The 72,089-nt window shown below is 33.5% G+C and overlaps 2 protein-coding genes across 15 annotated transcripts; one reads left to right on the top strand and one right to left on the bottom strand.

The window, feature by feature from the left end:
- Nucleotides 1-29,515: 29,515 nt before the first annotated feature.
- Nucleotides 29,516-42,776, top strand: LOC138339021 (exocyst complex component SEC3A-like). Of its 14 annotated transcripts, none has more exons than XR_011211997.1 (5): nucleotides 29,534-29,861; nucleotides 31,478-31,816; nucleotides 31,941-32,009; nucleotides 34,425-34,577; nucleotides 35,244-42,776. XR_011211997.1 is itself a non-coding variant. In XM_069290302.1 (5 exons), exons 3-5 carry the CDS (start codon nucleotides 31,727-31,729, stop codon nucleotides 35,370-35,372), a joined length of 288 nt encoding a protein of 95 aa, XP_069146403.1. In that variant the 5' UTR covers nucleotides 29,534-29,861; nucleotides 31,478-31,620; nucleotides 31,708-31,726; the 3' UTR covers nucleotides 35,373-42,776. The 14 variants fall into 14 exon arrangements, 3 of the variants coding, with proteins under 3 accessions (XP_069146402.1, XP_069146403.1, XP_069146401.1); XR_011211999.1 differs by having other exon boundaries at nucleotides 31,962-32,009; XM_069290302.1 differs by lacking the exon at nucleotides 34,425-34,577 and having other exon boundaries at nucleotides 31,478-31,620; nucleotides 31,708-31,816.
- Nucleotides 42,777-63,959: 21,183 nt separating this feature from the next.
- Nucleotides 63,960-65,006, bottom strand: LOC101258911 (endochitinase A-like). The gene is made up of 3 exons (XM_069290041.1): nucleotides 64,981-65,006; nucleotides 64,487-64,562; nucleotides 63,960-64,367 (listed from the first exon to the last, which is right to left on the bottom strand). The coding sequence occupies exons 1-3, from the start codon at nucleotides 65,004-65,006 to the stop codon at nucleotides 63,960-63,962; spliced, it is 510 nt and encodes a 169-aa protein (XP_069146142.1).
- Nucleotides 65,007-72,089: the final 7,083 nt, after the last annotated feature.

Consider the following 72,089-nt stretch of genomic DNA (forward strand, 5'->3'; position numbering starts at 1 on the left):
GATATGGTGATTCTTTGAGAAAATGTTGGAACTCATAAACAAAGAAAGCAAATATAAAAATTTTTTTGGAGCTGATAAAGAATAAAAGTAATTATAGTATCAAATTAAAAATAAAAAAAATCACATTTGGAATCACCCCATGATCGAAGAAGTAGTGATAGATCGACTTCAAGATAGTTACATCCTGATGATAATCATAATTATCTTGTTTTTTCAACTTAATTTCAATCATTATTCCCAGTATAAGATTGGAAAATTTACGATTATTCATGGACTTGAATTCATAATATTCAGGCATGGGAGACTTTATTTTTTCTTCAATTTTTGGACATACACACTTCATTTCATACAGGTCAATTTTTTGGGATTTTTTTTTGTCAACTTTAACTTTTGCAAATTCAGAGATGACTGATTCTACATTTTGTAGATCGTTGTTGAAGTGATCATGTGGAGGAGAGAAAATAGGTGATCAAACTTCAGATTATTGATTTTGGTATGAAGGTATCATTTTTAACATGCTATTATTTATGAAAATGTTACTAAGAATGAAGAGATGGTTTTTTCTCTCTTGCTATATTTATACTGCATACACTTGACAAAAATCACTAAATATTAATTATATTAAATCTCACTTTAAATTTTCATGCAATAAAAGTCATATTTCTTTCCATAGCTTGATTTGTTAGACAATAAATGACCTTTTCAAGTAAAATATTTACTAATCTGTCATGATTTATGGCTAGTCAAAATTTGACTTATATGATATATTACTAACGCATAATGTCCTCAAGCATAGCCATATGTCCTTATCGTGATATCATCATGATATCACATATTATATATACTACATGGTCTTAGCTATCAAAGTTGAATTACAGATTTAATACTGCACTGAATTAAAAATTAATTAAATGGTCATGTTTTATTTACTTAAAGGTAGAACTAGAAGCCCAATATTTGCATTTAATTCGTTAGTTATGACATTATAAATTTTCGTAGTTATATCTAATAATGTAAACTTACTTGAAAAAAAACTTTTCTTTTTCATTCCATAACTATGATGAGTATAGATTATAGGCCGAAATCGTTTGCATATTAAAATATTATATGGTATCTCTTCATTTCTATTTAGCGATGCATGAAAAGTTAGATAATTAAAGAAGTTACCATTAGTCTTTCCCAGTTCATTTAAAGTGCAAATATTGGTATGATTCTTAGTTAATTCGTCTCAGAAGACAATATATATATATATATATATATATATATATATACACACACACATATATATATTAAAACTGGTCATTTTGGTTGTGGTGATCAACTAGCTCCAAAGATAAGGTCTTAATGGACGTCCGTGTAAAGTTTTGGCAAAAATAATCTCATAATTTCGAATCACAAAAAAAAGATGAGGACTATAGCACACGAAAATCAGTAAAATGGGAGGTTTACATGGTCTGGACTCGTTTGACATTGAAAATGGATCGTTTTGGCTTTGGTGACCAACTGGCTCCATAGATAAGTCCTTAACGATGTCCGTATAAATTTTTGGCAAAAATGATATTGGAATTCTGGATCACCTTTAAAGATGGTGGACTATAGCACACGAAAATTGGTAAAATATTGTATTTACCTGCTCTTGGGCTCGTTTGACCTTGAAAACGAGACATTTTGACTGTAGGACCAACCGACTCCATTGATAAGGTTTTAACGGATGTCCGTGTATGTTTTTGACAGAAATGATCTCAAAAGTTTTGATCATAAAAAATAATGGTGGATTATAGCACATGAAAATTGACAAAATTGGGGGTTTACCTGCTCTAGGGCTCGTTAGACCTTGAAAATGGGTCTTTTGGCCGTGGTGAAAGGTCGACTCAATAAATTAGGTATTAACTAACATCTGTGTAAATTTTTGGCAAAAATAATTTCGGAATTCGGATCACTAACAAAAGATAGTTGACCATAGCATACGAAAATCGACAAAATGAGGGGTTTACTTGCTTTGGGCTCGTTTGACCTTGAAAATGGATTGTTATGGCAGAGGTGATCAACCAGATCTATAGATAAGGTCTTAACAAACATATGTGTAAATTTTTGGCAAAAATGATCTCGGAATTTTGGTTCACCAAAAAAATGGTGGAATAATAGCACACGAAAATCGGAAAAAATAGAGGATTTACCTATTCTAGGGCTCGTTTGACCTTTTTGATAATGAGTCATTTTGGTCATGGTGACCAATCGACTCATAAATAAGGTATTAATGTACGTCCATACAAATTTTTAGCAAAAATGATCTTGGAATTTCAGATCACCAAAAATGATGGTGGACTAAAGCACACGAAAATCAATAAAATATGTAGTTTACCTACTCTAGGCTCGTTTCACCTTAAAAATGGGCCGTTTCGGCTATGGTTACCAACCAGCTCAATAGGTAACGCCTTAACAGACGTTCGTGTAAATTTTGGCAAAAACAATCACAAAATTTCGGATCACCAAAAAAATAGTGGACTACAGCACACGAAAATTTACAAAATAGGGGTTTTACCTACTAATTTGGGGCTCGTTTAACCTTTAAAATGGGCAGTTTGAGCCGTGATAACCAACCAGATCTATAGATAAGGTCTTAGCTAATGTGTATGCAAGTTTTTGGAAAAAGTGAACTTGGAATTTCGAATTACCAAAAAAGATGGTGGACTATAGCATATAAAATCGGTAAAATGGGGGGGGGGTTTACCTTCTTTGGGCTAGTTTGACCTTTAAAATTGATCGTTTTGGCTGTGGTGACCAAACAGATCCATATATAAGGTATTAATGGACATCTGTGTAAATTTTTGGCAAAAATCATTTTGAAAATCCGGTATACGAAAATCAACTAAATAGGTGGTTTACCTGCTTATGGGCTTGTTTTACCTAAAAATGGGATATTTTGGCCGTGGTGACGAACTGATTTCATAGATAAGGTCTTACTGGACGTCCATGCGAATTTTTGGCAAATATGATCTCGAAATTTCGGATAACCAAAAAAGATGGTGGACTATAGCCCACAAAAATCAGCAAATAGGAGGTTTATCTACTCTAGGCTCGTTTGACCTTGAAAATGGGACCTTTTGACCGTGGTGACCGACCGTTTCTATAGATAAGGTCTAACAGACGTCCATGAAATATTTTGACAAAAATGATGTCGAAATTTTGGATCACCAAAACAAATGGTAGACTATGACACACGAAAATCGACAAAATAGGGCGGTTACCTACTCTAGGGCTCATTTGACCTTGATAATATGTCATTTTGACCGTGATGAAAAACCAGATCCATAAATAACATATTAACGGATGTCCATGCAGGTTTTTGGTAAAAATGATCTTGGAATTTTGGATCACCAAAAAAGATGGTAGACTTATAGCACACGAAAATCGACTATGTATGGGGTTTAGTAGCTTTAGGGCTCGTTTGACCTTGAAAATTGATCGTTTTGGCCGTGGTGACCAACTCACTCCATAAATAAGGTCTTCACGAACATCCATTCAATTTTTGGCAAAACTGATCTCAAAATTATGGATCAACGAAAAATATGGTGGACTATATCACAAGAAAATCGATAAAATAGGGGTCTACTTTCTCTGGGCTCGTTTGACCTTGAAAATAGATTGTTTTGGTCGTGGTGACCAATCGACTTCATTGTTAAGGCCTTAACAGATGTACGTATAAATTTTTGGCAAAAATGATCTCAGAGTTTTGGATCACTAAAAAAATGGTGAAAATCTGGAAAATTATGGATTTACCTGCTCTTAGGCTCGTTTGACCTTGAAAATAAGTTGTTTTGGCTGTGATGACCAACCGACTCAATAGATGAGGTCTTAACGGACGTCCCTGCAAGTTTTTGGCAAAAATAATTTTGAAATTTCAGATCACCAAAAAATGGTAGACTATAGCACACGAAAATCGATTAAATTTAGGGTTTGCCTGCTTTGGGGCTCGTTTGACCTTGAAAATGGGTTGTTTTGACTGTGTTGACTAACCAATTGCATAGATAAGGTTTTAACGGACGCCCGTGTAATTTTTTGGCAAAAATTATCTCAAAATTCCAGATCACCAAAATCCCTTGAACGATAGCACACGAAAATTGACTAAATTGGGGGTTTACCTGCTATGTACTCATTTGACCTTGACAATAAGACGTGTTGACAGTGGTGACCAACCAGTTCTATAGATAAGGTCTTAATGGACGTCTCTGTTAATTTTTAGCAAAAATGATCTCGAAATTCTGGATCAATATTATACTATAGCACACGAAAACTGACAAAATGGGGTGCTTACTTGATTTAGGCTCGTTTGACCTTGAAAATGGGCTGTTTTAGTCATGGTGTCCAACCCAGTTCGGATTGCACGCTGCAACTCGCCTACATAAATCCGGATTATCGCTAGTAATCGCCGGTAAGCTATACAGCGGTGAATTCGTTCCCAAATATTATGGGCTATAGCACACGAAAATCGGCAAAATATGGGGTTTACCTGCCCTGAAGCTTATTTTACCTTGAAAATAAGGTGTCAACGGACATCCGTATAAGTTTGCCAAAAAATATCTCATAATTCTGGATCACAAAAAAAGACGGTAGACTTTAGCAAACGAAAATGGGAAAAACAAGGTATTTACCTGCTATAAGGTTCGTTTGACCTTGAAAATGAAAAGTTTAGGCCATGGGGATCAGCCGACTCCACAGATAAGGTCTTAATGGATGTTTATGTAAGTGTTTGGCAAAAATTATCTCGTAATTCTGGATCACCAAAAAAGATGGTGAACTATGGGACACGAAATCGGCAAAATAGGTTGTTTACCTGCTCTAGGATTCGTTTGACTCTTAAAATGGGTTGTTTTAGCCGTGGTGACCAACAAATTCTATATATAAGGTCTTAGCGAATGCTTATGAAATTTTTTGGCTGAAATAATCTCAAAATTATGCATCACAAGAAAAGATGGTGGATTATATCAAATGAAAATTGGCAAAATGGGGTCTACTTGCTCTAGAACTCATTTGACCTTTAAATAGGCCGGTTAGGCCGTGATGACCAATCGAAGCCATAGATAAGGCCTTAATGTACGTCTGTATAAATTTTTGATAAAAATGAATTCGAAAATCCAGATCATAAAAAAAGATGGTAGACTATAGCACACGAAAATCGGCAATATTTGGGGTTTACCTGCTCTGGACTCGTTTGACCTTGAAAATCAATCGTTTTGACTGTCATGACCCACCGACTGTATAGATAAGGTCTTAATGGATGTCCATGCATGTTTTTGGCGAAAATGATCCTACAATTTCGGATCATCAAAAATAATGGTGGACTATAGCAAACGAAAATCGACCAAAATAGGAGGTTTACCTTCTCTAGGCTTGTTTAACCTTGAAATTGGGCCATTTCTCTGTGGTGAACAACCAGCTTCATAGATAAGGTCATAATGGACGTCCATGCAAACTTTTGGCAAAAAAGATGTAAGAATTTTTTATCACTAAAAAAGATAGTGGAATATAACACATGAAAATCAACAAAATAGGGGTTTATCTTTTATGGGGCTTGTTTGACCTTGAAAATAGAACGTTTTAGCCATGGTGACCAACCGTCTCTATAGATAAGGTCTTAATGTACATCCATGTAAGTTTTCGATAAAACTAATCTTAGAATTCTATATCACCAAAAAAGATTGTGGACTCTATATAGCACACGAAAATTGAAAAAATATGGGTTTACCTACTCTGGGCTCGTTTGACCTTAAAAATTGATCGTTTTTACCATGGTTACCAACAAATTCCATAGATGAGGTCTTAACGACCCTTTGTATAAATTTTTCGCAAAAATTATTTTGGAATTCTGGATCAACAAAAATACCATGGACTATAGCATACAAAAGTCGGCATAATAGGGGGCTTACATACTCTTGGCTCGTTTGACCTTGAAATTGGACCATTTTGATCGTTGTGACCAACCGACTCAATAGGTAAGGTTTTAACGGACGTCCGCATAAATTTTTGGCAAAAATGATCTCATAATTTCAGATCACCAAAAAAGATGTGGACTATATAAGACACGAAAAATTGGCAAAATGGGGGGTTTACCTTCTCTAGGCTTGTTTGACCTTGAAAATGGATCGTTTTGGCCATGATGACAACTGCCTACATAGATAAGGTATTAACGAATGTTCGTGTAATTTTTTGCAGAAATAATCTTGTAATTTCGGATCACCAAAAATCTCATGGACTATAGCACACAAAAAATTGACAAAAAATGGGATTTACCTTTTTGGGCTCCTTTTACCTTAAAAATAGGCCGTTTTGGGCGTGGTGACCAACCGAATTCATAGATAAGGTCTTAATGGATATCTATATAAATTTTTGACAAAAATGATATCAAAAAATTTCGATAATCAAAAAAAGATGGTGGACTATATATCACACGAAAATTGATAAAATAAGGGGTTTACCTTCTATTGGGCTCGGTTGACCTTGGAAATGGGCCGTTTTGGTCATGGTGATCAACCTCATTAGATAAGTTATTAATGAACGTCTATGTAAAATTTTGCCAAAAAGGATCTTGAAACTCTAGATCACCAAATAATATGGTGGACTATATAGCACAAAAAATGGCAAAATGGGGGTTTACCTGCTCTAGGCTCGTTTGACCTTGTAAATGAGTCATTTTAGCCGTGCTGACAAAATGACACCATAGATAATGTCTTAAGGGACGCCTGTGTAAATTTTTGGTAAAAGTTATCTGGGAATATGAGATCACTAAAAAAGATGGTAGACTACACAAATTGGACAAAATGGAGGGTTTTGCGTGTTTTGGGCTCGTTTTACCTTGAAAATGAGCCGTTTTGATTGTGGTGACCAATGACTCCATTGATAAGATCTTAATGGGAGTCTGTGTAATTTTTCTGCAAAAATTATATCGGGATTTTAGATAATATAAAAAGATGGTAGATTGTGGCATACGAAAATTGGTAAATTGGGGGGTTTACATGCTTTGGGGCTCATTTGTCCTTGAAATTGGACTATTTTGACCGTGATGATCAACCGACTCCATAAATAAGGTCTTAACTGACGTCCATACCATTTTTGCTAAAAATGATTTTGGAATTCCAAATCACAAACAAATCTCATGATTATAGAACACGAATTTCACCAAAATATGTGTTTACCTGCTCTTGGGCTCGTTTGATCTTTAAAATGGGTCATCTTGGCCATGGTGACCAACCGAATTCATAGATAAGGTTTTAACAGACATCCGTGTATTTCAAGTTGTGTATTTTAATGCATGTGTATTATTATGCATGTTATTTTTAATGCACCAAATCAAATAATTAATTAGAAATAATCAAAGCAAATGTAACAATCCATATTTTATTTTGCATATTGTGAAGTGGTTGTGTATTTGGATTAAAGGAGAGCTTTTTAATTAATGACTTATATGACTCTTTTTTAATGAAAATGTATGTTTCATCTTGAAAATGTGTCCGCTTTCTCCGTAGGATAAACTAGATACATTGCCAATGTTTTAACGAATTTTCAGGGAAAGTTTTGGTTGTTTTCCTTCGAGAATTTCGGATCACAAAAGTTCCATGGATTATAACACATGAAAGTTGGAAAAATCTGTGTTTACCTGTTTTGGGGCTCGTTTAAACTTGAAAATCTGCTTTTTTCCCTATAGGATGAATTGGATACATTGCCAACATCTTAATGGACGTCAATTAATTTTTTTTCCATTTCATTTCGGGAATTTCGAATCACAAAAATTCCATGGACTATAGTACATGAAAATTGTTAAGATATGCATCCACCTGCATTAGGCTCGTTTGAACTTGAAAATGCACTCGTTTTTCCCGCGAGACAAACTATATACATTGTCAACGTCTTCACAAACATCTATGAAAAACTTCAGCCATTTCGTTTCAAGAATTCTAAATCACAAAAATTCCATGGACTATAGCACACAAAAATCAGAAAAATATGTGTTTACCTGCTTTGAGACTCGTTTGAACATGAAAATTCTTTCGTTTTTCTCACGGGACGAACTGGATATATTGCCAAAGTATTAACGGATGTTCTCTAAAAATTTTGACCATTTTGTTTTTGGAATTGTGAATCACAAAAATTTCATTGACTATATCACACGAAATTGGAATGATCTATGTTTATCTACTTTGGGGCTCATTTGAACTCTAAAATTCACTTGTTTAGGAGCTTGTTTGAACTTGAAAAATGAGTCTGTTTTCCCCGTACAACGAACTGGATACATTGACAATATCTTAACAGGCGTCTACGAAAAATTTTGGCCATTTTATTTCACGAATTTCGGACCATAAAAATTCTATTGACTATAACACATGAAAATTTGAAAAAATTGCGTTTACCTGCGTTGGAGCTTATTTGAACTTGAAAATCTGCCCATTTTTTGCTCGGGATATACCAGATACATTTCCAACGTCTTAAGGGATGTCCCCAAAAATATTTGGTCATTTATTTTGAGAATTCTGGATCATGAAATTTTAATGCACTATCATACACGAAAATCTGTAAAATCTGTATTTACTTGCTTTGGGCTCATTTGGACTTGAAAATGCGTCCGTTTTTTCCGTAGGACAACTTGATTCATTGTCAATGTCTTAATAACGTCCACAAAAATTTTGATTATTTTGTTTGGGGAATTCTGGTTACAAAAATTCATGGACTATAGCACACAAAAATTGGAAAAATTTGCATTTTTTACCTGCTTTGTGGCTCATTTTAACTTGAAAATGTGCCCGTTTTCCCGTGAGAAAAACATAATACATTTCCAACGTCTTAACCGACATTCACAAAAAAATTCATCCATTTTGTTGAAAATTCAAGATCACAAAAATTCCATGGACTATAATAACACACAAAAATTGGTCAAATATGTGTTTTCCCGCTCTTGGCTCATTTGACATTTAAAATGAGTCATTTGGGCCGTGGTGACCAACTTTCTCCATAGATAAGGTCTTAATAGACGTCCATGTAAATTTTCAGCAAAAATGACATTGAATTTCAGATCGCAAAAAAATCCATGGACTATAACACAAACACACAAAAATTAACAAAATGAGATTTACATGCTCTCGGGTCGTTTGACCTTGAAAATGTGTCGTTTTCGCCGTGGTGACCACCTATATCCATTAGGTCTTAACGGCTGTCCAATTATTTTTTGGCAAAAATGACACCGGAATTCTGGATCACCAAAAATCTCATTGACTATAGCGCATATGTTAATTAACAAAATGTGGGGTTTACCTGCAAAGGGGCTCGTTTTTCCTTTAAAATGAGCCATTTTTATCGTGGTGACGAACCAACTCCATAGTAAGGTCTTAATGGACGTTCATGCAAGTTTTGAAAAAAATGATCTGGGAATACCGAATCACCAAAAAAGATGGTGGACTATAGAACACGAAAATAAACAAAATGGGGGAACAAAGTGTCGCTTCGGGAAACATGGGTATTGAAAATCTTAAAAACCCGTAGGTTCCCAAATTTAAAGCAATTCCTACCAAGATGACAGATCCTGCCGCAGGTTTACTTGCTTTAGGGCTCATTTGACCTTGGAAAATGTCTTTTTGGCCGTGGTGACCAATTGAATCCACAAATAAGGTCTTAACGGACATCCATGTAAATTTTTGGCAAAACTAACGTCAGAATTTTGGATCACCAAAAGTCTCATGGACTATAACACAAGAAAATTGATAAAATGAGGGGTTTACCTACTTTTAGACTCGTTTAACCTTTAAAATGAGCTATTTTGGCCATTGTGATCAACTTACTTAATATATAAGGTCTTAACGGACATCTATTTACAATTTGGTAAAAGTGATCTTCGAATTCTGGATTACCAAAAAAAGATGGTAGACTATAGCAATGGAAAATTGGCAAAATGGGGGTTTACTTGCTTTGGGACTCGTTTGACCTTGAAAATGAGTTGTTTTGGCAGTGGTGACCAACCGAATCTATAGATAAGATCTTAAAAACTTCCATGCAAATTTTTTGGCAAATATGATCTTGGAAATCTGGATCACCAAAAAAGATTGTCGACTATAACACATGAAAATTTACAAAATAGGGGGTTTACATGTTTTAGGGCTCGTTTGACCTTGAAAATGGAGCGTTTTGACCATGGTGACCAACCGACTCCATAGATAAGGTCTTGACAGACGTCCATGTAAATTTTCATCAAAAAAGATGTTGGGATTTTGGATCAGTAAAAATCTCATGGACTTATCGCACACGAAAATAAACAAAATAGGGGATTTAAATGATATGGGGTTCATTTGACCTTTAAAATAGACTGTGTTAGGTGTGGAGACCAACCAGGTCCATAGATAATGTCTTGAAGAAATCCATGTAAATTTTTGACAAAAATAATCTCAAAATTTTGGATCACTAAAAAAGATAGTGGACTATAGTGCATAAAAATCGATAAAATGAGGTTCTTACTTGCTTTAGGGTCATTTGAGATTGAAAATGGCCCATTTTAGCCGTGGTGTCCAATCTACTCTATTGATAAGGTCTTAACAAACGTCCATGCAATTTTTTGGCAAAAGTGATCTCTAAATTCCTGATCATCAAAAATGATATGGGCTATAGCACATGAAAATCATCAAATTAGGGGTTTTACCTGCTCTAGGGATCGTTTGACCTTGAAAATGATCCCTTTTTGGCCGTGGTGACCATCTGGATCTATAGATAAGGTCTTAACGGACATTCCTGTAAATTTTTGGCAAAAAATTCCGGATAACAAAAAATCCTATGGACTATAGCACACGAAAATCGACATAATGGGAGGGTTTACCTGCTCTGGGCTCGTTTGACCTTGAAAATGAGTCATTTTTGTGGTGACCAACCAGCTCCATAGATAAGGTTTTAATTGACGTTCAAGTAAATATTTGGGAAAAATGATCTTGGAATTCAAGATCACCAAAAAAAATGGTGGACTATAGCACACGAAAATCGTCAAAATGGGGTGGGGGTGGGGGTGGGTGGGTTTACTTGCTCTGGGGCTTGTTTGACCTTGAAAATGACCCGTTTTGTCTGTAGTGATGACCAATCGTCTCCATAGATTAGGGCTTAATGAACGTCCATGGTAATTTTTGGCAAAAATGATCTCAAAATTCCGAATCACCAAAAAAGATGACGGACATAGCACACAAAAATTGAATATATATATATATATATATATATATATATATATATATATATATATATATATATATATATATATATATATATATATATATATTAATCACTTCTATATAGAAGCTAGCTTTGTTACTGGTAAACTAGCTGGCATTAGAGAGGAACCTTCTTGGAGGCTAAGGTTTATATAATCTTTTGTGTTATGATATAGCACTGATTTGGTTCTTGAAGTTGTACAAGTGGTTACCAAATGAATTATAACTACGTGCACATTGATTTGGTTTTTGAAGTTGGAACTTAATGCTTGTGGACTTTATTAAGATATACGTATCTTATGATAAAAATCTTTATTATTTATTGAACACGACTATATATATAGCCATGGTACTAATCAAACTACAATCATATTATTATAACTTCATTTTATCGTTGATCTTCGCATTGTGCGAGAATACAACAAAACATATAATGAAGTTATTACATAAAATTAGCTGCCAAAAGACCTTTAGTTGCTGCAATCAAGATTGTCACCAGTACTAACTCCAAGAATTCCGCAATACCTCCTGTAAAACCCAATTCGATTTTGTACCCTGTTGTCATTACCACAACCACATTCTATGCCACCATTGATGATGTTTGTGTTGACACAAAATCAAGGAAGACGATTGGGTGACCGGTCACCGGCAGATGGGTTCCATCTTCCAATGATGACATCGTGGCAAGAATGCTTTGGTGATTGAGGGGTCATCCAAAACCAGATAGCTGTCTTGAATGAGATGACTGAGTCTGTGGCTACTAAATCAGGATTGTTTAAAAGGTCCACTCCGATGGCTCTTCCACATGGCCCATAAATGTAGTTGTTGTTTTGAAATGTCAAAATACACGTAATTAGACACTACAAGTTCATCAAATTTTACCATATATAGGACAAATAGATTTATGTAGCTTACTGTGAAATTTGGATTGGGCCTCGTCCGAAATATTTCCTTCTAGGTGCACAAGGCCATTGACCACTTGGTATGCCTTTTCAGCTGTGATTACAGGGACATATGGTACCACGTTTTCCGTAATGTCTACATTGATGGCTCCACGAAACCACAAGGAAGTGGTCAACGATGATATGATTTGCAAAAATTTACTTGAATTTCATTTTTGCAAAATAGAAGGATTGAGAATAATCTCAATTAAATTTTACTTAGCATTATTTTTGCACATAATGTAAAAATATTATACGAATGCTGTACACACAATTCTAATAATTTATTTATTTCAATGACACGTTAGGCCCGTGCAATGCACGGGCATCATCCTTCTAGTATTAGTATAAACAAGAGTTTTGTATTGTGTTATTGGTACACCCTTTTTCCATCTTCCTCTAATATTTTGTAGATAATTTGGTTTGATAAAATTTTTTGGATCTCAACAAGTCAACACATGGATTCATACTTAAAAGTAAGTTATTTATTTTCTTGGTGTTTTGAAGTTATTTACACTTTGTTTGGATCATTGTTACCCATTGTTTCATAATCTATTGTATTATATTGTACTGTATTGTATGGTAGACACACAATGTTTGGCTAGACTGTATTATTTGTTGTTGTTTAATAACATTTTAATTGTTTGGTTTGATCGTATCGTATTGTATTGTAATTTATAAATTTACTAAAATATCCTAATTATTCTATTGTATGAGGTTTGACTAGATTCAAATAATTAACATAAAGGGTAAAATAGTATTTTGAAATATTATGTAAATATATAATTGAAAAAAGAAATTAAGTAACAATAGGAACACACCAAATTGGTTGTTCCATAAATTATGGGTTTTCATTGTTACGTAACTAGAGGTGTGCAAAAATCGAACCGACCAATAAATTAAACCGATAAAATGTTATTGGGTTATTGTTATTGGTTATTGAGTTTTTAATGGGTTTAGAAAAAATAATTACTGGGTTATTGGGTCGGTTTCGGTTTTTCCTATTGGGTTATTGGGTAAACCGATAACCCAATAAGACGATAGTTATTTACTACTTTACCCTTCCTCAATATCATATATACATAATTTAATAAATAAATAGATTGAATATTAGCTTTTCAGGCTATGTGACTTTGACTAGGAAATTGGTGAGAACTTTGTTGATTATGTGGTGGATCAAGCAACTCTTCAAGATTGTCTCATTGAAATATTTTATTTTAGTTTTAATTTTAGTTCGTATTGTAGGAGAGAGTTTATGCAAGTTTGTGAATGTTAGTAATTTGATCAACATTCAAAGTTTTCTATTATGTTTTGGCGGTAAGTTGGTAACATGTAATTATAACATACGTACTATTATATATTATTTGATAGACATTTTTTTATTGGGTTAACCGTAACCGAACAGATAACATCAAAAACTGATAAACTGATAAAAAATTTCTTATTGGTTTGTTATTGGGTTAGCATATTTTAAAACCGAAAATCGATAAACCGAACTTATTATATGTAAAACTAAACCGAACCGACCGATGCACATCCCTATATGTAACAACGAAATTTAACAATACAATATAATACATTTTAAGTAACAATCGAAATAAACATTGTAGGTATAGTAACAATACAATACAATACAATGGATAACAATGATCCAAACATAGTGTTAGTTTTATTTCTCTCATGTTTCTTAATGTTAATCCTTTGGTTTTCCTAACTTTGTTTCATATGCTTAGATGAATTTTTTTGGACCCGTCTCAAGTTAAGCAAAACACAAAGTCATGAATTTTTATTTTATAAACATTCATTAAAAATTCTTTTTTTTGCCTTCTAAATTAATTATTTTTGGGATAATGCCCAAGCACCCCCTCAACCTATGCCCGAAATCTCAGAGACACACTTATACTATACTAAGGTCCTATTACCCCCCTGAGCTTATTTTATTAATAATTTTTTACCCCCTTTTTGGCCTACGTGGCACTATCTTGTGGGCCCAACGATGGTTGACTTTTTTTTCAAACTAGTGCCATGTAGGCTAAAAAGGGGTGAAAAATTACTTATTAAATAAGTTCAGGGGGGTAATAAGACCTTAGTATAGTATGAGTGTGTCTCTGGGATTTCGGGCATAGGTTGAGCGGGTACTTGTGCATTTTCCCATTATTTTTACATACATACTAGTTTAAAAATAAAAATGACGCCTTAAGCTTTTTCCTCAATATGTAACTATAGTGGATTTCCCTTAGTAAGACCTTTGAGAAACACTTATGAGAAATGCTGAGAAATAATGAAATTTTGAAGATTTGTTTTAAATTACTCAAACCACATCAACCCATTTTCTTCTTTCATTAGAGAAAATTGTTCCTGTCTTAAAAGACTATTTTGCGCCAAAAGTTTAATTACAAGGATCATAAGTTTAATGTAGAGTGTTAAATCTTTCTATTTCGACTCTTTCTATGACACTAATCCCCCCCACCCCCACCCCCAATTAAAATTATTTCAAAATTTTTCTCTCCTTTAACCCTAATATGAGTTTCACTATTCTTCTTCTTTGCTTGTTAGGTCATATTTTTTTTTTGATAATGTGTTTTTTTCTGCTTTGATATAATATTTATTTCCAGTTTGATTCAATCATTCATAATGCCTTGTCGTGTTAGTGTTAATAATCATGTAATGTTTATGATTGATAATCAGTTGTGCCGGTAGAAACAAGTTTCTCAAAGAAGTTACGGAGGAAGAAACTTCATCACATGATTGATAATATATCTCTCTCGGTATGTTAGAGCATAGGAGATGATATTAGCAATAATTTTCCTAACAACTCTCGTCCATCCATCCGTCAAAACAATGGAAACAATGTTAAATGACATTATGTCTTGATTAATCATAAGTTTAATATTTCCAAAATTTAATCAATTTATTCAAGATGTGAATGGTTTTCATAGAGTGGACGTATTATAAATGAAGCTAAATTTCCCTATATTTTGGAATATGAACATATCAAGAAATGAAAATAAGTTAGAGAGACTCTCAAGATTTTTGGTGATGAATATACTAAGCTTTTGTGAGAAAAGAAAGAAAGAAAAACAAGGTAGACACATCAAAATAGAGGTTGCAATGATTTTGAGAAAAGAAGGAAACTAGTTAAATTCTCAGTGGTCCTTTGTCCATGTACCTTGAGTTGAAATTGGTGATCAATTTTGGTTCAAGGTAGAACTTGCTATGGTCGGACTACATCACAAAAATTTTAGGGGAATTGAATATGCGCATATTCATAGAAAAGATGTTTCAACTTAAATTGTTGATTTTGGTGTATACGAGAATAAGACTATATCTTCTCAAAAGTTCATTTATGAAGATAAAGGAGTGAATTCTAGAGTATCTGTTAATGTGAGAGTCGTAATCAGAAGCTTAAAAGGGATACTCTTTCCTTGATGAACTCAATGGATTTGGGATATTTAGTAATTGTCATTTCTGGCCGTCAAAGAATTAATGGTGAAAAGACCGATTAGATTTACTTTGGGTTGGACGTTGTAACTAAGTGTTGGCGACAAAGAGGTCTAATTGTAAAATATATTTTCATGTTCGAACATTAGAGGTATCTTGGCCAACCATAACTAACTCAGTTATTCAATGTCAATCATATTTGTGAAAATGATTTCAAGGCACCAAAATCTACTATGCACACAAAGTTTGTTATGGAGTATGATTCTCGAAAAGGGAAGGAAAATATATCAATCCTCTCTATCGATACAATGGATGATGGAGACCCCCCCCCCCCCACCTTTCACATACATTACTAACATGAAGTATCCTGATTTGTACTATATCATTAGGCCTCAAGGTTATTGTTGCACAAGAATATGCTCGAATATTGAACAATGCTCTTGTGCTTCTAAGAACGGAGGCGAGTTTCCATTCAACCCAAGAAGCTTTATTTTTAAAGCAAAATTTTGTGTTCACGAGTATGGTCCATATTAAAAATGTCCTCCATCTTTCAAAAATAGGGTTAGCCAACATGGTCTTATGTACCACTTCGAGGTTTTCAAAACCAAATAGAAAGGATGGGGTTATAGGTCATCATATTATATTGCACCAAGAAGTTTTATTCGTGCATATATCAGAGAATTTCTTGATCATAAAGAAGCCAAAATTAGATTTGATTATGACAAGTACTTCTTCGATGTTGGCAACTATAGAGAATGTATCCGCAAAGGAAGGTTGTAAGTAGTAAAGTTGACTCAAATTCTTTTAAAAAGGAGGATGGAGGTGGATTTACTATTGATGCGGCAATATATGGGATGTTGGTAGATTTATCAATCATAATTGCTCACCAAACCATTGTTCTCAAAACTTCATGTATGACCATGGTGATAAAAGAGTATATCACATAATGTTTTTCGCTTCCAAAAGTATTTATACATTAGAGAATCTTACTTATCACTACAACCACAAGATTGTACGAGTTCATGGTACAAATGACAATTTGATGAGAGAGAACGGTGGTACATATCTCATAAGTGCAGTGGGAGAATGTAGTAAATTATTACTTGATGTATTATACATAGAAATTTACTACATTCTACCACTGCACTAATGAGAGACACATCTACCCTTCTCTCTCTTCAAATTTCTGTTTGTATCATGAACACGGACAATTCAGATGTAATAATAAGTAAGCTCTTCTAATGGATAAATATTTTGGAACCAAAAAAAAATTATAGGAGGTAATCTTTTGTTTCCATGGTCATACATGCCATTTTGAGCACAAAGGATTGTAGATAATGAGATGATACCTCCCTGTGTTGTCCAAGTTCCTATTGTTGGCCTAAAGGAAGAGAATTAGGAGGTTCCCCATTAAAACTGAATATAATGGACTTATCAGATTTGAAAAACTCAAGTTGCAAATTCACGGATTGTCCAAATTTTGTTTGTTTTCACAATCAGGTCATTCAAATATACTTAGGCTTAATCGCTAACTAGGTCCAGTTTTACTTCATTTGGTACACCTCCCCATTTTCACCAATAATATGCTCAGTTATCGTGATATTCTCTACTTCTTTCCCTTCTGTCTATTTATCACCTTCTGATGCACACAACTCTAAGAGCTATGGCCACAGAGAGACCAAAATAAATTTTTCTTTTTTGAAAAATAAATAGAGTATTTTGGCAATTGAGATTGTCCTCACAATCAATATCCAAATTTAAAGGGCAAAATTTGTTAATCTATGTTGAACAGAGACGGATGAGACAATGTATAAGTTATTACTACAAGTGTTTTACTTGAATGGGACAATCTCTTGCTTATTAAGTGTCACGATCTGAAAGCATCCCTTAAAGTTGGGAGGAACCCTCGTTTTGTGTCTGGGCGTACTTGACCTTTTGGGGTCTTGTAAAGACCTTCAACTAGCATTCATTACATATGACATGAAAAGTAGTGCGGAGTAAAAACTTATAAATTAATAAAAAGTAAATCTTTCATAAATACTTAACAAATCTTATCGTGACAAGCCAAACTAAAGACACGACATATAATATCTTAGGGACACGACCCTTTACATTGAAATCAAATACATATTAAGTCTTAATAATAAAGCTAGAAAACAATAGACTATGTCCTCGGACATATGAGGACTTACCAATTCTTGAGAGAGTGAATTTCCCAAGCTTCGCCTTCGAATCTTCCAAAAAGTCTTCAACCTATACTTATAAGGTATAGAAAAGTGTGGGGTTAGTACAAATAATGTACTTAGTATGACATATGCAAAAACATGCGAAAAGGGACATTTTAGTAAAATAACTTTTCGTGCAATTTAAGTAAAATATTCAAGAATATAGAAGCAAAACATCATAAGAACCATCACTTAACACCTAGATAAGAGATTCCATAATTTAAAACCAAAAGGGACCATTTACACTAACTTTCAAAACTTTACAGTAAACTCCAACCCATATTACAGTGAACAAATTTGAACTTTAACAATGAATCATTTAAGGCACTCACAATGAATTATCCTATCCTAAATGAGTGAACTTCCATGACCAAGCGAAAGAGAAAGTGAACTCATTTTCCGTAAGAGTTTCCTTACCTAGGTATTATCCTAAGACAAACTAAGGTAAGACATGAAGGAAGTATGCATATGCCTCCTTCAATACACACCAAAGCAACCGTCAAGACTACTCCTTTCGGCTTACTCAATTCGGGAGAAACAAGCCCCTCAATCAATAGCAAGACATTAAAAGACACCCAACAAACCACAAAAGTCTTCCCTTTCGAAATGACTACTTAGTGCAATGAGTAGATAGCATCCCATACCACCACCTACCCTAAGTAGTACATTCTTTTAGAAGGTTTGACACCAAGTCTTCCCTTTCTGAAGGTCCTACCTAGTGCAATGAGTAGATAGCGTCCCATACCACAACCTACCCTAAGTAATACGTTCTTTCAGAAGACTTAGTTCAATCAATTCTTTTGTGGAGGGTTAGCTTAACCGACATTGACCATGATAGTTAGGCATGGAATCCCGACATTAACCCCTATCGGACACTTGCGTAGAGTAAGGTCATTCTTTTTAGCTTTTACATGGATTTTCCAATGGCTACACCTATGCGCGCGCATACTTAAGGGATAAGGAGATTTCTACTAAGTAATCATTCGCTACTCACGAGGAGTACTCATCTCAAGAGGTACATTGGAATAAAACATCTCAACTCACCAAGTGATTATGTAATCACCCCTTATTCATATCCTCTCGTTGCTAGACATAACCCCCACAGATTCTAAACACTTTAAACTATACGTTAAGGATTGCTAGTGAACACCACATCTCAACTCACAAAGGGCAGTCATCCTCTGACCTATCTTTGAAAGCTCTTAGGATGTAACGAGGTTGCTACTAAATACTTCGTCTCAACTCACGAAGAGTGTCCACCTCAAAACTCCTCTATTTGCTAAATTTAACTTCATACATTCATTTAAATGTTTGTGAGTACTTGTGAGCACATCTTGCATATAAATATCATTCCATTAACATTAGCTTCTATACATGCTTTAGTCCTACATTCATCAATTTACACACTTTACATGCTTCACAAGTCATATACTTTACCTAGGCATAATCTAAACCAAACATGTGATTCAACTTCACAAAACACAAGACAAGACTTATCTTCAATGTCAATTCATTTCATATACGAGGCCTTCAAAGCCATACTCACAAAACATAGTAAGTAATATCAATTTCATTAAATAAACACCGCCACCAAGAATGTGGACTATACCAATCAAGAGCAATTTACAATAAGAACTATGCAATATGAAAAATTCATCATTTAACAAAGCCATTATCAATTATAATCAATTTCTCAATATTTCATCATAATAAGTCCCTTAGGGCAGTAGCTAAACCAATATGGAAACATAAGAAAACCAAAGTTCATACCTTACCCAAACATGCTCATTTAACCCATTTCTTAAGCTAAAAGTTTGAAATATGCATATACATGAGTTCTTAAGTTTGTAACATTAAAATAATCAATTCTTTGGAAATGGCTCCTTGAATGGAAGACGGTTCAAGGATTGATACCATACCTCAAAGAGAAGGAAACCCACTAATTTTGGTAAAGATACACGTCCAAACCATCCCTCCTTGCCTTCCTTGAGTCTTAGCTTCAATGGTGACTTTGGGAGAGTTTTCTTTAGAGAGAGAGAGTTCGAGTATTTGAAGTGAGGGGTCTTGTCTAGGTCTAGGGTTTAAAACAAACTTAATATAACTTAAAAACACTAAAAGTATTGACCTAGGGTTATAAAAGACTTGGGGTGAATTTACATAAAACACCCCAAGTTGGCAGCAACTTTTCACAGCTTTTCGAAGTGGCCAATCGACGACCCAAGCTACTGGGTGTCGATGATTCGACGGCCTGTGCTGCTGGGCATCTATGGCACGAGGCTGGTTCAAGGGAGGTCTGGACCTTTCACCAAGTATGAACAACGGTCCCAGTCGACGGGGCGTCGATGGGCCCACGCTCAGTAGACTGCTCCGTCTTTTGGGCAGTGTTCTTGGTAGTCTTGTCCGATTCTTGGGCCCTTCATCTAGGGCCCCTTGCGGGTCCTAGGTGGGCGCGTGACCGGATGTTAACCCCCTTAACTAAGTCGTTTAGGTATTAGTAACCCCTCACATACATATATTTAGTAATACTTGTACAATACAGAAGCATGTCTCTTTGTATCGAACCAAACCACGGAATAACACTCCACCAAAGCTTACATACATATATTTAGTAATACTTGTACAACATGAAAAACACAAGGGGCATTATAAAAAAAATATAGCAACTTCATCGAAGCTCACATACGTATATTTAGTAATACTTGTACAATAAAGGGGCATGTCTCTTTGTATCGAAGATATTTGCATAATAACAAGGGTGAACGAGTAGATCCCTTTTTTAAAATAATAAGGGTAAAGGATATTAAAATAACAAGGTTGAAGGAGCAGACAGAGTGCTAGTTTTAATTTAGTTCCTTTCTCGCATACATCTATCACTGCTTCATCAATTGATTTTTCAGCCAGCATTAGCTTCTCCAAGCTAGTGCTATTTCATTAGTGACAATAGTGATTTTTTGTCACAACACAAACATTTTCTTCAATATGATGCAAAATGGTGAAATGTTCCTTCTATTTACAAAATAATAAAAAATGTTGTTTGAAAAATACATGATACATTTTATACATATATCATATCAACGGAATGTTCCACTAGTTATAGCAAATAGGTGAAGTAGAGATGCCATGATATTTCACTAACATAGCAAATCTAAGAAATATAAAATGTATAGTGATCGATCAGTCAAACTGGACTCTATAAAGTGGTGAATTCATCTATGAAATGGCCATTCATCATTGACCTATATTACATTCAAATTGCTCAATCCATACTAATATTATATCATGCTATTTTGCATTCACATTACTTTCAAATGAATATGAAACACATTCTTTAGGATTTGTGAGACTGTGAAGTTTGCTTTGAATACTTCTAAAATCCTCGGTGTTACTTGCAGGCACAATACAAAACATCTAAAATCCTCAATGTTAGCCCCGAGGATCATTCAATACTCCCTCCTCTTTATATGAAGTCGTGGTTGTTTGAGTTTACTTGAAGGGAGGTTAGTGTTTGCTGCATTGGTTCTTTTTTCTCTCCCTCCTAAGGATTTGAGGTGATTTATTTATCTCCATAAATTTTTGTTTACTCCACTAATTTGTTCTTTTCTTAATCAATGCTTTTTCCTTCTTTATATTTTTATAAGATATTTTTTATAAATTTAAGCATAGCTATTTTTATCAGGATTTCTCCACCTCCCTTTTGTTTTAAATTAGGTGATTGCCTTATGTTTTACTGAGTTTATTAAAAAATTTCTCTTTTGTAAATAGACTTCATTTCTTATCACATTTGAAAAGTATTCATTTCTCTTTTATATATATATATATATTCTTGTTTGAAAACTTATGCATAATTTTAAAAGAAAATTATACTATTAGGTCGGATAAATGACAACTACAAATTAATCACCGTGAATAAAAATAAAAAATAAAAAAAACTACTGATTTAAAATTTAAAATTCTTATATTATAGTAGTGTATATAAGTTAGATATTTAAAGTATAATTCCTAAGAGTCCAAATTATGCAGGATTTGTGCCAACAAGAATATGTATCCTCTCTGTATAATTATACCACAAAAGGACAAACATCGTAAATTTCTGGAAAATAATAATTTTCTGTTTATTTTTTCCTCATTTAAAATCAATGCAAATAATTAAGTGTAGCAGAGAAGATGAAGATTGCAATAAGGAAAGAAAGTAGACAATCAAGTAACCTTACAAACCTAAAGCAAGCAAGAACAAGATTGAGAAAAATAGTATAAAGAAAGAACCAGGAAAGAAATAAACTATGTAGAGAGACCAAATAATGCCAAGTGCTGAAAAGGTTTACCTGGAGGAGGAAGAAGGGGGACAACACATAACACCTTCAAAAATGAATTAGGTGAAACTAGGGCCTAATGTGTGTGATATGAAGTCTTGAAGTCATAAGATGATTTAATATGATGTTTGAGGAAATTTCTCAAGATTTTGGTGAAGTTAGAAGTCAAACATCAAGGGACGATCAAGACGTTCGACGTCTAGTCACCTATGTGTCTTATGTGTTTTCATGTTCTTATAAGTAAGTAATGAGTTTATGAGGTCGTTAAATGATTGGTAATAGTGTTTAGAGTCATAATTTTGAGTTTGGTAAGGTTTGGAGGTCAAACGTCCAAGAACGTTCGGTGACGTTCGAAAGATAGCCTTTAGACGTCTTTGTTATTTTGGATGTGTTTTATCATGTTGCGTGGCTTATTTGATGTTGTACTTGTTTGGAGATATTCCTAATACCTATACGTATGTGTTTAGAGTTGTAACATCCGGTTACGACTTCACCTAGGACCCACAAGGGGCCTTAGAAGGAGGACCCCAGCTTGGAGCTCAACATTGCCAGGCAGTGGCAAGCGACTGCCTGGAACGATGGTCAATCGACCAGACAACTGCCCATCGATGGTGGCGTTTATGGATTCATGTAGTCTTAAGGTTGAGGATCTATAGAATAAACCAAGTAACCCCATCGACGGGGCGTGGTCTCACCTAAGGACCGTGGATGCTAGGGCGTCAATGGTGCTGAAAAATCTTGCAGCTTTCTTTTAGGACTTGGGGGGTTTTGGAAATTCACCCAAGTCTTATAAAATTGGAGGACGGTTATTTTAGGTGTTTATGATTATTTTATGAGTATATAAGTCATCAAAATCTCATTTAAACCCTAGCACCTAGATCAAAACTCATTCCCTTACAAAGTTTCTTCAAAAACCTCCATGAGAGCTCAAGGTGAAGATAGAGTTTGAAGATGGATCTTCAATGGAGTTTCTTCTTCAATTATAATTGGATTCTTCTAAGAAGGTATATTAGTTCTTCATCTAAGGCTTTATATAACCTTAGAGTCAATTTTAAAGATGATTTGCAAAGATTTCGAAAAGATGAAAAAGTTCAATTTCTACTCTAAGTCTTGGGTTCTTGTATGAAACTTTTTGTAACCTTAGGATATGATATTATTGATGAATAATTTGTTTTTCCAATGAAATTCTCCATGAACCCTTGAACTTCTCAAATCTCTCAATTTGACTAAAATATGGGTTATGTGATCATGCTTTGATATTATTGAATTCATGTGTAGATTGTTATGGACTCTTGATTTATGTATAGATTATGATTGTATGGTTTATAGGCTGTTTCAATTTGATCAACTGAGTATTGTATATTCTTAGATCCATTGAATATTAAGCTTATTGAATTGATATTGACTCAATGCTTATGAGTTCTAGTGTATTTTTCTATGGGCTATTGAATGATATAATAATTGTATTCAATTGATGTATAATTGATCTTAGATTGATTAATCTGTATTGAATTAACCTAGATTCATTGAGTCAATGATGGTTATATTGATAATGTTATAGTAATGTATAGGATGACATAAATATGATAAGGGTCATTCCTAAGTGCTTCAAAGAATGATATGCTATATGAAAGAAAGTAAAGTATGTTGTGTCTTGTTTTGGTAAACTTGTGTCCCTTACTTGATATATGTATGAAGATATATGCATATGAGATGTATTGACAAGGTAAGCTTACTGCACCCTTCTAATGTATGAATGAATTATATGTGAGACCTTAAATGATGTTAAGAAGGTCATGTACGTGGAACCTTAAACCTAGTGATAAGGTTATGAACATTGAAATCGAAATTAGTAATGGTATCCTTCATGTAATGAATGATGGACTTAAGTTTGATTGGATGGAACGACTTCATATTATCCTTAGGAAATTCATTATGAGTTATTTTATGTCGCCATTGTAAGGTAGCCCTAGAGGATCTCTTTAGTTGGGTAAATGTAATTGGGTTATGAACTTGACATAGAATCCCTTTATATGAACCTTTAATGTAAATGAATCTATGAGAACAAAGGCTAGCACCGAGTGAATATGTTATTGGAAGTAGCTCTACTTGAGAAGGAAACTAGAGTACAATATAGCTCTACTTGAGAATGAGTCTAGAGTGCATAAAAGCCCTTCATATTCCTTAACCATGTGTCTACATGGGATGTGTCCTAATCCTACCCTTGGAAAGTAAAACACCCTCATCGTAGTAGGTTAGAACTCCGGATTCCATGTTTAGCTATCATGGTCTATGTCGGTTATTGCCTAGTCTTGTCATATGGGAAACCTACTAGCATTAGAGAAGTTATATGAAGATTAGGTGGTGGTATGAGACACTATCTAGACATTGCATAATAGGCTTTAATAATGCTAGTTAGAGTCCCTAGGTCTTGTCCAAGACCATACTTGAATGTCCTTAGGTGATGAATGAGTCTTAAATGAAGTAAGGAATGTAATGACTTAAGAGTATATTAAATGAATAAGTATTTATGTTGAGTAGTTAAGGGTTTTCTAGTTAAGGTGTGAAGGGGTTATAGGAATGGTCACTTCATATTTTACCTAGATAAGTCTTAAGAATGACTTTAGTTAGGGAAGTTGGTTGATTATGTAAACATGATCCGAACTAATGTAGTCTTAAGGATTACTTAGGTAATCTTGAAGATGTCAATCATGGATGTTATCTTCTTGATTTACTTGAGTAAGTCTTTCGATAACCTTTGGAAGGGAGAATGTCATGTTATATGTATGTTGTTGTATTAAGTGAGATCGATTCTATCTTAGATAGTCTATAGGATCTCTTAAGTGTGTGTGTAAGGGATTGTATGGGCGGTCGCTTCACAACTCACTCAAGCGAGACTTAGAATCACCTTAGGTAGGATAATTTCATGTTCATATGTTGGTGCATTGTAAGTGTGTATATCTCATTATAACTGGTCTTAAGGATCATTTAGGTGTGCCTAGAGAGGGTGTATGGGCGGTCTCTCTTTATCTTACTTAAGTGAGTCTTTGGACAGCTTTTAGTGAGAGGATAGCATGCTAGGAAGTTCTCTATGTGAAGTTGATAGGCTTCACTGTAACAGTGAAGGAGTTTACTGTAACAATGAATTTTCTTACTGTAAAGTTGTTCTAAAAATGTGATAAATTGCCTAAATGATTTCTTATGTGTTTCTAAGATGTTGATTGTTGTTATTATGCTTATAGTATGATGTTTTAATAAAAAATTCAAGAAAAGCATGTTATTTATTAAATGTGCCTTTTTCATGGTTTTTGCATGCTTCCATACTTAATGCATCTAATGTGCTAACCCCTTATTTTCCCTTTTTGACTAAAGTCTAGGGAATTGGAAGTCTTAATATGCCATGGAGGATGGATAAGTTTCTAAGGGTATAAGATGAAGTATTGGTGAATCCTCATCGATTCGAGGACAATATCCCCATGTTCCTTTATGTCTTAGTCTTTATTTTATGGCTTGTATGGGCTTAGTCCCAAGTGTTGTATACTCCAAATTTTAGATGGTTCAATGAGATGTTGTAAAGGTTTAATGTTTAAAATGAAAGTCTTCCGCTTGCGTAATGATTATGGAAAAAGTTCTTCGTGTGTGATGAAAATTTTCAATTCTTATTCATTTTACAATGTTTTATTATGCAATGAATGATACGAGTGGCTTTAATGAGACTTCTTGAAGTCTCATTTGCCATGTGGCGACTCAAGGATGCTCTAACTTCTAGGGTGTACTTGCGGGTCGTTAAATCGCAGTAGAGGAAGCCACTTAAGCTTTTATTTTTTTAATGAATCAAGGGCATAAATGGAAAAAATAAAGAAAAAATATGAATGTTGTCTTGTGGTGGCGCCATGTCACTGGTTGGTTGTGGGTTTTCTTATATATATATATATATATATATATATATATATACACACACACACACACACACAGACACACACACACACACACACACACACTCACTCTTTACTTTACTAGGAGTTTCTCTAACTAACAACTATATACTCTTCAGTAGGAGTTTCTCTAACTGTTTACCATCAATATGAGCCTCGAGATGATACAACGTCTTATTCATATTTCCAAAGTCGTTCTATACCTTGTCGGAGTATAGAATGCAACTGTATTGATGGATTCACTAAAAATCATGTTACGTGAATGAAATAAGTAGCATACCTGTAAACTCAAAGGACTAGTTACTGTAACATCCCGTATTAAAAACATATAAAAATCAGCTTTTAAAAAATCGGCAGATGCAATCGACGATCACTATCGACGGAACGTAGTCTAATCTACGACCCAACTGTGCATCCGTTGTTTGCCACTTAAACTCTCCCAAAAAGTCAGACCAGAAAATCGACTAAGTGTCGATCCACGGACAGATCTATGGTCCTTAAGTAAGACTACGGTCTGTGGTCTATATTAGTAGATTGAGACTCAAGTTACCCAACCTCTGACATGAACTACGAATGACCAGCACGAACCGTCGTTCAATCTATGGTCCTTAGGTCTGAGCGTAGGTGAAAGTGAGAAGTCAGTTAGGGGGGTAATGATATTGGGTCAACTTAAAATTATCATAATTTTTAGCACAAAATGAATCAGGTTCCATATGACATATGAAATGATATATAGTTGAAATATCTTTCCGTAGGCACCTATTTTGCTAAAATCCAACCTCTGAGTAAAAACTGATGCCCTTTTTAGTAGGCCTGTCGAGCATACCTAAACGACGGACCATCACTCCAAGTAATCGTTTGGTCCGACAGCAAAATTTTCAAGGGTCTTTTGGTCTTTTCCTAGTTCATTTAACCCCTAAGATACGTCGTTTAAGTCCTAAATCATCAGATTTTAGTCAGCTTAAGCCTAGAAACATAACAGGAACTTACCTAATTCAAAATCAAAAATAAAAACTTAGAAAATTAGAAGCAATGAAGGAGAAAAAGGTCAAGAACCCTAGTTCAAGAACGCAACAAGGTTCCATCAGTTCCAGCCCCGAAATCTAAATATTTCTCCATGGATTTCATCACCAGGTATGTGGGATTTCCCCAGTGAATCCCTTTCACCCATTATATCCCTAGTTTTCAGTCAGTTCTTGATTCTCTTATCATGATTATTTACTTAGGGTTTCTAGAATTATAGTAGATCATCACGACTTAGTTAGATATATGTTCCAAATTAAATTGTAAAGTTATTATTCAGTTTATCACATTAATTTCAGAACCCTAGCTATGTATTTCTTTAGTTCTTGAATTACACATGCTAGGTCAGATATTTCAATTACTTCAGATATACATGCCTCAGTTATTAATGCATAATTATCATATAAATTATTTCATTCTCAGTTTGCATGTTCAGTTTTGAGATATCCAGTATTTACAAAAACTCAGTCATAATTTCTTAATATTTAACTCATTGGGAGTAGCATAATATCGAGTTGGACTAGGGTTCAGCGTACCCAAATAGTCCCAAAACTACTACCCAAGTAGGTTGTAAGTCCCCTACGTGGGCATCAACTTAGTGATCACGCCACCATGGCTTTATACCTCTTACAAGGTATATTGGGTCCTCGATCACAATGGGGTGTATATATCAGACTCCACACTTAACTCATGTGGTTTTATTATCGGTTATTAGTAGCCCTCACAGTTTAGTCAGACTCTATTGTATTGACCATATTTATAGTTCGGTTAGTATTTAGTCTCAACATGTTATAAATTTGATCATTGGATCCAGTTAGCTCAGAATTCAGTATATCATGTTCATAACATTATACTTGCTTTTATACTTGTTCAATTTTTCTTTATTTCAGCTTTACTCTATCCTACATGCTAAATATCTTTCAAGTACTGACGCTACGTGCATTTCATCTTCTCGTGATGTAGGTTCAGGTTTTTAGCATTCATATCACACTTAGATCGATTTCTAATCTCCAGTTCAGCAGAATCAGTGGTGAGTCTTCATTCTCCAAGGACAAGAGTCATGAGTTAATTTAAGTCTTTTAGTCATTTTGTTTCAGTTTTTGGTAGACTAAGCTTGGCTTGTCTCAGCATTTTTAGTCTGTTAGAGTCTATTTAAAGACATAGTTAGTTTCAGCTTAGTATTGAGTTAATAACTTCTTTGTATTAAAATCATTAGTTTTTCATATATCTCAGTTATAGCATATGGGTATTATCCATCTTTTCATCTTTATTATGATTTAGCCTTCGCATTAGTTTATTATCTTTAGTATGCTCATGATCACGCCAGTAGGGTTAGCTTTGGATCACTTGTGGTCCTTGATCCCGTGTCCGCATCTCGGGGGTAGCTAGGGACGTGACAGTTACCTAGAAATAATTTCCAACATATACTTCATAAAAAATGTTATCTCGACCAAAGAAAAAAATTCCGAATCTTACAGTTTACTGTCAATAACAATATATTTTTCCAAATAAGTAGAAAAATAAAAAAATATATGTATAGTAAGTGCTAACTATGTCAAAGCATTTGGCTCTCTGCATAAATGCTGACAATAGGGAAGACAACAATGCATGACACTGGTAAAAAAAAAGTGCTCATAAATGCAGGAAGCAGAAATGAGCTGAAGGATACATAACAATCTGATTCATATAATTTTTTTTATTTAAACACCTCTATTGAAACTTTAACTAATGATCATAATCGAGTCATAAAATAAAGAGACCACAGTAAATGTTGGATGATTTACAAAAACCTAACTATATGTAATAGAATTATAGCATAGACAATCTATCAACAACACCTCTATTAAACAAAATGAAGATCCTTCAAAAATCAAGAAGCACACCTTTGGCCGTCAAACGGTTGAACATTAATTGCAACTTCAGGAAAAATGAGTAATTGGTGATAAACACATAGTTTTTTTGTTTGTTCTACAATTAATACTAATTTAATGTATCTTAATATGCAAGGAATAAAATTCTTATTATAATCATGTTAGTTATGTTGATATCAGTGTAGGTTCAAGCTAGACATTTATAAAAAGAGGAAAATGTTTTTACTTTACAAATAAAAAGGAGCATTTTATGAGTTAACATCTAGAGAATATAGCTTTCTTGGAGGAAATCATTCGCTAAATATTCTTTAAGAGTTTTTATACATATCAAAAAGATAAAAGGAAGAAATATACATGTATAATTGAATGATAATATATTCATATGAATAGAGAAGAGAATTATGTGGTCTAGCTGTAATGAAGGAATGAAATCTGTAAAAAGATATAATGCATATGTCACAAAAACTACCAAAAAGAAAAATAGAACAATTATCCCTTGTAATTAGGGATAAATTGGAGAGTACATAATTTATTGTACAGACTACCATAATGTATCCTTCATTTAGTACTCTAAAAAGATGCCGTTCACCCACTACCACAATTTGGCGGCAGTCATAAAATTGCCACTAAATGGTGTTTTTAAGCTAACTTTTGCCGGCAATTAACCTTAAGCCACTAAAAAAAGTAACCCAATAACAATTATTAGTATAGTTTAAAAGACCAAAAACCCTCTTCAATCAAATTTTAAATTTATTCTCGAATTCCGAAGTACTCCATCTATCTTTCTCCATTTTATCTGAAGCAGTGGATTGAATTGAAACTCCCTTCCATGGCTACGATGGATTTGATTGAAGTGCGAATCGATTTTAAGCGCACAACACGAGGTAATCTCTCTTTCTCTTTCTTTCCGCTTGATTTCTCTTTCTCGATAGTTTTATTTCATTAGCTTCGTATAGCTTTGAGAAAAACATAACTGGAAAAAATTGAGTATATTTAGCAGATTCTGTTTCTTCTAGATTTAGCTTGAGAAAACGATGTGCAATTCTCCAACTCAGGGTCAGTAGTTATGGTGAGGTAAGTATAAATTGTTATTTGAAACTTGTTTTGAACACTTCACTCTAGAACCCTAATTGAGTTCTATCATTTCCAGATAAGAGAGAAGATTGTTATTTATTGCGAAAATGTATATCTGATGTTTCAATTGGGTTATTTTTGAGGAACTGACTGAAGTAGTGATGCCACTTGCTAGAGATTGTTTTTCACATTAATTGATGAATGCATATCGTTTGATTTGCATCCGCATTGTCATTTCCTCCCACGTATAGCTTGTTTTCAGTTTTTAATAATTAGTTTGCTCTAGGTAGTTTTATTTTGCAGATGACTACAACAACTAAATGGGGGAAATCAGCTGGTAGTCTCTCAAAATATCATCTTTCATTAAGTTCAGAGTTATAAGCTTTCTGTTATATCATTCGTGTAGATGATACCTAGAACATGTCTCAACATCTACCTCTCAAAAGGAAAATAAATAAAGGAACTACCTAAGAGAGACCGAATCAACTTTTCTCTTGCACAAGCCTAAAGTTTTGGCACTGCGATGGCTGGTCTTCCTTCACATAAGGACAATGGGAAAATTGTTCCCTCTTGAGCACAACTTCACATTGACAACTTCCTACGAATATGATTGATTCTCATTAACTGAAGGGAGGAAGTTTGGTACTTTACTGCCAGAGCTGTAGACATAAAATACATATTCAACAAATTTTTATTATAGGAAGGAAACACAACTTTGCACTTTCCCTTGGTAATAAAATACATATAAAATATCTCGTGAATGAAATACTTCTCCATAAATGTAAACTTGTGAGATACGGAGAGTCTTGACCAAATACCTTTCTAGATCTGCCAAGTGTCAATAATATACTAAAACCTTTTGCGGTCAAACGATGGTTGTGTTGCACAACCTGTTTTATCATGAATCTCTTTTGGAAAGTTGTACCTATTGGAGGTGCATTCAGGTAAATGGTTGTTTAGTATCAGACTGCATTTGCTTAGAAACTGTGCTAACAGAAGCTTAGACACTTTGCTATTTGGTAAGTGGTTCCAACTATGGTATCTATTTGGCAAGTAGTTTCAACTATAGTCTCTCTCATAAGCTTAGACATGGTTAACGGAAGCTTCATGATAAAACAAGTTGTGTTACTAGTCTGATATTTCAAAATTCTTCCAATACAAGGTGAGTGCACATCAACTATTTGAAGCTGCTGCAATTTATTTTTTATTTTCAGTCAGATTTTTGCTACTTCTCTCAAGCATCTGCTATTTATTTTCGTGATTGTGTTAATGTGTTATCGTAAAGTAACTTTTGATAATATTGTAATAATCCGTGGAAACCTCCCTCCTTTTCCACTATCACAGATACACTGAAAATCTCTCACTTTTTTGCATCTTTGTACTTCCCATTACAGTATAATAAAACTAATTTTTTCTTCTTCTGCAGGGCAGAGTGATGGAAGCTGGAGAAATCAACTAGAGTTTGCTTAGAATTGGTCGTTTTATAAATGTTGTAGTTGAACACTCTGGTTCAATCCAGTCCTATGTTTATTATAGAGTGCTTTTAGTTCTTGTAGCATTTCAGAATAGGTATTGTTCTAGTGTTACTTCCAGAGCTCTATAACATATTCTATTCCGTCAAATCAGTTTGAGTGCTGATGGGAAGCAGTTGTGCAGTCTTTATGAGCTGGCTAATATGGTGCCAACATTAGCAAAATTCTATCATGAAGCCAGTGAATCTTATGAACAAGCTTGCACACGCCATATAAATGTGATTATATTCTATGTAAGCTTCCCTATATCTTGCTTCTTTATTTTGTAATGGTTTCTTTGTTGCTTTTATTGTTACTAGTACTTCTTAAGGTCCAAGTCTTTCTGATGATATAACTTAAAACCTGTACTTCCGATAGCAATTTGAGCGACTTTTTCAGTTTGTTCGAAGAATCGAGGATTGGATGTACACAATCCCGCCTGAAGAGGTTAGGTTATATTTGTTTTTTCATCTAAGCTTCTCCTCAGTTACAGCATTTATTGTTGGCTCTCCTCTTAAGGATATCTTAATTTTCCTTGTATGAGGACAATATTGCTTGTTAATTAGTTTCCTGCTTTGTTACTAAGTTGATGCAAATTTGAAATACTACATGACATTAAATTACCAATACTGGAATAAAGTTGTAATCTCTTTTGCAGATGGAACTTTAGGTTTGCATTACCGACATTTTAAGTTGACACTGAGCAAAAATTTGGTTCCCTTATTTGTAGCTCAGTTGTTCCCTTTATCTGATCTAATTCACACACCACAATCACAATCACAAGTAGATCATCATGATCATATGTGATTAACATTGCAGCATTCATACATATACAAGTACTATAATGAAGCACGGACAAGTATACATGACATAATCATGAAATAACGACCATCACCTACCTCGAAACAAGCTTGAAACCCTAAGAAACTTGATCCTCCCCTTTCTGGATTCGTTCATCTTGTTCTTGGTCTACAAACAATCAATATAATTCAGGAATCAATAAATAATAACTAATTATCTAGATTACTACAAATTCTAAGAACCCTAGATCAAAACCATGATTCCAATCATCAAATTTAGGGTTGGTTCCACCATATAATATATAACAAAACCCTTCCCCACCAATATTAATCTATTCTATTACATTCTATGAATTGACAAATGGATGTGGGAGTGAAAAGCTTAACTTCAGCCTCAACAGCAAAATTGCGACCCGAGTCCAAATCGTGAGCCCATCTCGACCTTGTCAATGTACCGTTGAGAGATTGTACAATTTAGTACAAATTCAAGCTGTTTGGCAGCATTATCTTCGGGGGAGGGGGGTAATTACAGAGAGTTGAAAAAAAGAAGAAGAAAAGGATACATCAGAGGGGCAAAAGAAATAGAGTAACAAAGGTCAGAAGAAATATATATATACATAGAAACATACAGAACAGAAAAAGGAGATACTACAGTGACCGGTGGCCTAGAGTTTTATGTTTTCTTTTCATTCCCCACTCACGAAAACTCGTCGAAGTTTCATTGTAGCAGCAGTGAGGTCGTCTCCCACTCGTTTCTCGTCTCAGGTCGCTGCCCTAACAAGGCAAACAATTCATTATCCCTTTGTTTCTTTTGTTAGTGTTGACTGAGTATGTAGCTTGAAGAAACCTATCCCCTAGAACAAGAACCACGTTCTTGTAAGTTGCTTTTAAGTAAAGACACAAACACTTATTAAATTAAAAACCTTCCTCACTCAAGGAAGGAAAAACCTCGTTTTATTAATTCAACTATAAGATTTTGTGATTACAACTCAATAATCAAAAAGCCTTACAACTACTACCTCTCTCGATTGACTACAATCGACTTCTACTGCCATAAGGTCAAACCCACCTTTTGTTACAACTCTCACAGAAATTCAACCCTATAAGAAGCCAAACCCACTCCTTGTACAATAACTCGTAACTTACAATTAAGAATGAAACAAGAAGATAGTCTTACACGTTTAAAACTTTCTCACTCAAGAACTTTTTAAACATAGCAAACCTATCGATCTTGAAGACTTCTATTTGATGAATAAATCTCTCTTTTCTCTCTATGTGAAGTCGTGGTGTTCTTCATCTGCATCGTCCTCTTCTTATAGAGTTCATTTTGCCTTGAATCCTTATCAGATAAGCTAAGGAAATTGTTGTTAAACAAGGATTCCCTTTTAAGGTACAATCCTTATTATATACAACTTCCTTCCCTAATAATTTATTTAGGTTTCCTTATTTGTATCAACTTATACCTTTAATATATTATTTTTGGCTTTGACAAATAACTCTATTTTCTTGATTAAGTGGCTGACCCGTTTTACTCGATCTTGTCTTTTTTTGATGCGTACATTTGCTACTGACTATTTTCACTTCTTGTCTATCATCAAAACATTGATTTTTATATTCTTGTAGTAGAATTATCGATTCTATCATATTCCCCCTTTTTGATGAAGACAAATATATCTGTGTGATGCAAATACTCTTCCCCCTTTTGACAAATCAAAAAGAGTCCAACAGCGGCTAAACAAAACCAAATATCATCCATAGCAACAATTGAAGCTCAGCCAGTTGAGCATAATAAAATGTTCTGACAATCAAAACGAAGAGTAATAACACAGAGTTAAACAACTAAGAGAACCAGGTTCAAACAAGATGCTTTTTCAAGTTGAAGTTTGACTAGTCTTAGTTGAAGCAGAAGCAAGCATATCCAGAACTCTGTCAACTCTTGCATTGTTAGCAAGTTGCTGCTGCACCAACTGATCCTTCAACCTATGAATTTCAGCATTTGAAGTATGAAGTTCAGCACGTAACTTCTGGTTTTCTAACTCAAGAGTGACATATTTTTCTTCAGCCACTTTGAGTTCCCTGAGTAACTGAGCAACAGGACCAGATGTACGTGGAGAAGCATTTGCAACCTGCTCCAACTCCATGGGAATGCCACAATCAGCAAGAATGGTTTGAGTGAACATATCTGCATGAGTTAAAATCCTGCCTTCTCCCAATGGTACTTCAAATGCATCAAACACTCTAGTTAATAGATTTCCAAAAGCTAATTGATGAGAACCTACTTTAGAATCAACAATTCTAGCAAGATGTTTGATAATCAGTGTGGGCCAGTCAATGCGTTCTTTGCACTCAAGAGCATTCATAAGTCCCATGTCTCTTATGGAGGCAATGTGACGTTGGTGACCTCTAGGCAGTATCACCTTATGAACTATCTCAAAAAGAAGCTTATGCAATGATCTCATAATGCCCTTTAAAACAGTTTGTGCCCTAGAATTGACTCTACCTTGAGAGAATTTGGCTGGAAATCTAGAGTGTTCATCAAAACCCCAATGATACTCATTAATTCCCACAAATGGTATATGCAAGATTTCCCCAAGTTTTGTTGCATCAAAAACAATGTCAACCCCCTTCACATTAGATGAAACCACATATCCTTCAAGGGTTACCAAGTTTGTATAGAAATCTACCACTTCTTGTTCATAGATCAGATTAGGTTCAAGAAATAACTCCTCCCACCCCTGAAACCTAAGTAGTTCACAAACCTGCTTGACTATATCCATTAAAAGTATATCAGGGTGAAAAGTTCTACCCCTAAGCACTGTTTTAGTTTGGAAATACTTTTTCTTTCCCACTTTGATAAATTTATCTACATTTCTTTTTGTAGATTTTGATTTTGACTGGGGAGTTGCAGAATGTTTACCCTCAGAGACATCATCAGTTTCAGAATCAAGATTCATTGGAGAAACAGATGAGTAAACAGGAGACTTACCCAGACGACAACGCTTCACACTAGATGTTGCATCATCAGTTGGTTTGACCACATTCGCACTCCGAGTCACTGGCCTGTGTGGACGAACCTATTTAACTGCAATGTGCTTTCTTGGCCGTCTTGGTTTTTTAGGGTGAAGTGTGCTCAGAAGAATGTCATCATTGATTAGAGAATGTAGAGATGGTGGTGTATTTTGAGGAGTTGTTTTATGAGATGGGGTAGAAGGATTATTTGGGATAGTGGTTATGGGAGTTTCTGGGTTTGGTGATCATGGGGTTTCTTGGACTGGTGGTGGTGGATATTCTATGATGGGTGGTGGTGGAGATTCTGCAACTAGAGCTGGAGATGCTTCTTTAACTGGTGAAGGTGGAGATGTAACTTTTGGTGGTGGAGATGTAGATGGATCTGATTTGGGTGAGGATGTAGATGGTTTGGTTGGAAGTTGGCTTTCTTCCCCTTGATTAAGCACAATATCAACGACCGGGTTCTCTTCCCCCTGAGAAGATGCACTGTCAGATGAATTTTCATCATCTGAGTAAGCAATGAGTGGATTAACCATGGTGATGGAGGGGATTTCTTTTTCTTTTTTTTGAAGAATGAAGATGAGAAAAAGCTGGTTGCTTGTTTAGAGAGAGTGCTTTATTGGGAACGTTTTTGATGTTGTATTCGAGGGGTTTGAGTAATTATGGGGGATTGGCATCGAGGAGAAGTGTGCTTTGACGGTTGCACATGCTTTTCAGAGACGTGACATAGGAGAGAGAATATGAAATTGTTTTCCCCCTTTTTTTTGACAGCCAAGTGTAAAGTAGTTGTAGAACCAACTTGACTGAACCTGGTTCATATCTCCTTAGAACTTGGTTGAACAGGATTCAATCTAAAAAGATGAGCCCTAACTCAAGTCTATTTTTCTGAAATGGCTATCTTCCTAGTGCCTTGGTGAAAATATCAGCAACTTGATCCTCAATTTTGCAGAACTTCATTACTATGTTTCCTTTTTCAATATTATCACGAAGAAAGTGATGTCTAACATCTATGTGTTTGGTACATTTGTGTTAAATTGGGTTTTTGGCCATGTTCATAGCACTTGTATTATCACATAGAATAGGAATATAACTAGCTTCTATACCAAAATCTTTAAGCTGCTGTTTTATCCAAAGAATTTGGGCACAACATGAAGCAGCTGCAACATACTCAGCCTCCACAGTAGATAGGGCCACTGAATTTTGTTTTCTAGTTGCCCAAGATATTAAACATGGTCCTAAAAAGCGTGCCATCCCAGAGGTACTTTTTCTATCAACCATATGTCCTGCATAATCTACATCAGCAAATCCTTTTAAATCAAAAGAGTCCCCAGTTGGATGCCAGATAACCAGGTTCATTGTGCCTTTTAAATATCTCAAGATTCTTTTGACAACTTTTAGATGTGATTCCTTGGGATAGGACTGAAACCTTGCACATAGACCAACACTGAACACTATATCAGGTCTACTGGCAGTAAGGTGTAGGAATGATCCAATCATACCTCTATATCTATTGTCATTGACTGGTGAACCTGGTTCATCTTTATCAAGCTTTGTTGTTGTCCCAATGGGTGTGTGATTTGACTTAGCTTCATTCATATCATACTTCTTCAGTAATTCCTTGATGTACTTTTGTTGATGAATTGATGTTCCAAATGGAGTTTGCTTAATTTGGAGTCCCAAAAAGAAGTTTAACTCTCCCATCATGCTCATCTCAAACTCACTATTCATTAGTTGAGCAAATTCTACTCCCAGTGAATCATTGGTTCCTCCAAATATAATATCATCTACATATACTTGGACTAAGAATAGATCTTTACCTTATTTTCGAAGAAACAATGTATTATCAATTTTTCCTCTTATATATCCATGTGTGAGAAGAAAAGTGGACAATCGATCATACCATGCTCTAGGTGCTTGTTTTAGATCATAGAGTGCTTTGTCCAGTTTATATACATGATCAGGATACATGGTATTCTCAAAACCTGGGGTTTTTTTTTACATACACCTCCTCTTGGAGATAACCATTTAAGAAGGCACTTTTGACATCAATTTGGTACAGTTTGAACTCCATGTGAGCAGCATATGCGACCAATATTCTAATTGCCTCAATTCTTGCTACTGATGCAAAGGTTTTATCATAGTTTATTTCTTCTTCTTGGTTGTATGCCTGTATGACTAGCCTAGCTTTGTTGCGCACTATTTGACCTTGCTCATCGAGCTTGTTTCTAAACACCCACCTAGTTCCTATTACCGTCCTGTTTTGAGGTTTTGGAACCAGGTTCCATACTCTGCTTCTTTCAAACTGGTTGAGTTCTTCTTGCATGGCAATAATCCAATCAGAGTCTAGTAGTGCTTCTTTTATATTTTTAGGCTCAATCAGGGACACATAGGTAGAGAATGCACACATGCTACATAATTTGGATCTTGTAGAGATGCCTGAGTTAAGAAGAGGAAGAGTGTTTTGCAAAGGGTGAGAGCTTTGATGTTTCCAACTGTGAGTTGGAATACTTATGGGCTCTTGAGGTGCAGACGAACCAGTTTCATTAGTAGACTTATATCCTATTTCAGGTGTTTTATGAGAGGGTATAGATTCTTCTTCCCATATTTTTTGTTCTGATGGCTTAGAGCAGGTTCCCTCATTCTGTTCATCCTCTGAATTTCCCTCAACTTCACTGCTATTTTCATTAAAGACAACATGGACACTTTCTTCTACACAGTTTTTTCTTTTATTCAGTACCTTGTAGGCCTTGCTTTGTGACGAGTAGCCCAGAAAAATTCCTTCATCACTCTTGGCATCAAATTTTCCCAAATTGTCTTTGTCATTGTTGTGTATAAAGCATACACACCCAAAGGCCCTAAGATGTGCTAAATTTGGTTTTCTACCTTTTAGCAGCTCATATGGTGTTTTGTGTAACACTGATCTGATTATACATCTATTTGTTAGATAGCATCCTATGTTCACTGCTTCAGCCCAATAGAATTCTGGAAGTTTGCTTGAGATTAACATTGTTCTTGCAATATCTTCCAGTGTTCTATTTTTCCTCTCAACAACACCATTTTGTTGTGGTGTTCTAGGTGCTGAAAAGTTATGCTCAATCCCATTTGTAGTACAAAATTGTAGGAATTGTGAGTTCTCAAACTCCAACCCATGATCAGATCTGATGCTGATTATTTCTTTGTTGAATTTTTTCTGAACCAGCTTTGCGAAGATTTCAAACATAGTGAATGTCTCATCCTTTTTTGCAAGAAACAATGTCCAAGTGAATCTTGAGTAGTCATCAATTATTACAAACACATATCTTTTTCCACCCCTGCTTTGTACACACATTGGTCCACACAAATCCATGTGTAGCAGTTCTAGTGGCTTGGTAGTACTTACTGTCAACTTTGGTTTGAAAGATGACCTAACCTGTTTTCCTTGAATGCAGGTTCCACATACTTGGTTATCACTGAAACTTTTGGTTGGCAGTCCCCTAACCAGGTCTTTAGATATGAGTTTGTTTATAGTTGTCATGCTAATGTGTCCCATTCTTCTGTGCCATAGCATGGATCAATCAGAGACTGCGCTTAGACATTTAAGAGTATCTTCCTTGGAGTCAACAATCATGGCTTTGTATACATTCTTGTGTCTTTTACCTAGTAGAACCAGGTTCCCAGTCAGTGAGTTTGTTGCTCTGCATTCCTTTTCTGTAAATAGAACATTGTATATTTGAGATACACTCAATAGATTATGTTGTAGGCCATTCACATAGTATACGTTCTCAATTGCATGAGTATCCATTGATCCAACCTTTCCAATTCCCTGAATTTCACCACTTTTTCCATTACCAAAGGCAACGTTTCCTCCTTTGATGTTCTTGAGTGAGAGGAAGCTCTTTTATCTCCAGTCATGTGTCTGGAACATGCACTATCCAAGTACCATTGTTGTTGCTTTCTCTTCACTGATCCCTGCAGTTTAATTTTGGGGATTAGATTTTGGTACCCAATTCCACTTTGATTTATGCTTAGAGAATGGATGGATAAGATTTCTTCTGGCCCATCTAGGAAGAAATTTTATTGTAGGAATTTGTTTTTGCTCATTGGTTTTCTCATGATGAGGTTTTCTCAAAGATTTCAAGTTTTTGTTATGAGCAGTTTGTTTTCTTTGACAATCATGACGTTTATGTCCTCCCTGCCCACAGTGCATGCATAGACAATCTATATTGGGATTTTTTACTTGAGAGCTGGTTCTATCAAAACCTATCCCATGTCTCTCAGATGTGCGATTCTTGTGAATGTTGTCAAGCAATATGGAGGACCTGGTCCATCTCATTCCATTTTCACCTTCAGTTTTAGTCACAAGAAGCTCTTTGGAGAGTGTTTCACTCCTTTTAGTTACCAAGTCTAGTTTTTTACTTAGTTCAGTATTTTTGGATAAAAGATGAAGATTTTGTTTTTCAAGATTCTTGTTTTCTTCTCTTAGTGATGCATAGTCTTCCATTATCAATTCCCTTTTTGAGTCTATGGTTTTATATGCATCAATTAGAGTGTAGAGTAAAGATTCTAGATCCTTTTTTGTGTATGAGTTTAGATTGTCTTGTATGTGATTAAGACTAACCTTTTCATTAATATCTTCTTCTTCTTTATCCTCTTCAAAATCTGATCCAGTCATGAGTGCTAGTATGGTTTCTTATGATCTGCAGGTTTCTAGTGCAAGAAGGGACTTGTTTTCTGTCTCATCACCCTCAGACTCTTTATCAGATGAATTCCCTATTGCTGCAAAGGCCTTTTCCATTGACATATCTGTCTCTTAAGTTGTCATTCTTCTGTTTGAGGGGACAAACCTATCTTTCTTGATGTCTTTGCCATTCTCAAAGTTTGCCTCTTTTTGCTCTAAAGCCCAAAGTGGACAGAATTTGATGAAGTGATCCGGGCTTTCACACTTATGACAAACCAGGTCTTTAGTGTTTTCATATGGTTTTTGAGGATTTTTCTTTTGAAAGGTCTGCCCTCTCTTTAGCATTCTGGTGAACCTTTTGGTTATGAGGGCAATATTTTCATCTTCAAAATCATCTGATGTAGTAGCCTTTAGAACCAGGTTCCTTTCCTTTCTTTTTCTTCCAATTTCCTTTTCCTGGTTTTTCTTGAGTTCGTATGTGATGAGATTACCAATTAAATCATCCATGGCCAGTGAATATAGGTCGCGGGCTTCAGTGATAGCCTCGACTTTGCTTTCCCAAGTTTCAGGAAGGACACTCAAGAGTTTCCTTACTGTCTTTCCATTAGGAACTATCTCTCCTAAGGAGTACATCTCATTGATGATGGAAGTGAACCTGATGTGCATATCTTGAATAGTCTCCCCTTCTGCCATCTTGAACAGCTCATATTGCCTGTTCAAGTTATCAATTTTGGACTTTTTGACTTGCGTTGTTCCTTCATGAGCAGTGTGTAGTGTTTCCCATATGGCTTTGGCATCTTGACAAGACGAGATTCGAATGTATTCGTCTGGTCCTATGCCACAGATCAAAATTTTCTTGGCTTTGGCATTGTTTTGGATTGCAAGCTTGTCTTCAGCATTCCATTCTTTTCTTTCCTTTGGGATTTTAGTGATTCCATCAGTTGCAGTTTTCATAGGTATAGTTGGTCCATCTAGAATAACTCCCCATAGAACAGGGTTTTCGCCAATAAGATGCTCCATCATACGATTTTTCCACCATCCATAGTATTTTCCATTGAACAGTGGTGGTCGTGTTTGTGAAGCTCCTTCTTGTGGGCTAAGTGGTGCTGCCATTGAGTCTTTTCAAGGTGTGAATCTTTTATCGAAAAGACCTGCTTTGATACCAATTGAAGAAACCCATCCCCTAGAACAAGAACCAGGTTCTTATAAGTTGCTTTTAAGTAAAGACACGAACACTTATTAAAATAAAAACATTCCTCACTCAAGGAAGGAAAAACCTCGTTTTATTAATTCAACTATAAGATTTTGTGATTACAACTCAATAATCAAAAAGCCTTACAACTAATACGTCTCTCAATTGACTACACTCGACTTCTACTCTCAAAAGGTCAAACCCACCTTTTGTTACAACTCTCACAGAAACTCAACCCTACAAGAAGCCAAACTCATTCCTTCTACAGTAACTCGTAACTTACAATTAAGAACGAAACAAGAAGATAGTCTTACACGTTTAAAACTTTCTCACTCAAGAACTTTATAAACTTAGCAAACCTATCGATCTTGAAGACTTCTATTCGATGAATAAATCTCTCATTTTTGTGGAATTTAAAAGCGAATTCATGTGAAGTGTTTGGTATGATACTATTCCCTTTGTCTTATTTTCCGAGATGGTTGGTGTTTTTGTTTCCGGGAGAGTTCAATGCACTCTAAAGCTTATCTTTTGTTTGCGTTTTTTTAGTTATGGTTGTGCTCTTTTTCTTGCTAATTGAGTCTTTTAAATGCATGTTAGCATGATTCGGGAGTGCTCGTTTTAATTGTTTGGAGGGTCCAGTTCAAATCAATGTTGTTCCTTATTGCGTATGTATTGTACTTAGGTGTTACATTTGTTTCAGTCTCCAAAGTTAGTATTTGGGTAAAATTTGTATTAGCTAGTAATATCCTTTCTTTGTACATGTGTTACTTGTGTATACATTCTGTTTTGGAGTAATTTAGTGTCCGTTGTTAGCATATATATCTCACTCTTCCTCGACTATGAAACCTTTATGGTTCATTTTCTTCTTCCGATAATAGCTAAATGTAAAAGGATTATCTAGTTGTTTATAGTCTTTGGTTCTGATGTTTTCTCATTGTTTCTCTTATACTATGATTTAAAACTTAGTAGAAGACTACTCTCACTTACTTACATATCACAGTCTTAACACACAATTTTCTTCCTTTTTCACTCCTTAAATCTCTCCCTAATTTCATTCCATAATCTTATCAGTTACAGTTTTCATATCAATTTTATTTACAAAAGCATTCTCTCTCCACTAAATCAAATTTAAACTACTCAATAGTTGTCTTCTTCAATTTTTTTTCTTATTATTTCTTGATACATACAAATTAATATTCTTATTTTAGTATTATAATTGCTCAACTAGCCGAAAAAGGATGCATCTAGGACTTCTAAATAGATTGTGAAAATAACGTACAAAAAGACGGAAAAATTGATCTACTAGTGGCTTTAGTAAGGACTTTGGATCGAGATACATGAATGATGTCTATGTTAATAGTAAAAAAAACATACAAGGGTAAATATAGAAAAAAAAACTACATTTATCTTCTTAAGTGAATGTTGAGAAGGAGAAGTCGAAATAGATCAAATTGTTGATTTTCTTGTTCATTTTTTTCTGATATATATGGGTTCAGATTATTGATGTATAATGTTGTTTTTGTTTCTTAAATTAATATATAATACCTTCATTTCAACATTATGATACATTACAATTTCATCATGTACAATGTATCGTGTTTAAATACTAAATTATCTTATTATTATAGTTTGTGATACATTGACTGTTTTTTAATGTATCTAGTTAACTTTGTTTCTCAAATTAATGTATAATGTATTTGTTTCAACACTTCGATACATTACGATTTTATAATGCACAGTATATCGTGTTCAAATATTAGTTTTGATATATAAACTTAATTAGTTTTTCACACTAGCAACAAAATTTCTACCAAATGTATCATGTATCTAGGTGTTTCTATGTATCTTCTATCTTGTTCAAATTTAGAAGGATATGTATCCGTACACAATACATGATCCATTAAAGTGTCACACAAGTATGTATCAGATTCATAAGTGGTGATACGTAAATGTTATTATCAAAAGTCTATTTAATTTGAGGAGATATGGGAAGATCTTGAAGATCATGTACGCAATATTTTGTCATTTAAACAGCGCTAATATCAAAAATATTTTTATCAAACACAACTGTACAAATTTTGTGTTAGATATACAATTTTATAGAATACAACATACTCTATATTGTATCAGATACACAACATTTTATTTTTGCATGAGCAAATACACAATTTTTTAGACATGATACGTAAGTTTGAATTTATACTAATAGTATCTGATACGTTGAAACTACCACAAAGTAATGTATCAATCTCAAACCTAACATTTGTATGGAAAACAATTACTTAATGTATCTAGTAGAATTACAACACTTATCAATTTAAACGAGATACATAAATAGTAATGTATTTATAAATCTATTCATATCAAAAACAAAATTCAAAAGAACGATTACACAACATTACAAAAGGTATGAATGATATATGAAAGCTATGCATCTCTTTAGCATTTATTTGTTGTTTCAATGCATAACGAATACATTGAAAATCCCAACTTTTGTTTCTTCACCTCAACGATGTATTAGATCTCCAAAATTTTCAACAACTTATCGATCTTTAATTCAACTGCAATGGTTGATTTGTGATTCACAAATCAATATTTTGACCAACAACAATTTCATCACTTTTGTATCGTTCATATCTCACCTCACTTTCTCATATTTCGAAATGTCTCAACAAGATCGACATGTTCAAGTTGTATAAGTACAATTTGCCGATAATTTGATTAAAAAAATTGAGATTTTTTTTAGAAAGATTCAGAAGAAGAATTTTGGGATACATTAACTAGATTTTAATGTATTATGAAGTACAAATTGAAATGGACAGTAGCTTCTTTGATCATCTCCTACTGGTGCTTATGATCGAGATGAGATGAAGAGGAGGCCAAGCAACATAATAAACCATTTCCTATGATTTCCTACTGCTTTATATCGGTTTTCCAAGTGTTTCCTCATCTCATCGATATACTGCAGTGGTGAATTTGAGATTCACTCAAAATTATATGTGCAACTACTATTCATTATGCATCTTATCAAATTTTCGACAAATTTGAATGATTATTTGATGAACATGAGACAATGAATAAAATGAAAAAAAATGAATTTTGAATTTTTTTGATTCTGGAAGGATTTGCATTTGAATGAATAGTTGGAAGAAAATAGATGGAAGAAAATTTGAATTTTTAATTGATTGAAGTTGTTACCATTTAGGAGAGATTGACATCAAATTAATTTGCATGATTTGGGAAAGTAATATTCAAAATGGATTCTCTTTCCTTTAAAAGTGTAATTGAATTTGTTTTAGTATATCAAAATTTGTGTATCCAACTCATTTGCTATGCATCCGGATAGCACTTATTTTGAGGAATTTTAGTAAATTAAAAAATAGTAGGGATAGAATGTAATTTAGGTCATTACACTATGGGATTTAGGTAAGGTAAACTAAAATTTTTTTTGCAGTGAACTGGCCCACAAACAGAAAATGATTGGGGAAAAAATGAAGGAAGAATAAATTAACTTGAATGTACATCTCAATGAGACAGGCATGATTCTTTTGCTGGACTTGTTTCTGATTTACAATTTTTTCGGCCTTTCAACACGCTTAATTAAATTGAAGGACAACAAATTCACTGGCTGTTCTTTCTATTGCCAAATAAAAAATTCACAATCATTTTCTCATAATCAAATTCAAACATCAAACTTCATAGTAAAATCTTGAAACTAAGTGAATTTAAAATTTTGAGATTTACTTGTGAGGCTTTAGAAGTGAGCGACTGAGAACCTAAGACTGGAGAGCCGAGTAGGTCTGTGCAGAAGTCATGAGAACTGAGAAGAGTGAGACTCAAAGTCTCGAGCATTCAAGCTTCTAACTTTTGAAATTTGAGCTTTCTCACCTATCAGACAACCAACAAATGACATTTAAAGGAGGAAATTTTATCACCAATGCAAAACATGTTGCTGAAAATGAACTCCATCATCACGAAAATAAACAATTAGACCAGAGTATAGTACACAAATGCACTGAATTCATATCTCAATCCGACTAGATAACAAATTGGTATAGCATAGAGAAGATACACTATCAGAAGATACACCAAAAGTATGCATCAATATACACTTCTTCAGAGTAACTGAAACTCGACTAACAAGCCAATGTTTTGTTCTTTCAGTTGAATCATGAAAATAGACATACATAATGATTAATGGAACGAATAAAAATATTGCAGGCTTGAGGTATAATCGTTAGTCGTTACCTTGCGAGTTGCGTCCTCGCCTGAGTGACTGGAGTAGTCGTTGCCTCGCCTCGCCTGAGTGACTGGAGTAGTCTGTAGTCGTCTCCTCGCTCGCCTGACTTTGAAATTTGGAGAAACGAAAAGTCCTTAAACGAGAGGAGTTTGGAACCGAAGAGTTTTCTAACCTAAGTCCTAATAACTAGAATTGTGAAATTAGAAATTAGGAAAAAAATAGCGGGTCTTATCGGGGTATCGGGCACCCCATATTTTTCCTTCCCAACCCGACTAGGGAACCGTTAAGTCAATAAAAAAAACTAAACCGAGCCCCAAACCAATTACCAATATCCTGACCCGTTAGCCCAATAAATTAAAAATTGGTTCGAGTTGATGGTTTGACTCGATTTTTGTATAGGCTTAGTGCTAAATATTATATCATGAAGTGCTTATCAATTCGAATATATGGGTTAATTTATGAAAGTAAAAGACGTGTATTAAGTTAGTAAGAATATATGAATTTATAACGGTAAGCGTGTTATTAACATTAATTAAACAAGTTAAAAATATTTATGAGTTGTTGTGATGTAGTTGAATTAAGGTAGGAGTCTTATTTTTTAGTCTGAATGGTTGCAAGAGTGTGTTACAAATTTGATTCATTCAGATGTAGTCAGATCTATTAAGAGGCTTATAAGAAAATAAAACAAAAAAACTTAATGAACTAAATCTGAATAATTAAGATTTAGTCCTAAAAAACAAACAACCTGAATGAGGCGAATTTGATTGATTAAGATTCAGACACCCATTAAGTGCAAACAAATGAGGCCTTAATATCATTCAAACTCTATTAAAATAATAAACATTCTTTTCATAAACAAATTCTCTTCTTCCTTGCTTTTCTTCTGGACAAGTTTAAAGTTTCTTCCTTTTCTTTTCCAATCAAGTATCATTTTTTTCTTTCGAATAGATAAGTTCTCATAATCATTTACAAGTATTTATATAATATTTCTAATGTATAAAATATTCTTGGGTGCATTGATATTTATGAAAAACTCTTCTTGTCACACAATTTGTTTGTTGTCAAAATTTCTTTGGAAGAAGTTATCATTGTTTTTTGAGAAAAAATTTATTTGAAACACAAATAAATTATTTTTTTCTGGGATGGGTTATAATCTTATTCTTGAAACAATTGTTTGGAAGAAGTATCTTGGTGTGGATTATAACTTTTATTTACCAAAGCAAAAAAAGAAAACTTTTATTGATATAATGTTTAATTTCAAATTTTAAAAAATATTATGCACATTCAGATTTACAAACTACATTTTAATATTCAGACAAGTATTCAAATTCTGACATCTTAATCTTAATATTTAAATGTGTATTCACATTTAAACTTCTAAATCTTAATGAAAACAAATGAGGCCTTATTCTCATTTAGATTCTTTCCGAGACACTTTTATTATTAGAAAAAATTTTTACGCCATATGTTTTTCTTCAAAAAATATTCAAGCTTGTCTCATTTTTCAATTTTATTAGTCATCCAAATTATTTCCATTACACTTTTAATTTTTTTCTTACTATTTATTTATGAAGAATTGATAAAATTTATTGCAATTTTTTTATTTGATTAAAGTGCAAAAACAACTTTTCATACATAATGTATGTGGCAATATCCGAGGTGGATATGAAGGCGACTTCATTACCATATATGTATCCAAGACAACAAACAGATGATGTATGGTTACCTAGAAACAAACTAAGAGTTAGAAATACATTTGGTTGCCACAATCAAGATTATCATCTGGGCTAACTCCAAACATTCTACAATACCTCATGTAAAACCAATTTGATCATGGACCCTATCATTATTACATTACACCAAAAAAAAATATTTTTAGTGACAATTATTTAACGATAATAAAATGATTATCACTAACTTATTCTCTAAAATGAAAAATAGCGGCAAATGCACACTGGCTATAAAAAATATTCTCTTTTCAGTGGCAATAAAATACAATTTCCACTAAAAGTTAATTACTAAATTCAATTTTTGTATTTTTACTCATTCCCACAATAAAAAATGGTGGTAATTCTATCTCGTTTACTAGTAACTATTTAAATTTCTTCATTTTTACAAGTTAAATTAAATTATTGATAATTTTATTCGTGGTTTGCAATATTGAGAGCAATTTTAGTGCGTATGATCGTCTCATGAGAAACGTAAATTGTTAGAATTGAAACTTAAACCATTTCAGTATATATATATATATCTTTGTTTTCTCTTCTAATTGGATTTATGTATTCATGTCCTAGCTCGAATCAAAGTTCAGTCTTATTTCCTACAAGCCCAAATTTGGAACACAATCAATTTCCAATCTAACATCAACTGCAAAATTAACCACTTCATCTTTTTGAGAAATAAATGATGATGATTTTAAAGTTCGTTTGTCGTATAGAATTGAAGCTAAACTTTGAATTGGGTTATTATTAAAGAACAAGAGAAAAACAAAAAAAAATACATGAAGCTTTAATAATTGGCATAATTATATAAATACACACTCAAATTTTGATATTCTAGTATTTGAAATTTTTTATATATGTGCCATTTTTTCTTTAATAAAGTTTGACATACTAATTAAACTACTTAAAATATTATATTTATAATTTAACAAAGAATAATAATGAAAAATATGAGTCAAACTTTTAATAAAAGTAAAATTTACAAGAATTTTTTTATACCTTTTCCCTATAAGAAAGTGAAGAACTCAAACTCTTATTAAGATTAGGTTAAGCATTATAAATATACTTTTAACAAATTTAAAACATAAAAAATATAAGGTTCTTATATCTTTGGTTGCCAATAAATAAAAAAATATATAATTTTTTTCTATGTGCCCTTTTCTTTAATAAACTAACATCTCGATTTGAACATTTATAAGGTGCTATCATGTTCCATGTTGACAAGTTTTTCAATATACTTTTAAGTCATAGCAAATAAATATTTTCTCCATTGCTTTGTCCATTCTAACTAATATCAAAGTTACTGGTAAAACTGAAAAACATACAATCCTTAATTGGCCAAATAGCTAAATTAATGAAATGATATTGCTAAAAGGAATTAATAAGCTATTTAAAAACGATGAAAAAACAAATATATTATTTCATGAAAATACTTAAAAGGAAAAATACAAATTAGGTCTCCATGAGGATTGATGTGGGTTATAGTTCCCCCTAAAACATGTCCTTTGTAAAATCTAAAATGCATAGAATTGAACTCTTGCAAAATCATCACTTATATAGTTGCAATGATCACAATGTCTTCATTCTTTTTGTACCTTCGATTCGCTTTGTGAAAGCGGACATACTAGACTTTGAAAAAACTCTGTCAGAACACCATAATCAAATTCCCTAGTCTTTGAATATCTAATTGAGTTATCCTTTGGATCGTATATCATCACACTATCATCAAACATAATAAAAAATTCACCTCTTTTTGACAAACAAAATGAGTGAGAAAACAAATAATCCACGGGATTTAGAGCACAATCGATTGCAAACATCTTTATCCAAGATTCTTTGTCCTCGTACTCCTCCATAGTCCACACATCTACGTGAGTAGTTGAATTATTACAAATTGCGGAAAGATTATTTCCCAACACCCCCAACACAAGAGCTTCACTCTCTTCTCCATTGTAAGGTCGTTCCACTTTTCTCCATTTTTCATTAATCAAATTGAAAGAGGTTATGCTCCAACCACAAATTTTCCCGACCCAATTAATCGTATCACGTTTAGTGAACAATGTATTATTTGCCAACAATCTTTCTTTAGACTATATATATCTATCTCTTGAAAATGAGGTGGACATCCAACAATAGAAAAAATACACACTACCATGTAATCATCATGGATCTCATCATATCCAAAGCCATAATTAAAATAACCCTCATTCTTCAATTGAGTTCTAAAACTAGGAAATTTCTTACACTTTCTTATTGTTGGATTCCATAGAAATACTTCATTTTCCTTATTCACAAGACAAACCAATCCATTGATAAAACCCTCAATCGTATAAGATATACCCGAGTTTTCCATGTGATAATCCAAGTCAGTATCCTCCATAATAAAACAATCCTTAAGATTGAGTTCTGGTTGGGTTATACTCAAAATAACATTATGGTTGGTGAAGTATTTGTTATGATTAGCCGATAAATTAAGATGGTACTTGATAAATTTAGGACTAGTAATAAAAACATGCCAAGATTTTGAAACGAACCTGATTTTCAAGAGAGATTTTACCGGAAGCTTTAAGAAAATTTCGATAACAATTTCAATTGGCAGATAAAAAGGGATTGTTGGGTTGCTCTGATGAGATACTCCATGTTTTTCTGATAAGTTTAAAACCTCAATTTCGGAACTTAATTGTTCCTCTGCCATGCTTTAGGATGAATAGGCTTGTTCATCTCTTTGCTAAATTTATAGCAAACTCATATCACTAAAATAAATAAAATAGTGTACTAAAATTTAATGTTAAATCATCTCTCATAATACTTTGGAGAAAAAAGTCCGAACTGATAGTCGTTACATGGACAAATTTCAAAATTATAACAAAAGTTATAAATGCTAAGTCACTCTTTTTTCAAAATGAAAAAGTTAGTCTTGTATGGAAAAATAGTCAATAATGTAGTAAATTCAGTTATCACTCTTGGTAAAAATAATCATCATAATAAACATAAAATGCTACCTTAGTCTTGTAAGGAAAAATAGTCAATAATGTAGTAAATTTATTTTATCAGTTATCACTCTTGGTTAAAAAAAAATCATAATAAACATAAAATGTGATCACCTCTAACGATAACAATGAGAACATAGACAAATATATCCTTCAATTTCACCATTAAAGTGGATATATTCCTCGTTAAAAAAGTGGTATAAAAATATTTTTGTTATTTAAGAAAATAAAAATAATTTAAAATGTGTGGTTGTACACCTCTTTTGTTCTTTCTACATCATTTTCCTATATTTGCATCTTTTTGGACAAGCAATTGGTTTGTGGAGTTGCAGCGTATAGGTCATATTTGTACAGTTATTATCGGATATAAGTGAACCATAATTAAAAGCATCCAACACTTTAACAATAATAAAATATTTGCTCAAATTATTTAGCGGCAATCATATAATTGTTGCTATATCATATTTTACGTCAACATAACGTTTAAGTACTTGTAACAAACACTCCATAAGTACCATTAAAGGGTAAATATTTTTTCGACAAAAGTAATTATAGCCACTAAATATCTCTTTTGTTAAAATACGATTACGTGTTAGTCCTTAATAATGATTTGTATCTACTATGCATATCCTTCTGTCCTAACTTGTAATATCCTTTGTATCAGATTCTTTTTGACATCAAGTTTGAATAGTGATTTTAGTCCATTAATTAGTAATATAAGTCTTTTTACTTGAGAAAACGTTTTCTGTTATATAAGAGAAAGAAATCTACTAAGCTATATAACCCTTCCTAGGAGCTCCCACTCCTCACTACAACAAATATGATATATAACTACAAAATTATTAGTTACGATATCAAATTTGTCATTAATTATTTGTTTTTAGTGACAAAAATTTACTTGTTGTACTTAAATGTATCAGACACATACTTTAAGTGACCAAACATAAGAATTCGTTTGCCCACTAAAGTTTTCCATCAAAAAATTATTTGGCATCATTTTGTTAAGTAGTGTTAGTCACAAATTTAAATTTATCTGTGACACATTACGTCGTCACTAATAGTGAATGTAATTTAAAACAAACTATGACATCAAATTCGTCACTGATTATTCACTTTTAGTGACAAAATTTACTTTTCGTGCTTAAATATATGAGACACATACTTTTAGTGACGAAACATAAAAATTCCTAGCAAAGTTTTACACCAAAAATTTATTTGGCGTCATTTTGTTAAGTAATATTAGTCACGAATTAAAAGTTGTTGGTGACACATTATTTCGTCACTAATAGTGTATGTAATTTATAACAAACACAACATCAAATTTGTCACTAATTATTCGCTAATAGTGACAAAATTTACTTTTTATGCTTAAATATATGAGACACATTCTTTTAATGACGAAACATAAAAAGCCGTAGCAAAGTTTTATCCGCTAAAATTTTCCACCAAAAAATTAAGTGACGCGATTTGTTAAGTAATGTTCGTCACGAATTTAAAGTTATCAGTGACAAATTATTCCGTCACTAATAATGTATCTAATTCATGAAAAAAATATTTTTTGTTTTATGATTTATTCAATTTTGACACAAAAGAATTTCATCTAAAAGATATGTTGTTAGAATATCAACAAATTAGAGTTCTTAGTTAAATATTATAAATTTTAGCTATGAAAATTTATACTTAATTATAACATTTACTTCGTCATGATAATATAAATAATTGGTGACAAATATTTAATTGTCTCTAATCAATCTATGATTCAGTTATAACAAAAAAATTATCACAAAATATGTAAGGTGTTAGATAGCGACGACCTAAAATTTGTTGTGACTAATTAAACTATTAGCTACAAAAAAAATCATAGCTAAAACCAATTTTTTTTTCTGCAATTGTTCATAATAACAAGTGACGACTTACAAAAAGAATAGTACAAGTGCTTTATAAGAAGTAGACAGAGTCCATTCGTTAATTGACAAGTGAAAATATTAAAATCAATGAATTCGATTGATTTTGTAAAAATGAAAAAGTTAAATATATCAATTTTCTTAAATTACGGAATTATAAAATGCATCATTTGAAAAATACAATCCGGGTTATAGGTATTGTGAGTGGGCACAGTTCTACTACTAGATGACTAATATTTATTTGTTTAGCATTTTTATTTTTTATTTGATACACTTTCATTGCTAAGCACGATAAAAAAATAATAATTTGTCAAGTCTTTGTGCTAAGTTTTGTGCATGTCTATTGATTTGTGATTGGTAAACTACATAGATTAAGTCAATCTATTTGCTTTTGTATATAAATATGTGCATATCTAATAGTAATTGCACATATGTACGTAGAGTAACTATGCAAAGATAACATCGACAAAATTAGACTTTGCAAAGGTGCAATATATCTCATTAATTTTCATTAACTTTTCCATCAGTGTAAAAATGAAATAAACTAAAAATAAAAACATAAATAAAAGAAATGATCTAACGAGGATTTCAAATATATTATGATGAAGTACTATAGTTACTGATATCGATGTTCAACTTGAACCAACTATTCATTTTTTTGAATAAATTCAAAAGTTTAATTTAAAATAAATTTATTATTGTAGTGAATAATTTTAAAAACTTATAAAAATAAATAAATAAAAGACAAAATTGTAATGAATATATTTAAACATATTTTTTAAAAATACACAATTTAATTCAAACATATAATATAGAAAAACCCCATTTTTATGATGATAAATTTATAATATATACATTTAAGAAAAAAATAATTTTTTTATATTCCCTCCGTCCGAAAATGTTTGTCATGCTGCGCTTATTAAAAGTCCATTTGACTAATTTCTAAAGATAAATTAGATCACATTAATTCGATATTTTCAACAAAAAAATTAGATATCCTAAAACTATATGAAAATTACTATAAATTACATTTTTTTTGCATATTAATATGATGAAATCATGACAAACAATACTGGACGGAGGGAGTATAAAATATAATCATTAGTGACAAAATTAGATTTTGTTCAACTACGTATATATAACTTTAGAGACAATTGATTTCGTCACTGATTGAAGTAAAATAATTAGCGACGATATAAATTTGTCGATAGTAATAACATTTTTAGTGACAAAACATACTATTAACTACAAAAAATATATTTTTTTACAACAAATAAATTTGTCACAAATGTTTAAGCATTTTGGAACGATTTTTATTTTTGTAGTTAATGGAATACTTTTAGTGACGAAGCATTAAATCGTCATTTTATATATATAGAGACACACTTTTAATGACGACTAAATGATAAATTATTTTTCGTCCCATAAGATTTTTAGTGACAAAATCTGATTTATTAATAACGAAATTATTTGTCCTTGATAATCAAATTTGTTGTAATGCCTTTTGCTCCCTTGGCGATTGAATTCACAACCTCCAAATTGAAAATGAAGGGTGCTTACCATCCGCACACTCCCTCTCTCTCGTCATAACTCGCTAATATCAATCTTACTACTAAAGTTAAAAAGAATAATTCAATCTTTGATTGACCAAACAACTAAGTTAATGGAAAGGCAGCACCAAAAAATTCTAATAAGCTATTAGAAATAATGAAAAAAAAGTTCTTTTTATCATTGAAATATGCAAAAAGAAAAGATTTTTTTTTTTTAATAAAAACAAGATCTCCATGAAGAAGTTAAATATCTCCTTAAATATATGATGATTATTCGACTAAAAAAAAAGAAAATATAACAACCCTTTGCAAAGATGGAACAATTTCAAATAATTACTTGTACAATCATAATTATCAAAGCTTCTGCCGCCTTCTTTCTTGTAGTGTTCTTGGTTCATCTTATGAAAGGGGACAAGTTAAACTTTCACTGTAGATAAGAAGTAGATAATTTGAGTTGACGTATCAGGCGTTTAGTATTAATGTGACCTACAATGGTGTTTGCCAATGGATTCGTTATTTATGTTTTCTTTTTCTATCTTTGAAATGGGAAGGGTAGGATCACATTCTTTGTTATACCTCTAAGTGGTCAGGTGGATTTAGTTTAAGATATTTAATAATTCTATTGGGGAAAATCTGTCTTCTATGAGTACTACTTTTTGTACCATTTTCTAATTGTACAAAGTTTGCCTCTTTATATCCTCTCCTCATTCTATTCACCTTTGGTACATATACAAGACTAGGTTTCAAGAATACCAATTATATTGGAGAATGGTGTAAACATTATTATCAAAGCAACATATATTGTATATTATATAGGATTCAATATGTGTAATTTTTCTTACTTTGTTTATTCATAAACACCTCGCTTTTGAAAGGTCTTTTCCTACAATATAACCTCCTTACTTCTATATTAAAATGTAAATGACATTGATGAGAGATTTCAGATTTAATTAGAATACATTCAAATCATATGAGACTTGATAAAGTTAGGGCTACAGATCAAAGCAAGCCATGTTTTCCAAACAAAATTTCACCGGAAGCCTTAAGAGGATTTCAATAATGAGATCAAAGCAAATCAAGATTATTTGTTCATCAGATTCTGAATTTTCTTTCATTCCTTCACTATTCTCTCCATTGAGTTATTTACCAAGTAGCATTGTGATATGGTGATTCTTTGAGAAAATGTTGGAACTCATAAACAAAGAAAGCAAATATAAAGAAAATTTTGGAGCTGATAAAGAAAAAAGTAATTATAGTATCACATTAAAAAAAAAATCACATTTGGAATCACCCCAATAGTTACATCCTGATGATAATCATAGTTATCTTCTTTTTTCAACTTAATTTCAATCGTTATTTCCAGTATAAGATTGGAAAATTTACGATTATTCATGGACTTCAATTCATAAAATTCAGGCACGGGAGACTTTCTTTTTCTTCAATTTTTGGACATACACACTTCATTTCATACAGGTCAATTTTTTGGGAAATTTTTTTTTGTCAACTTTAACTTTTGCAAATTCAGAGATGACTGATTCTACATTTTGTAGATCGTTGTTGAAGTGATCATGTGGAGGAGAGAAAATAGGTGATCAAACTTCAGATTATTGATTTTGGTATGAAGGTATCATTTTTAACATGTTATTATTTATGAAAATGTTACTAAGAATGAAGAGATGATTCTTTCTCTCTTGCTATATTTATACTGCATTCACTTGACAAAAATCACTAAATATTAATTATATTAAATCTCACTTTAAATTTTCATGCCATAAAAGTCATATTTCTTTCCATAGCTTGATTTGTTAGACAATAAATGACCTTTTCAAGTAAAATATTTACTTATCTGTCTTGATTTATGGCTAGTCAAAATTTGACTTATATGATATATTACTAACACATAAGAATGTCCTCAAGCATAGCCATATGTCCTTATCGTGATATCATCATGATATCACATATTATATATACTACATGGTCCTAGCTATCAAAGTTGAATTACAGCTTTAATACTGTACTGAAGTAAAATCTAATTAAGTGGTCATGTTTTATTTACTTAAAGGTAGAAGTAGAAGCCCAATATTTGCATTTAATTCGTTAGTTATGACATTATAAATTTTCGTAGTTATATCTAATTAATGCAAACTTACTTGAAAAAAAACATTTCTTTTTCATTCCATAACTATGATGAGTATAGATTATAAGCCGAAATCGTTTGCATGTTAAAATATTATATGGCATCTCTTCATTTCTATTTAGCGATGCATGAAAAGTTAGATAATTAAAGAAGTTACCATTAGTCTTTCCCAATTCATTTAAAGTGCAAATATTGGTACGATTCAATTCTAACATTTGCTTCTCTCGAATTTGATGACCAGTTCATCTATTCCAAAGTCAAAGTACGTAGCACATTAGAGCATAATCACCTTGAATTCTTAGTTAATTCGTCTCAGAAGACTAATTCGTCTCAGAAGACAATATATATATATATATATATATATATATATATATATATATTAAAATTGGTCATTTTGGCTGTGGTGATCAACTAGCTCCATAGATAAGGTCTTAATGGACGTCCGTGTAAAGTTTTGGCAAAAATAATCTCATAATTTCGAATCACAAAAAAAGATGAGGATTATAGCACACGAAAATCGGTAAAATGGGAGGTTTACATGGCCTGGACTCGTTTGACATTGAAAATGAATCGTTTTGACTTTGGTGACCTATTGGATTCCATAGATAAGTCCTTAACGATGTCCGTATAAATTTTTGGCAAAAAATGATATTGGAATTCTTGATCACCTTTAAAGATGGTGGACTATAGCACACAAAAATTGGTAAAATATTGTATTTACCTGCTCTTGGGCTCGTTTGACCTTGAAAATGAGACGTTTTGACTGTAGGACCAACCGACTCAATAGATAAGGTTTTAACGGATGTCTATGTAAGTTTTTGGCAAAAATGATCTCAGAAGTTTTGATCATCAAAAATAATGATGTATTATAGCACATAAAATTTGGCAAAATTGGGGGTTTACCTGCTCTAGGACTCGTTAGACCTTGAAAATGGCTCTATTGGCCGTGGTGAAAGGTCGACTCAATAAATTAGGTATTAACTAACATCTGCGTAAATTTTTGGCAAAAATAATTTCGTAATTCGGATCACTAACAAAAGATGGTTGACCATAGCATACGAAAAATCGACAAAATGGGGGGTTTACTTGCTTTGGGCTCGTTTGACCTTGAAAATGGATTGTTATGGCAGAGGTGATCAACCAGATCTATAGATAAGGTCTTAACAAACATCTATGTAAATTTTTGGCAATAATGATCTCGGAATTTTGGATCACCAAAAAAATGGTGGAATAATAGCACATGAAAATCGGAAAAAATGGAGGGTTTACCTATTCTAGGGCTCGTTTGACCTTTTTGATAATGAGCCATTTTGGTCATGGTGACCAACCGGCTCCATAAATAAGGTACTAATGTACATCCATACAAATTTTTAGCAAAAATGATCTTGGAATTTCAGATCACCAAAAATGATGGTGGACTAAAGCACACGAAAATCAATAAAATAGGTAGTTTACCTACTCTAGGCTCGTTTGACCTTGAAAATGGGTTGTTTCGGCTGTGGTTACCAACCAGCTCCATAGGTAACGCCTTAACAGACGTCCGTGTAAATTTTGGCAAAAACAATCATAGAATTTCGGATCACCAAAAAAATAGTGGACTATAGCACACAAAAATTTACAAAATAGGGGTTTTACCTACTAATTTGGGGCTCGTTTAACCTTTAATATGGGCAGTTTGGGTCGTGATAACCAACCAAATCTATTGATAAGGTCTTAGCTAACGTATATGCATGTTTTTGGAAAAAATGATCTTGGAATTTCGAATTACCAAAAAAGACGGTGGACTATAGCATATAAAATCGGTAAAATGAGGGGTTTACCTTCTTTGGGCTAGTTTGACCTTTAAAATCGATCGTTTTGGCTGTGGTGACCAAACTGATCCATATATAAGGTATTAATGGACATCTGTGTAAATTTTCGGCAAAAATGAATTTGGAATTCCGGTATACCAAAAAAATATTGGATTATATAGCAACGAAAATCAACTAAATATGGAGTTTGCCTGCTTATGGGCTTGTTTTACCTAAAAAGGGGATATTTTGGCCGTGGTGACGAACTGATTTCATAGATAAGGTCTTACTGGACGTCCATGCAAATTTTTGGCAAATATGATCTCCAAATTTCGGATAACCAAAAAAGATGGTGGATTATAGCCCACAAAAATCAGCAAATAGGAGATTTATATACTCTAGGCTCGTTTGACCTTGAAAATGGGACCTTTTGACTGTGGTGACCCGACCGTATCTATAGATAAGGTCTAACATACATCCATGAAATATTTTGACAAAAATGATGTCGGAATTTTGGATCACCAAAACAAATGGTAGACTATGACACACGGAAATCGACAAAATAGGGTGGTTACCTGCTCTAGGGCTCATTTGACCTTGATAATATGTCATTTTGACCGTGGTGAAAAACCAGATCCATACATAACATATTAACGGATGTCCATGCAAGTTTTTGGTAAAAATGATCTTGGAATTTTGGATCACCAAAAAAGATGGTAGACTTATAGCACACGAAAATCGACTATGTATGGGGTTTACCAGCTTTAGGGCTCGTTTGACCTTGAAAATTGATCGTTTTGGCCGTGGTGACCAACTCACTCCATAAAATAAGGTCTTCACAAATATCCATTCAATTTTTGGCAAAACTGATCTCAAAATTTTGGATCAACAAAAAATATGGTGGACTATATCACAAGAAAATCGGTAAAATGGGGGTCTACTTTCTCTGGGCTCGTTTGACCTTGAAAATAGATTGTTTTGGTCGTGGTGACCAATCGACTTCATTGATATGGCCTTAACGGATGTTCGTATAAATTTTTGGCAAAAATGATCTCAGAGTTCTGGATCACTAAAAAAATGGTGAAAAATCGGTAAAATTATGGATTTACCTGCTCTTAGGCTCGTTTGACCTTGAAAATAAGTTGTTTTGGCTGTGATGACCAACCGAATCAATAGATAAGGTCTTTACGGATGTCCCTGCTAGTTTTTGGCAAAAATAATTTTGAAATTTCAGATCACCAAAAGATGGTAGACTATAGCACACGAAAATCTATTAAATTGAGGGTTTGCCTGCATTGGGGCTCGTTTGACCTTGAAAATGGATTGTTTTGATTGTGTTGACTAACCAATTGCATAGATAAGGTTTTAACGGACGCCCGTGTAATTTTTTGGCAAAAATTATCTCAGAATTCTGGATCACCAAAATCCCTTGAACGATAGCACATGAAAATTGACTAAATTGGTGGTTTACCTGCTATGTACTCGTTTGACCTTGAAAATAAGTCGTTTTGCCTGTGGTGACCAATCAGTTCTATAGATAAGGTCTTAATGGACGTCTCTGTTAATTTTTAGCAAAAATGATCTCGAAATTCTGGATCACTAAAAAGATAGTAGACTATAGCACACGAAAATTGACAAAATGGGGTGCTTACTCGATTTAGGCTCGTTTGACCTTGAAAATGGCCTGTTTTAGTCGTGGTGTCCAACCTAGTTCGGATTGCAGGCTGCAACTCGCCTGCATGAAGCCGGAATCGCTAGTAATCGCCGGTCATCCATACGGCAGTAAATTCGTTCCAGGGCCTTGTAAACACCGCTCGTCACACTATGGGAGCTGGCGGCGGATGTCAGCGGTTTGAGTCCGCTTGTCTCCAACTCGTGAACTTAGTCGATACAAAGCTTTATGATAGCACCCAATTTTTCCGATTCGGCGGTCAATCCATAGATAAGGTCTAAACGGATGTACATGTAAGCTTTTGACCAAAATAATCTCGGAATTGTGAATCACTAAAAATATTATGGGCTATAGCACACGGAAATCGGCAAAATATGGGGGTTTACTTGGCCTGAAGCTTATTTGACCTTGAAAATAAGGTGTTAATGGACATCCGTATAAATTTGTCAAAAAATATCTCATAATTCTGGATCACAAAAAAAGACGGTGGACTTTAGCATACGAAAATTGGAAAACGAGGTATTTACCTGCTATAAGGTTCGTTTGACCTTGAAAATGAAAAGTTAAGGCCATGGGGATCAACCGACTCCACAGGTAAGGTCTTAATGGATGTTCGTGTAAGTGTTTGGCAAAAATTATCTCGTAATTCTGGATCACCAAAAAAGATGGTGAACTATAGGACACGAAATCGGCAAAATAGGTTGTTTACCTGCTCTAGGATTCGTTTGACTCTTAAAATGGGCTGTTTTAGTCGTGGTGACCAACCAATTCTATATATAAGGTCTTACCAAATGCTTATGGAATTTTTTGGCTGAAATAATCTCAAAAGTATGCATCACCAGAAAAGATGGTGGATCATATCAAACGAAAATTGGTAAAATGGGGTCTACTTGCTCTGGAACTCATTCGACCTTGAAATAGGCTGGTTAGGCCGTGATGACCAATCGACTCCATAGATAAGGCCTTAATGTATGTCTGTGTAAATTTTTGATAAAAATGATTTCAAAAATCCAAATCATAAAAAAAATGGTAGACTATATAGCACATGAAAAATCGACAATATTTGGGGTTTACCTGCTCTGGACTCGTTTGACCTTGAAAATGGATCGTTTTGATTGTCGTGACCCACCGACCGTATAGATAAGGTCTTAATGGATGTCCATGCATGTTTTTGGCGAAAATGATCTCACAATTTCGGATCATAAAAAATAATGGTGGACTATAGCAAACGAAAATCGACCAAAATAGGAGGTTTACCTTCTCTAGGCTTGTTTAACCGTGAAATTGGGCCATTTCTCTGTGGTGAACAACCATCTTCATAGATAAGGTCATAATGGACGTCCATGCAAACTTTTGGCAAAAAAGATGTAATAATTTTTTATCACTAAAAAATATAGTGGAATATAACACATGAATATCAACAAAATAAGGGGTTTACCTTTTGTGAGGCTCGTTTGACCTTGAAAATAGAACGTTTTAGCCATGGTGACCAACCGTCTCTATAGATAAGGTCTTAATGGACATCCATGTAAGTTTTCGATAAAACTAATCTTAGAATTCCGGATCACCAAAAAAGTTTGTGGACTATATATAGCATACGAAAATTGAAAAATATGGGTTTACCTACTCTGGGCTCGTTTGACCTAAAAAACTGATCGTTTTTACCATGGTTACCAACAAATTCCATAGATGAGGTCTTAACGACCCTTTGTATAAATTTTGGCAAATATTATTTTGGAATTCTTGATCAACAAAAATACCATGGACTATAGCATACAAAAGTCGGCATAATGTGGGGCTTGCATACTCTTGGCTCGTTTGACCTTGAAATTGGACCGTTTTGATCATGGTGACCAACCGACTCAATATGTAAGGTCTTAACGAACGTCCGCATAAATTTTTGGCAAAAATAATCTCATAATTTCAGATCACCAAAAAAGATGTGGACTATATAAGACACAAAAATTGGCAAAATGGGGGGTTTACCTTCTCTGGGCTTGTTTGACCTTGAAAATGGATCGTTTTGTCCATGATGACAACTGCCTACATAGATAAGGTATTAACGAATGTTCGTGTAATTTTTTGCAGAAATAATCTTGTAATTTCGGATCACCAAAAATCTCATGGACTATAGCACACAAAAAAATGACAAAAATTGGGATTTACCTTTTTGGGATCCTTTTACCTTAAAAATAGGACGTTTTGGTCGTGGTGACCAACCGAATTCATAGATAAGGTATTAACGGATATCTATATAAATTTTTGGCAAAAATGATATCAACAAATTTGGATAATCAAAAAAAGATGGTGGACTATATATCACACGAAAATTGATAAAATAAGGGGTTTACCTTTTGTTGGGCTCGGTTGACCTTGAAAATGGGCCGTTTTGGTCATGGTGATCAACCTCATTAGATAAGTTATTAATGAACGTCTGTGTAAAATTTTGCCAAAAAGGATCTCGAAACTCTAGATCACTAAACAATATGGTGGACTATATAGCACAAAAAATGGCAAAATGGGGGTTTACCTGCTCTAGGCTCGTTTGACCTTGTAAATGAGTCATTTTAGCCGTGCTGACAAAATGACACCATAGATAATGTTTTAACGGATGCCCGTGTAAATTTTTGGTAAAAGTTATATGGGAATATGAGATCACTAAAAAAGATGGTGGACTACACAAATTGGACAAAATGGAAGTTTTTGCGTGTTTTGGGCCCGTTTGACCTTGAAAATGAGCCGTTTTGATCGTGGTGACCAACGACTCCATTAATAAGATCGTAATGGGCATCTGTGTAATTTTTCTGCAAAAATTATATCGGGATTTTAGATAATATAAAAAGATGGTAGATTGTAGCATACAAAAATTGGTAAATTGGGGGGTTTAAATTTTTTGGGGCTCGTTTGTCCTTGAAATTGGACTATTTTGACCGTGGTGATCAACCGACTCCATAAATAAGGTCTTAACTGACGTCCATACAATTTTTGCAAAAAATGATTTTGGAATTCCAAATCACAAAAAAATCTCATGATTATAGCACACAAATTTTAGCAAAATATGTGTTTACCTTCTCTTGGGCTCGTTTGATCTTTAAAATGAGTCATTTTGGCCATGGTGACCAACCGAATCCATAGATAAGGTTTTAACAGACATATATGTATTTCAAGTTATTTATTTTGATGCATGTGTATTATTATGCATGTTATTTTTAATGCACCAAATCAAATAATTAATTAAAAATAATCAAAGCAAATGTAACAATCCATATTTTATTTTGCATATTGTGAAGTGGTTGTGTATTTGGGTTAAAGGAGAGCTTTTTAATTAATGACTTATATGACTCTTTTTTAATGAAAAGGTATGTTTGATCTTGAAAATGCGCCCGCTTTCTCCGTAGGATAAACTAGATACATTGCCAATGTTTTAACAAATTTTCAAGGAAAGTTTTGGTTGTTTTCCTTCGAGAATTTCGGATCACAAAATTTCCATGGATTATAACACATGAAAGTAGGAAAAATCTGTGATTACCTGTTTTGGGGCTCGTTTAAACTTGAAAATCCGTTTTTTCCCTATAGGATGAATTAGATACATTGCCAACATCTTAATGGACGTCAATGAAAAATTTTTCCATTTCATTTCGGGAATTTCAAATCACAAAAATTCCATGGACTATAGTACATGAAAATCGTTAAAATATGAATCTACCTGCATTAGGCTCGTTTGAACTTGAAAATGCACTCGTTTTCCCCGCGAGACAAACTATATATATTGTCAACGTCTTCACAAACATCTATTAAAAATTTCAGCCATTTCGTTTCAAGAATTCTAAATCACAAAAATTCCATGGACTATAGCACACAAAAATCAAAAAAATATGTGTTTACCTGCTTTGAGACTCGTTTGAACATGAAAATTCGCTCGTTTTCCTCGCGGGACGAATTGGATACATTGCCAATGTATTAACGGATGTTCACTAAAAATTTTGACCATTTTGTTTTTGGAATTGTGAATCACAAAATTTTCATTGACTATATCATACGAAATTGGAATGATCTACGTTATCTACTTTGGGGCTCATTTGAACTCTAAAATTCACTTGTTTAGGAGCTTGTTTGAACTTGAAAAATGAGTCTGTTTTCACCGTAGAATGAACTGGATACATTAACAATATCTTAACAGGCGTCTATGAAAATTTTTGGCCATTTTATTTCACGAATTTCGGACCATAAAAATTCTATTGACTATAACACATGAAAATTGGAAAAAATTGCGTTTACCTGCGTTGGCAAAAATGATCTCAAAATTCCAAATCACCAAAAAAGATGGTGGACATAGCACACGAAAATTGAATAATCACTTCTATAGAGAAGCTAGCTTTGTTTTTGGTAAACTAGCTAGCATTAGAGAGGAACCTTCTTGGAGGCTAAGGTCTATATAATATTTTGTGTTATGATATAGCATTGATTTGGTTCTTGAAGTTTTAAAAGTGGTTACCAAATGAATTATAACTACGTGCACATTGATTTGGTTTTTGAAGTTGGAACTTAATGCTTGTGGACTTTATTGAGATATATGTATCTTAAGATAAAATTTTTTATTTATTATTGAACACGACTATATATATAGCCATGGTACTAATCAAACTACAATCATATTATTATATTTTCATTTTATCGTTGATCCTTGCATTGTGCGAGAATACAACAAAACATATAATGAAGTTATTACATAGAATTAGCTGCCAAAAGACCTTTGGTTGCCGCAATCAAGATTGTCACCAGTACTAACTCCAAGAATTCCGCAATACCTTCTGTAAAACCCAATTCGATCTTGTACCCTGTTTTCATTACCATAACCACATTCTAGGCCACCATTGATGATGTTTGTGATGACACCAAATCCAGGAAGACGATTGGCTGATAGGTCACCGGCAGATGGGTTCCATCTTCCAATGATGACATCGTGGCAAGAAGACTTTGGTGAATGAGGGGTCATCCAGAACCAGATAGCTGTCTTGAATGAGATGACTGGGTCTGTGGCTACTAAATCAGGATTGTTTAAAAGGTCCACTCCGATGGCTCTTCCACATGGCCCATATTTGTAGTTGTTGCTTTGAAATGTCAAAATAAACGTAATTAGACACTACAAGTTCATCAAATTTTACCATATATAGGAAAAATAGATTTATGTAGCTTACTGTGAAATTTGGATAGGGCCTCGTTCGAAATATTTCCTTCCAGGTGCACAAGGCCATTGATTACTTGATATGCCTTTTCAGCTGTGATTACAGGGACATATGGTACCACGTTTTCCGTAATGTCTACATTGATGGCTCCACTAAACCACAAGGAAGTGGTCAACGATGATATGATTTGCAACTTTTTTCTTTTTATACAAATGTTTTGAAAGAATTTACTTGAATTTTATTTTTGCAAAATAGAAGGATTGACAATAATCTCAATTAAATTTTACTTAGCATTATTTTTGCACATATTGTAAAAATATTATACGAATGTTGTACACACAATTCTTAATAATTTATTTATTTCAATGACACGTTAGGCCCGTGCATCCTTCTAGTATTAGTATAAACAAGAGTTTTGTATTGTGTTATTGGTACACCCCTGTTCCATCTTTCTCTAATATTTTCTAGATAATTTGGTTTGATAAAATTTTTTGGATCTCAAGAAGTCAACACATGGATTCATACTTAAAAGTAAGTTATTTTTTTTCTTGGTGTTTTGAAGTTATTTACACTTTGTTTGGATCATTGTTACCCATTGTTTCATAATCTATTGTATTATATTGTAATGTATTGTATGGTATACACACAATGTTTGGCTAGACTGTATTATTTGTTGTTGTTTAATAACATTTTAATTATTTGGTTTGATCATATCGTATTGTATTGTAATTTATAAATTTACTAAAATATCCTAATTATTCTATTGTCTGAGGTTTGACTAGATTCAAATAATTAAGATAAAGGGTAAAATAGTATTTTGAAATATTATGTAAATATATAATTGAAAAAAGAAATTAAGTAACAATAGGAACACACCAAATTGGTTGTTCTATAAATTATGGGTTTTCATTGTTACGTAACTAGGGGTGTGCAAAAACCGAACCGATAAAATGTTATTGGGTTTTTAATGGGTTTAGAAAAAATAATTATTGGGTTATTGGGTCGGTTTCGGTTTTTCCTATTGGGTTATTGGGTAAACCGATGACCCAATAAGACGATAGTTATTTACTACTTTACCCTTCCTCAATATTAAATATACATAATTTAATAAATAAATAGATTCAATATTAGCTTTTCAGGCTATGTGATTTTTTGATTAGGAAATTGGTGAGAACTTTGTTGATTATGTGGTGGATCAAGCAACTGTTCAAGATTGTCTCATTGAAATATTTTATTTTAGTTTTAATTCTTGTTCGTATTGTAGGCAAGAGCTTTTGCAAGTTTGTGAATGTTAGTAATTTGATCAACATTCAAAGTTTTCTATTATGTTTTGGCGGTAAGTTAGTAACATGTAATTATAACATACGTACTATTATATATTATTTGATCGATATTTTTTTATTAGGTTAACCGTAACCGAACCGATAACATCAAAAACCGATAAATCGATAAAAAATTTCTTATTGGTTTGTTATTGGGTTAGCATATTTTAAAACCAAAAATCGATAAACCGAACCGATTATATGTAAAATTTAACCGAACCGACAGATGCAACATCCCTATACGTAACAACGAAATTTAACAATACAATACAATACATTTTAAGTAACAATCGAAACAAACATTGTAGGTATAGTAACAATACAATACAATACAATGGATAACAATGATCCAAACATAGTGTTAGTTTTATTTCTAACAATACAATACAATACAATGGATAACAATGATCCAAACATAGTGTTAGTTTTATTTCTCTCATGTTTCTTAATGTTAATCCTTTGGTTTTCCTAACTTTGTTTCATATGCTTAGATTAATTTTTTTAGACCCTTCTCAAGTTAAGCAAAACACAAAGTCATGAATTTTTATTTTATAAACATTAATTAAAAATTCTTTTTTTTGCCTTCTAAATTAAATAATTTTACATACATACTAGTTTAAAAATAAAAATGACGCCTTAAGCTTTTTCGTCAATATGTAACTATAGTGGATTTCCCTTAGTAAGACCTTTGAGAAACACTTATGAGAAATGCTGAGAAATAATGAAATTTTGAAGATTTATTTTAAATTACTCAAACCACATCTACCCATTTTCTTCTTTCATTAGAGAAAATTGTTCCTGTCTTAAAAGACTATTTTGCGACAAAAGTTTAATTATAAGGATCATAAGTTTAATGTAGAGTATTAAATTTTTCTATTTCGACTCTTTATATGACACTAATCCCCCCCCACCCCCACCCCCAATTCAAATTATTTCAAAATTTTGCTCTCCTTTAACCCTAATATGAGTTTCACTATTCTTCTTCTTTGCTTGTTAGGTCGTATTTCTTTTTGTTTCATGATGTGTTTTTTCCTGCTTTGATATAACATTTTTTTCCAGTTTGATTCAATCATTCATAATGCCTTGTCGTGTCAGTGTTAATAATCATGGAATGTTTATGATTGATAATCAGTTGTTCCGGTAGAAACAAGTTTCTCAAAGAAGTTACTGAAGAAGAAACTTCATCACATGATTGATAATATATCTCTATCAGTATGTTAGAGCATAAGAGTTGATATTACCAATAATTTTCCTAACAACTCTCGTCCATCCGTACTTCAAAACAATGGAAACAATGTTAAATGACATTATGTCTTGATTAATCATAAATTTAATATTTCCAAAATTTCATCAATTTATTCAAGACGTGAATGGTTTTCAAACAGTGGACGTATTATAAATGAAGCTAAATTTCCCTATATTTTAAAATATGAACATATTAAGAAATGAAAATAAGTTAGAGAGACTCTTAAGATTTTTGGTGATGAATATACTAAGCTTTTGTGAGAAAAGAAAGAAAAAAAAACAAGGTAGACACATCAAAATAGAGGTTGCAATGATTTTGAGAAAAGAAGGAAACTAGTTAAATTCTCAGCGGTCCTTTGTCCATGTTCCTTGAGTTGAAATTGGTGATCAGTTTTGGTTCAAGGTACAACTTGCTATAGTCGGACTACATCACAAAATTTTTAGGGGCATTGAATATGCGCATATTAATAGAAAAGATGTTTCAACTTAAATTGTTGATTTTGGTGTATACGAGAATAAGACTATATCTTCTCAAAAGTTCATTTATGAAGATAAAGGAGTGAATTCTAGAGTATCTGTTAATGCGAGAGTGGTAATCAGAAGTTTAAAAGGGATACTCTTTCCTTGATGAACTCAATGGATTTGGGATATTTAGTAATGATCATTTCTGGCCGTCAAAGAATTAATGGTGAAAAGACCGATTACATTTACTTTAGGTTGGACGTTGTAACTAAGTGTTGGCGACAAAGAGGTCTAATTGTAAAATATATGTTCATGTTCAAACATTAGAGGTATCTTTGCCAACCAGAACTAACTCAGTTATTTAATGGCAATCATATTTGTGAAAATGATTTCAAGGCACCAAAATCTACTATGCACACAAAGTTTGTTATGGAGTATGATGTCTCGAAAGGGAAGGAAAATATATCAATCATCTCTATCGATGCAATGTATTATGGAGACCCCCCACCTTTCAGATACATTACGAACATGAAGTATCCTGATTTGTATTATATCATTAGGCCTCAAGGTTGTTGTTGCACAAGAATATGCTCGAATATTGAACAGTGCTCTTGTGATTCTAAGAACGGAGGCGAGTTTCCATTCAACCCTAGAAGCTCTATTTTTAAAGCAAAACTTTTTGTTCACGAGTGTGGTCCATATTACAAATGTCCTCCATCTTGCTAAAATAGGGTTAGTCAACATGGTCTTATGTACCACTTCGAGGTTTTCAAAACCAAATAGAAAGGATGGGGTTATAGGTCATCATATTATATTGCACCCAGAAGTTTTATTCGTGAATATATCAGAGAATTTCTTGATCATAAAAGAAGCCAAAATTAGATTTGATTATGACAAGTACTTCTTTGATGTTGGCAACTATAGAGAATATATCCGCAATGGAAGGTTGTAAGTAGTAAAGTTGACTCAAATTCTTTTAAAAGGGAGGATGGAGGTGGATTTACTATTGATGCGGCAATATATGAGATGTTGGTAGATTTATCAATCATAATTGCTAACCAAACCATTGTTCTGAAAACTTCATGTATGACCATGGTGATAAAAGAGTACCTCACATAATGTTTTTCGCTTCCAAAAGTATTTATGCATTAGAGAATCTTACTTATCACTACAACCACAAGATTGTACGTATTCATGGTACAAATGACAATTTGATGAGAGAGAAGGGTGGTATTTATCTCATAAGTGCAGTGGGAGAATGTAGTAAATTACTACTTGATGTATTATACATAGAAATTTACTACATTCTAGCACTGCACTAATAAGAGACACATCTACCCTTCTCTCTCTTCAAATTTCTGTTTGTATCATGAACACGGACAATTCAGATGTAATAATAAGTAAGCTCTTCTAATGGATAAATATTTTGGAAGCAACAAAAAATTATATGAGGTAATCTTTTGTTTCCATGGTCATACATGCCATTTTGAGCACAAAGGATTGGTGAGAAACTATAATTGATAAATCTACCAACATTCCCATATATTGTTGCATCAATAGTAAATCCATCTCAATCCTTCCTTTTAAACTATTTTGACTCGACTTTGCTACTTAAAAACCTTGTTTTTGGGGATATATTCATTGTTGTTTCCAACATAAAGAATTACTTTTAATAATCCATCCTAATTTTAACTTCCTTATCATTAAGAAATTCACTGATGTATTCACAAATAAAACTTCTGGGTGCAGTATAATTTGATGACCTCAAACCCCATCTTATCAATTGGGTTTCAAATCCTTGAAATGGTACCAAGACCATGTTGTCTAACCCTGTTTTTATTGCTTACGAAATATTTCTATGAAAATCCACAAGAAATTTTATTTTTATAAGAAATTTTGGTAAAATTCGCAAGAATTTTCGATAATTATCGCAAATAAATTCGCACGTAATACATGCAGATTTTAATCCTTAGGTAAATTACCTAGGGCTTGTTTAAATTCGCAGGTTAGAGTTGTTAGGAAAGACAAGGCACTAACAAAGAATGCCTGACAGGATAACAGCGGAAGAATACCCAAGTTTATACTTTCCCTTTTCGATTTGAACCAAGAGAAGACAAACAACCACAAGCAATATGATAGTAAGGCAGCAAGTAATTCAATCAAACAAATATAACAAGGCAATGATAAACCAATCACACAAGACACCAAGATTTACGTGGAAAACCCTTCGATGTGAATAGTAAAAACCCACGGGACCAAAAGCTCCACTATAATCACCAAGATTTACAATATTGTTCTCCAAAATTGGCCACAAAACAAGTGCCAAATAACGAGCAACAGCAAAATAAGATTGCACCAAATCTAGAGAATTAAAGGAGCAAAATCACCAATTTCGCAGCTACTGTTCACGATAGCAAAACTGAAGTTGCAGGCCACCAAATCCAACTCTGTTAGTTCCTAATCAAATATTGAGATGAAGATAATATTCTGTCCAAAAATCAGCTCAATCGGACAAGAAACGAAGCGGGAATCGCAATTTGAAGTTGGCTGTTATGGCTGAAATTTGACTGCGAAAAGCTGCTCTTTTTCTCTCTTTTTGGCTGCTGAAAAACCTCTGTTGTATATGAAAATAAGACCTAAAATAGGCTTATATTTGCCTCATAAGAATGGGCCTATGGGCAAAAATGGGTTGGTCCAAATTGGGCTTTTATTTATCCACATAGGAAGGGAAAAAAGACCCATAACCCAACAATTCTCCCCCTCACGAGTATGTGGAGGAGACCGCCATCCCGGCGACCATGCAACAATCTTCAAACTTCCCTCTTGGCAAAGTTTTAGTCATCATATCGAAACCATTGTCATTTGTATGAATCTTTTCAAGCTCAAGCAACTTAGAATCCAACACATCTCTAATCCAATGGTATCTCACATCAATGTGTTTAGACCGACCATGGAACGTAGAATTCTTGCCAAGATGTATAGCACTTTGACTGTCACAATAAAGCACATACCTCTATTGAGCACAACCAAGTTCCCCCAAGAATCTCTTCATCCAAAGCAATTCTTTAGAAGCTTCAACGATAGCAATAAACTCAGCTTCTGTAGTAGATAGAGCAACACATTTTTGCAACCTAGATTGCCAAGACACAGCTCCCCTTGCAAAAGTAACCAAGTACCCTGAAGTAGACTTGCGAGTATCAACATCACCAGCCATGTCTGAATCAGTATAACCACAAAGAATAGGCTTCCCTGTACCAAAACACAAACTCAGACTAGAAGTGCCACAGAGATATCTCATAACCCACTTCACAGCATTCCAATGTTCTCTTCCCGGATTAGAAAGAAAACGGCTAACAACTCCAACAGCGTGAGCAATATTCGGTCTTGTACAAACCATCGCATACATCAAACTACCAACAGTTGAAGCATAAGGAACTTTCTTCATATCTTCCTTCTCATCATCACTAGAAGGACACTGTTTCGTGCTCAATTTGAAGTGCATAGCTAAAGGTGTATTGACAACCTTAGCTTTATCCATGCTGAATCTGCGAAGTACTTTCTGAATGTACTTCTCTTGTGATAATACCAATTTCTTGGCCTTTCTATCACGGACAATCTGCATGCCAAGAATCTGCCTTGCTGGTCCTAAGTCTTTCATAGCAAAAGACTTACTCAACTCTTGCTTCAACTTCTGAATCCTGCAAGTATTATGACCAACAACAAGCATGTCATCAACATAAAGCAACACAATAATAAAGTCACCATCAGATAACTTTTGCACAAAAATACAATGGTCTGAAGAAGTCTTCTTGAAGCCCTGCTGACTCATAAAAGAACCAAACTTCCTGTACCACTGCCTGGGAGCTTGTTTCAAACCATACAAGCTCTTCTTCAATTTGCAAACATAATTCTCTTTACCCTTGAATTCAAAACCTTCCGGTTGCTCCATATAAATTTCTTCATCTAAGTCACCATGGAGGAAAGAAGTTTTAACATCCATTTGTTCAACCTCTAAATCTAGACTTGTAGCCAATCCTAGAACCACACGAATGGATGACATCTTCACAACTGGAGAGAATATCTCATCAAAATCAACTCCTTTTTTCTGATTAAATCCCTTGACAACTAATCTAGCTTTGTACCGTGGAACTAGATTACCATCTTCATGTTTCACCCGAAAAACCACCTGTTTTTCAAAGCTTTTTTGTCTTTAGGTAACTTAACCAAATCAAAGGTATGATTATTATGCAAGGATTTAATCTCATCTTCCATAGCATCCAACTACCTTTCTTTTTCTTCACTTTCCATGGCCTCATCAAGACTCTCAGGTTCTCCCCCATCACTCAAGAGTACATACTCATTGGGAGAATAACGAGATGAAGGAATTCTCTCTCTACTAGATCGTCTGAGAGAACTCTCTAGAGCATCTATAATTGGTTGTTGGACAACCACATCATCTTGCACTGGAGCATCAACAACATCATGCCGGTCATTCTGAACATGATCACCATCTTCATTATCTACTTGATTTTCATCATTATGAAGATTTTCTTCCGATGCAATAGTCAAAGGAACTGATCAACATCAACTAAGCTCTCACTAGTCTGAAAATCAGCCTTGTCAGCTTTGTCAAAATTTTCAATTGTTTGG

The sequence above is a fragment of the Solanum lycopersicum genome, chromosome 10, assembly GCF_036512215.1.
Source record: "Solanum lycopersicum chromosome 10, SLM_r2.1".
NCBI classification, from domain to species: Eukaryota; Viridiplantae; Streptophyta; class Magnoliopsida; order Solanales; family Solanaceae; genus Solanum; species Solanum lycopersicum.

Bases quoted from the DNA above. Each gene is read 5' to 3' on its own strand.
- LOC138339021 (XM_069290301.1), top strand. From the start codon at position 31,727: ATGGTGCCAACATTAGCAAAATTCTATCATGAAGCCAGTGAATCTTAT. The intron at 31,817-31,940 runs GTAAGCTTCCCT...TACTTCCGATAG, and splicing joins TAAATGTGATTATATTCTAT to CAATTTGAGCGACTTTTTCA. The intron at 32,010-35,243 runs GTTAGGTTATAT...TTCTTTTTGTAG, and splicing joins ACACAATCCCGCCTGAAGAG to ATTTTGATTTTGACTGGGGA.
- LOC101258911 (XM_069290041.1), bottom strand. From the start codon at position 65,006: ATGGGTAACAATGATCCAAACAAAGT. The intron at 64,563-64,980 runs GTAAATAACTTC...CTTGTGGTTTAG, and splicing joins AACAATGATCCAAACAAAGT to TGGAGCCATCAATGTAGACA. The intron at 64,368-64,486 runs GTAATCAATGGC...ATGAACTTGTAG, and splicing joins CAGCTGAAAAGGCATATCAA to TGTCTAATTACGTTTATTTT.